At 40.3% G+C, this 72089-nt stretch overlaps 1 pseudogene; it reads right to left on the bottom strand.

Annotated features, from left to right (window-relative positions):
* Positions 1–21433: 21433 nt before the first annotated feature.
* Positions 21434–53154, bottom strand: LOC143398036 (microcephalin-like; annotated as a pseudogene).
* Between the last annotated feature and the right edge of the window lie 18935 nt (positions 53155–72089).

Here is a 72089-nt window from a genome sequence, read left to right on the forward strand (position 1 = left end):
TTGGCTATCACACAGATAGGGTGTTTTAGGGATTTTCAGAGGCCTATACACACACAGTGACCTACTAATAAATTAATCAGTATATCTGCTTTTCTTTTCTGTTTCATTAGAAAGAACGTAGATTGTGAAATGTCTTTGCTTTCCCACCTGCCTGAAAAAAGAAATCTTCTTTGAAGCATAAGCATCTTAGCTCCCCCTCCATCCATCCACACCACATACTGATCCTAACTGCCTTCCTCATGTTAAATGATGCTTGGGATCACTTTTCCAACTCCTACCCACATTTGAAGGTCTTCAAGATCCATGTAGGTGACACAGTCAATACCCAGCCATCCTCGGGTTTTCTCATCTACTATGATCTTCTTTGTCCTCATTAGAAATGTCCACAGATATTTTAGGGTAGAAGTTACAGTTGAAAGTGTCAGGGGACACTCAGGTTGATGCAATCTTTCAGTTTCATGAGGGGGTTTGGTGCAGCTTGAGCAACCCAGAGGAGAAGGCTGAGAACTTGGTGGGAGGACAAGGACCCTCATACCAACTGCTGTCCCATATGAGTGAGTCCAGCATGGCTGCCCTTCTCCTTTACTAGGAAAAGAAAAATCCAGATTCATATATGAATCTGTTGGTTAATCAAGTTTGGCTCAATAAAAAGCAAAATAAGTTATAGGTTAGGGCTAGAGCACCTGCCTAGCATATGCAAGACCCTGGGTTCAATCTCCAGCATTGGAAGAGAGAGAAACAAAGTAAAACAACAATAACAAAAACAGATTAAGAAGACAATAGGAACAGCATGGTGTGGCCAAACTGCTCATGGGCTCTGATTCCCAATTTTCACCCTGGCATACACTCTTCCCACTCAATTCAATTCCAGTGTATAGAAACTGAGGTCTGTTGTCCTTCTCACCCATCCTTCTTGCTCTTGATCTGTCTAGTCCAAGTCTCACCCAAACCCAAGACTTTCCCTGGGTCCATTCTGCCATCCTCTCTGTCACCCAGTCATCAGCTGGCCACCATGGCCTCATGATTGGGGATGTTCCTTTGGAGATGCCTTCTCCCACAATTACCCTGAACTATGCACCTGTCCAGCCTACAGCAGTCTTCCAAGGATTTTACACTGTCATACCCCTTGGAAGATGTTCTTTCAAAGAAAGATACATTTGTCTTTGTGTCTCCTGAGCCCAGGACCCTGTCTTGTAGAAGGAATATGCTATGGTCTTAATGTGTTTGTCCCCAGAAATGAAAATGCTGAAATCCTAACACCAAAAGAGATGTTATTAGGAGGTGGCAATTAGGAGGTAATCAAGACACGAGGGTAGAATACTCAGAAAAGGGATTAGTGCCTTTATAAAAGAGACCCCTGAGGCTTCCTTTTACTCTTTCTACCATGTGAGGACATTTGAGAAAGTACCATCAATGAAGAAGAAAGCAGCTTTCACCAGGCACCAAATCTTCCAGTACCTTGAGCTTTGCCTTTCAGCTTACAGATTGTAAAAAATAAATTTCTTTTGTTCATAAACTAAGCCTCCTGAAAGGACTAAGACAGCATGAAAATGAAGGTATCTTCCAATAATTTTTAAACCAGGAGCATTAAAATTAGAACAAGCTATTTTCACAGAATTTTCTCCAACTCAGTAACTCCCTTTTAATCCTACAGCAGTCAGTTTAGCCCTGTGGTCATAATCATTTGTACTTTAATATCTGGACATCTCCTAAACCTTTAACTGATGGCAAGTTGCCTAATCTCTAAACCTCAGTTTTCTCATCTATAAAATGGGAGCAAAATGATACAATTCCGGGTTACTGTGAAGAACTCATGCTCCACTGGAGACCATAAACACAATACTTAACACATAGCCAGCACTCAGTCATTTTTTACTATTATTATTATTGTTGTTGCTTTTACCTATCCTTGAGGAGTTAACAGAATCCTGCCTTCCTAGCCCATAGTCCCATATTAACAATCTTCAGCCTCTAACATATATATATTGGCTTTTGGAATGGGCCTTGAATGAGCAGCATCAATGATACCAGCAAGAAGTGTGTTCTTTGTGGTTCTGTTGCACAGTCAACCCCAGGGAAAATGCTGAGATGGTGCTCTGCCTCTTGTAGGATCACACCAGCCAGAGGATGCTGAGGGGTCTGCTGTACCATCCTCTCACTGGCTACAAAAAGAAACTGGAGAACCACTAGAAGGAGATTAGAATTTGTTCCCTCTGCTTACACCATGGAATGAAAAGTAATTCTTCATTTAGAGAATATCAAAACCAAAGATGAGAAGTTTCTCAGCTGCATGATTGTCTGCCCTTCCATTTTTGAGATAGAGTGGAATAAATTTGAGCTGGCTGATCCCAGACTTTATGAGAGTGGCCAGGAGCAGGGTTCCAAGATGGGAGCAGGCCGAATTGGGGTAAAGCATGTCATCTCCAGGGTCATATAATTTTATTTTTTCACAGTTTTACTAAGATGCAATGATAAATAAAAAATGGTATGTATCAAAGGTGCACAATATTATGTTTTGATTGAGGGAGATGCTATGACCCATCTAATTAGCATGTCCATTACCTCACAGAGCTTCTGTGGTAGGGTAGGATGGTGAAAACACTTAAGATGGACTCTCTTAGCAAATTTCAAGTGCACTATACATTATTATTAACTATAGTCAACTTGTTGTATGTTAGGTCCCAAGAACTCATACTTCTTATACCTGAAAGTTTGCACTATTTGGCCATTACTCCCCCATTTCCCCCTACCCTAGTTCCTGGCACCTCCCTCCTGTTTCCTTTTTTTTTTTTAAGATTTCACAAATAAGTGAGATCTTTCACTGCTTTTGTTTAAATTTTGGCTCTGAGTCTTCTTATGTGCATGACCATGGACAGGTATACACCTAGGCATTAATTGCCCCTTAGCAAAATGGGGATAATGAGGACAATGCCACTTAAAATATTGTTAAAATTAAGTCAAATAATATGAGCAGAAAGTTCAGCACTGTGACTGACCTATAACAAGTTCTAGATAAGTGATATATATATTTTTAGTAAAGATATACTCTAATCCACAGGGGGTACATTCTAGGACATTCTGCAGATAACTAAAACTTCAGTATTGAACCCTCTTTATGCTATATTTTTTAATATATACACCTCCCCATGATAAAGCAATTTATAATGTAGACACAGTAAGAGATTCCTTCCTGAAGGCTTTCATCAAGCATAGAACCATTCCAGCAAACCAGCTAGCCCAGACACACAGAAGCTCCCAGCAGCTATATCTTTACTGCTCAACCCAAATCTGCCTGCCTTAAGAGCAGCTTAGCACCCTACCCAGACCACTGACAGGCGTCTCTGACCTCTAACAGGATCCAAATGAGACAGATCATCCCTTGGCATAGGGTTTGAATCCAGGATCCACACAGGTTTGGCTGTGAGCCCAAGAGAAATCTCATCTCTCTACTGCCAATTTCTTCATTTGGCAAGGGAATATTTCTGTGCTACAGGGTTTCTGTAAAATACATATATAAAACATACCCTGTAAGTGTTGCATTTCTATTTTTTTTTTCCAATTTTATCCAACTACTATATTCAACTAAAGTGTGACTTCTGTGGAAATCTTATCTGGCTCCAGATGCTATAACAAAATTCTACAGATTGGGTGCTTAACATATAAACTTTCATTCATTTCAATTCTAGAGAAGCTGAAAGTATAATCAGGGTTGTGACCAACTCAGTTCCTGATGTGTTCTCTTCCTGATTTGCAGATGCCCTCCTTACTGTGTCCTCACATGGCGAACAAAATCTCTCCACATCTCTCATACAGCTAATCCCATCACAAGGGCTCCCAAAGACCCACCTCCAAATACGATCGCTCTGGGAGTAAAGATCCAACATATGTACTTTGCGGGAAAAGAACATTTAGGTTATACTAGTTAGGGGAAAGAAAACTCAGAAGAATTCCAACTCCTGCAAATTTATTCTTGACTTTATTTTAATTTTTTGCCAGTATTATTCAACCTCATGACTTTTACATTTTTTGCCAACTCAGATTTCTTTCAAAAGTCAAGAATCACAGGTAATGTGGCCTTGGATACTCTGCTGAGTGAGGCCAATGAGCACAGGATATCCATATAGCCAGCATGAGTGTGACCAGACCCCCTTACCCAGGTGGTGAATCAGGCCAGAGCAGGAACATGCAGGCAAGATTCTTCAGGGGACAAAAGAAAGCATCACTATGGATCAGTGTGACTGAAATAAGGCCTGGTTTATAAGAGAGTGCTAAGCCACTGTCTAGCCAGCAGGTGCAGCCCCAGGAGAAGAGACCTTGCCATGGCCTCTGGTGTGGTGCTGCTCAACTCCCAAAATTATGTGTTTATAAATAAAATTTGACCACAAGATCCAGCTTGTAGCAACCTCACCTGGAGATACAAATGCCAAACTAGAAAGGATTAAGAGGTTTTTAGTTTTTAAACTAAAAACTAGTTTTAGGTGTCTCTCAGAAGACACCTAGATCTTCTCTCTTGCTAAGAAGTGGACAAACAAAAGCTGAGACTAAATTCCATTCAAATACCCTGTGACTGTCTATCTCCAGTGCCACTGACCTTTGTGCATCTATCATGACATGTAAACTAGGCACTTGTGCTCTACTGTGCTTTGTGATAGCCCTTGGAGGCACAGAAGAGACTATTGAGGATGCCCTGATGCGGGTAAGCACATAGAAAAGAGTTCAGTGATGGCAGGGCCAGGTCAAAAAGGAAGCCAGCAACACACAGACTCTCCTTCATCTAGGAAGGTAACATTCCACTCAGAAGCAGGGATGCTGAGGACTTAACTGCAAGATGGCTATTCATGAATCCTACTGATGGCTGGGCAAAGCTGTAACATCAAAACCCAGACACTATTACACTCATGCATGAATCACCCAAGCCACATGAAGCTCTGTAACAGCTGTGCAAAGCCATTATTCATGTGGATTGTAAAACACCCCTCTGAACCTTAGCAGGAAAACAATCATTCTCACACTTGACCCAAACATAATGGCTAAGTGAAATCTGCAGTAGTGTTCAAACTCTTGCATGAATATGTGAAAAGAAAGGCAGGCAACAAGAAAATTGAATGTGCTCTGCATGAAAAGAAATCACAAGCACATTGAATGGTTTTATATTTTATAAATGATCCTCTAATTGTTGACACTTTAGAAAGTCCCTCCTGAGAGCAATGTTATTTGCAGGATGGGCAGGAGCTCAACTTTCCCTGCTGTTTATCTCATCTGTCAATGGATCACCTTTGTGAATCACAGATCCGTTTGTGCCTCAATTAATCAGTAGGCATTGTTTGGTCTCAGAAGACACCTAGATCTTCTCTCTTGCTCCAAGATAGAATCTACATATTATTGAAGTCATTGCTAAAGACTTGAATGAATCAGATTTTACCTTTGAAAGACTGGTCAATAGAAGCAAATTAAACAGGATTAAAACTCACTCCATGTAGGTAGCTAACACTTATTTTATGCCAGGTAATACTGTAGAGCTGACTCTTTATTATTTTGTCTTATTTTATAATATTTTATTTTATCCTGAAAATCATGAGAATTTTTCAAATTACCCATCAAATTGCTGCATCCATACTGTTACAGTGGAAAGACCAAGAATAATGCTAGCAAAACAAATGTGTCTTATAGATTTTTAGGGATGTAATTAATGTCTGAGAATGCCTCCTAAAAATGAAATCATTCACTTGTGGCTCTTTCTTGCACTTTCATTTTGATTGTGGCCTGGGTCAATGTCAAAAATTATGGATGAACCAGGTACCCAGGAGGTAGTTATTAAATACCTGTGAACAAATAAGTAATGCAAAAATCATGGGGTGTAATTGCAGGCCATGTGTTGTGGGTCCCTAACTAGCTCTGGAATGATCTAAGGAAGCTTAGAGAAATTCACTTCACTGAGTAAACGACACGTGTGTGTCAAGGTCTGTAGAAATAGTTACACCACCCTGAAGTTCAGAGTTCCTTCTATGTATCTAGCCCCTGCTACTCACTTTAAACATATTCCTAGGGTTATTCTAATACAGCTATAATTCCCAGTAGAAATAGATACAGAGATAATGCTACAAGCTGTGCTCAATGAAAAAAAAATGTGTTTAGAAGTAAAATTTGACTACAAGGTCCAACTTGTAGCAACCTCACCTGGAGATATAAATGCCAAACTAGAAAGAATTAAGTGGTTTTATTTTTTAGCTATGAAGTGTACAAACCAAAGCAATCATGAAATTGTTTTAACCCATGTTCACACACAGGCACACACACGTGCGTACACACACACACACACACACACACACACACAGAGTCTTCTGCAGGGGAAGTTTAATTGTCTCCATTCTATTCCCATTGCCTGTAGTCTATTAAAACTATAAAAAAAAACTTATTTTTTTTCTAAGCATCCCCTAGCATTTTCTGCAGTAGAGAGTTTTTTCCTTCTCCTTGCCATCTTCCAAAGAACAGATTGCTAATGTTCTTAACACAACAACAGACTGGTAGATGAAGTGATGAGTATGTTAATTCATTTGATAGAATCTTTCTACTACATAGACCAAAACTCCATATTTGTACCGCATAAATACACACAATTAGTAATTTTCAATTATAAGTAAATTTTAACAATTAAAAATTAAGTTTAAAATCCCCACCTGACCCTATATACTTGTATGATTACATGACTGGTGTGACTCTGCACCATGTACAGTCAGAGGAATGAGAAGTTGTGTGCTATGTACAATGTGTCAAAATGCATTTCACTGTGATGTATAACAATTAGAACAATTTAAAAAATCTCCCAATCTGTCACAGTGTTTGCCCCTATTGGCCCCTCCCTTGTACTCTCATAGTTTCTGGTGGTCTCTATGAGGAATACGGCATTGCTTTGTAGGAAGAGCTGAGCGGGCCTCAGTGGGAAGATGACCACTGTTCAGCTTTGTAGTCTTAGAACCCAGCATGGGCCATGGAAATAGCTTGTTGAATGAATGCAGTGAACGCAAGATGCTCTGTCCATACTTGCACTTCCCATGCCTGGTGATAGTGTGGGGTGAACAAGACATCATAGGGCTGCCTCTGAGGCCAGGGAAAATCTAATATTTTCATTGGAGCAAAGAAAGTATTGATTGCCTAACCTCCTACCTTCCCCTCTGTAAGGCTTTGTGGGAGAACAATGGTATAAAGAGATGCTTAAAAGCATGGCCTTGAACAAGACAGAAAAGGGAGCTTTCTTAAGTCAGAAGCCTGGGGCTGGGGATGTGGCTCAAGTGATAGCATGCCCACCTGGCATGCGTGTGGCCCGGGTTCGATCCTCAGCACCACATACAAATAAAGATGTTATGTCCGCTGAAAACTATAAAACAAATATTAAAATTCTCTCTCTCCCCCTCTCTCACTCTCTCTTAAAAATAAATAAATAAATAAATAAGACAGAAGCCTGTTAAAAACTGGTTGTTAGTCCTCAGGGGTGAGGTTTCAGTTTCACTTATTGTTCCATTCATGTAAGATTTACCTAGCACAATATGGGATAGGGGCTAAGTCAAAGACTGAAGGGGAAGGATGACAAAATACAGCTTATGATCAACATGCCCACAAAATAATTTTTAAAAGATAGAATAAAATATCCTGCTTTAGAGATGTGAGGATGACGGATGTGTGAGGGGAACAATCAGGGCAGGAAAATGGGCAAGTGGGGGACAAAGGCACCTCTTACACATTGCATTGTTGAACTGAACTAATACATTATTGTAATGTTATCAGGTTTACACTATACTATTATCTAGAATGAAGTGAATTAATCAAAAGCTAAAGAAAAAAGGAAGCTCAACCCTAGGACACCCATTGATGTGTCAAACCACACTCAGCATTTCCATTTTACAAGTGACTCCTGCCTCCACTTGAGGCTTCCAGACCCCTCCCTTAACAATCCTGGATCACTTGTGGCCATCCTGTGTGCTCGCTTAATGTACTGACAGCCTCAAGCAGGGAAGAATGCACCCAGAACAGAACTGAAATGATGCTGCCAAATTCACACCACGCTGGAGGAAGGCTTTTTCCTCACTGAAGCTCTTCTTCTGAAGTGCTTTTCTCAATTTTATGACTACTTTTTAAATTTAAAACCTTACTTAGTTACCTCAGATGATGATCCCAAATCCAATTGATGATTGGATCATCTCTCCAGGAAGTCTGAGTGGAGAGCTTCTGGGCCCACCTTCTCAGGTAATCAGGCCTCTGTGAGTATGCCCTCTTTCAGATTGCGTTTGAATAAATAAGATTTTTTTTTTTTTTAAAAAGCTGCTATGCACCAGAAATAAAATATTCCTTTGGTTTGATTTCATGTTGACCAGTCTTCAACCAGTTTAGGGATAGCCTTCAATAATCTTCTATGATCCTAGTCTTTCCCCTCTCAATTCACTTCAAAGAGCTGTTCTCTCCCCTAACCCCTCATACTTCCAGCATTTCTCTATCAGTGTCAGTACTGCTATGTATTTTTTCATGCATTGTATTGTGTACAAGACTTTCCCTTAAGTAGTGTAGTTTCCTGTATAATGGGATGTGTACATGGCCAGTAACAAAGTCGTGTCTTAGGGTATGCTTCAATAATGTACAAATCTAAGAGCAGTGCATAATATTATCTTCCTGGTCTTTGATAAAGGGATATATTCCAGATTTTGCCAATCAAATAAATACAAAATGGCATCATATTATGATTTTGATTTGCATTTCCTCTATCTCCATTGCTGTTGCTTTTTTCAGACATTTATTAGAAATAGTCATATTATCTTCTCTGGGCTTACTATTCACAGATTTTCCCACTTTTTAATTGGGTGGCTTGTACTTTCCATAGTGATGTTCAGAAATTTTAAAAATCTCTTCTGAATACTAATTGCTTTCATCAATTGTATTTATTGAGAATATCTTTTCCAGATTTTAACTTGTATTCTCATGGTTAAGTAATATATATTTTCATTTTTAATATAATCAAATTTATTTTGTTGTGTATCAGATAGCCTATGTCTGTTTTATTTCAAAAGAATTTTATTATACTAAGGACAATTTTCTTCTGAATTTAAGTTTTTTTTTTAACTTTTGTGGGGGGAGGGTGAGTAACTATAAATTTTCATGAAGTTGTTAGCAGTTCCACATACCCCATACTGAGTTCCATCCAGTTTAACATAGCTATAACACAAAATCAAAACCAGGATATTGGCATTGATAAAATGCATGTGCGCAGTTCTATGTCATTGTATGCCACATGTGGATTCAAGTTCCACCCATAGCAATTGAGATAGAGAACTGTCCTACCACTTCAAGATCTATCCTGTGTTGTTTTGTCTCTCTGCTCTAAGCAGAATATTTCTGTTTTCTTGTGTTACTTCTTAACTGCCACAGCCATTGCACTTCACCCATCTCTCCGCACTTAGGCATCCATAATACCTGGAAAAAAAGAATTTATTCTCCACATTAAGTGTTCCCTTGCACTGAGAATGTCACATAAATGAAGTCCTATGTGCATCTTAATATGGGCTTTCCCCACTCAGCCTCATGACTTGGAGAACCAATCATGCTGTTGTATGCTCCGTGCTTTGGATACCTGGGTCGTGTGCTGTGCTACTGGTGCAGCATGATTTCTAAATGCTCACCTATTGCAGGATGCATGGGTTGTCTTTCATTTTGAGCAATCTTAAGTAAAGCTGTTATTATCATTCATTTACATGTTTTTGTATGAACAGAAGTTTTTATTTCTTTAAGAGAAGTATGCCACAATATTAAGTTGAATGAAAAATATATGTTTGTGTTTTAAAGAAACCATCATATGATTTTCCAGAGTGGCCCTAGAGTTTTAAATGTGCACCAACATGATATAAGAGATCCAGTTCTGCACATCCTCACTGGTGTTTGGAAATAACATCAGCAGTTTGAGTAAAGTATGGAAAATTACCACTGTGCTCTTTCACCCTCCCTAAGTGCAATAGTCACCTTACATATTTTCTCCACACCCATGAGATCTGCATCAGTGTTAAAATTTTTGCTTTGACTATCAAAAATAATTATGAAAACTCAAGAGAAGAAAATCAACTATATTGACTCATTAACTCTTTCTCTTTCTTGTATTCTTTCTTCCTTTCTAATGTGCCAACATTTCTTTTTTTTTTTTATCATTTCCTAATTTTAGCACTTCCTTTAGCCATTATTTTGAGGTAGAGCTTTCAGCAACAAAGTCTCTTTGTTTTCTTTCATCAGAAAATGTCATGATTTCCTCTTTATTTCTAAAGCATATTCTCATTGGGTATTATATGGCAAGTCTTTCCTTCAGCAATGAAAAATACCGTGTCACTCTCTTCTGACTTCCTGTCTCTGATAAGAAATCTGTTGACCTTTACATTTTTTCACTTACAGGTAACCCCTCATTTGTATTTCCCTGGTTTTAAAAATTTTTTCTCTGTCCTTAGTTTTCATACTTTTCATATGATAGGCTATGGAGAGAATTTCTTTGAGGTTATTCTATTTACTGAAATTCTTAAATCTGCAGGCATATGTTCTTTGCCAAAACAAAACTAAACAAAACAAAACAAAACAAAAAAACACACACACAACCACCTCAGGTTTCTTCTGTCCATTCTTTTTGTCCTTTTTCCAGGGCTCTGATGACAAAGACAATAGATCCTTTGTTATGTCCTAAAAATCCCTGAGCTTCCAAGTTCAATTTTGTCAGTCTCATTTTCCCCTGGTTTGCAGACTGGGTAATTTCTAATTGTGTCTATCTGCTGAGTTTCTTCCTCAGTAACTATATATCAATTTTAAAGTGCCCAATTGGTTCATCGTTGTATCTCTATTTCTTGGCTAACACAATTTTTGTTTTTTGAGAATTTTTCTCTTTTACTTGTCTCGGAAGTATTCATAAGACTGTGAAGTATATTTATCATGCTTACTTTAAAATCTTAGTCCTATGATTCTTACCCCCTCTTCATCCATTCATGATCTTAGTATTATTCAGCTTGAGGTCTTCCAGGTTGTTGATTTGATGAATAATCTCTATTGAAAGCAAAACATACCTGGTTATATTTTCACATATGATTTTTTTTCTTTATGTGGAATGAGATTCTCAGTCTTACTCATATCATCTTTTTGGTGATCTTTCTCTAACATAGCTGTAGAAGGAGTAGAGGGGCATCACCTCACTCCTGCCAGTTGGAAGTACAAGTTCAGGTTCTAACTCAGACCAGAAGGACACTGTTTTTTGTTTTTTTTTTTAGGATTTTTTACTTTTCTTATGTATTCATAAGTATTAAATGGTCTATTTTATGGTATGTTTTAGGTGTCAACTTCCTGTGTTAAGGAAAATTTAGACAGAATGCTGGTTAAGTATTATTTCTGGATGTGTCTGTGATAGTGTATTTTCAGGAGACTGGCAAATGAGTGGGTGGTCTAAGTGTGGGAAATACACTACCATTGTGGCCAAGTGTTATCCAGTTGGCTGCTGAAAAAAGAGAAAAAACAATTGCAGTGGAAAAACTTGTTCTGTCCCTGAGATAAGACTTCTCTTGTCCTTGGACACCAGAATTCCAGGCTCTCTGGTCTTTGGACTCCAGTACTTACAGTGGCAATGCCCCAATTTCTTAGACTTTGGACCTTAGATTGGGCATTTACATTAACAGCTTCCCTGAGTATGAAGCTTTTGGTTCTGGAATGTGCCATACTTTCAAAATCTCTGGATTTCTAACTTTTGGATGACTCGACATGGGATAGGATTCAGCCTTCTATGTAAGTGAGTCAATTCTCCTAAAAAATCATTTCCCATTTATCTATGAATATATACATATTTCTTCTATTGTATATCTGACAACTGTTTAGCTTCATATTTTAAAGATATTTTCACTGAGTATAAAATTCTAGGCTGGCAAGTTGTGCTTATCTGTGTATTTATTTACTTATTCCTTTCCATTGTTGTTCTGTTTTGTTTGTTGCTTTTAAGATTTTTTTTCGACTTTAACATTAGTTTTGAGCACACTGTTACAATACACATTGGTTTACTTCTCTTCATGTTTCTTGTGCTTGAAGTCATTGAGTTTTGTGGATATGTAACTTTATGATTTCCATCAAATTTGGAGGATTTTTAGCAGCCCACTATTTTTAAGCTCCACCTCTCTGTCCTCTCCTTCAGGGATTCCAATTACACATATATTTGGCTACTTCATTTGTTCTATGGTTCCTTATACTCTCGTAGATCACATTTTCTTATCTATTTGCATACCTTATCATTTTTATTGATTTCATACATTTCAAATTTTATAAACCTGGAAATAGGTTAAAGATTTTGAGTTTAATATTTGTTTGCTGTGACCAGAACAGTACCAACACACCAGGGCTCATTATTCCCATCTACTGAGACAAGACATTTTTGTGCACTCTGCCTAATTCCTAGTAAATCATAAGTCTTTCCACATTTTCTGATAGAAGAAACATTCTTCTTAGCCAATTGTGACTACTAGCCATTGTTTATAATTTGAGGAAATTTAATAAAAGATTGTTTGAATTCATATCATTACTTCTCAAATTATTTCATTAATTAGAAAAGGAGAGAACCCTTCCAAACTCATTCTATGAGGCTAGTATCATCTTGATACCAAAACCAGGCAGAGACACATGAAGAAATGAAAATTTCACACCATTATCCCTGATGAACCTAGGTGCAAAAATTCTCAATAAAATTTTGGAAAATTGCGTAAAAACATATTTAAAAAATTGTGAACCATGAACAAGTGAGGTTCATTCCAGGGATGCAGGAATAGACATAATAGACATAATTCATCACATCAATAGACTTAAAGATAAGAATCATATGATTATATCAATTGATGCAGAGAAAGCATTTGACAAAATACAGATGCCTTTCATGTTCAAAACACTAGAAATACAAGGCACAGTAGAAACATACCTCAACATTGTAAAAGCTATCTATGCTAAACCCAAGGCCAACATCAATCTAAATGAAGAAAAATTGAAGCATTCCTCATAAAACCTGGAACAAGACAGGGATGCCCTCTTTCACCGCATCTATTCAACATAATCCTTGAAATTCTAGCCAGAGAAATTAGAGAGATTAAATAAATTAAAGGGATATGAATAGTAAAAGAAGAACTCAAACTATCATTATTTCCCACCAACATGATTCTATACTTAGAGGATCCAAAAAACTCCACCAGAAAACTTCAAGAATTAACAAATGAATTTGGCAAAGTAACAGGATATAAAAATCAACACCAATTAATCAAATTCATTTCTATACATCAATGATGAATTCTCTGAAAGACAAATTAGAAAAACTGTCCCTTCACAATAGCCTCAAAAAATAGTAAAATACTCAGGAATCAATTTTTTAAAAGGTGTGAAAGACTACTACAATGAAACTAAAGACAGAACACTAAAGACAGAAATAAAAGAACAATTTATAAGATGTACAGATCTCCCAACCATTTGGATAGGCAAAATTAATATTGTCAAAATGGCAATACAACCCAAAGCTCTATAAAGATTCAGTGTGATTCCAATTAAAATCTCAATGTCATTTTTATAGAAATATAAAAAGCAATAATGAAACCCATTTGGAAAAAATAAGAGACCCAGAATGGCCAAAGCAATCCTTAGCAAGAAGAGTGAAGCAGGAGGCAACCCAATACCACACATTAAACTATACTACAAAACTATAGTAACAAAACGGCATGGTATTGGCACCAAAATAGAAATGCAGACCAATGGTACAGAATAGAGGATACAGAGACAAACACACATAAATAAAGTTATCTTGTACTAGACAAAGGTGTCAAAAACATACATTGGAGAAAAGATAGCCTCTTCAACAAATGGTGCTGAGAAAATTGAAATGCCATATGCAGCAAAATGAAAATCCAAAGTGGATCAAAAACCTAGAAATTTGATCAGAGACCTTGTGCCTAACTGAGAAAAAAGTAGGCCCAAATCTACATCACTTTGGATTAGGCACTGACTTCCTCAACCAGATTCCTAATAAAATCAAGAATCAATAACTGGGATGTATTCAAACTAAAATGCATCTTCTCTGCAAAAGAAACAATGAGGTGAACAAAGGGCCTACATCTGGGGAGCAAATTTTTGCCACACACATGGCAGATAGAGCACTAATCTCCAGCATATATAAAGAACTTCAAAAACAAAGAAACAAACAAAAAACAATCAATAAATGGGCTAAGGAGCCGAAAAGACACTTTTCAGAAAAAGAGATACAAATATATGAAAAAGTGTTCAACATTTTTAGTAATTAGAGAAATGCAAATCAAATCTACTCTAAGATTTTATCTTACTCCAGTCCGAATAGCAGCTATCAAGAATACAAACAAAAATAAGTGTTGGTGAGGATGTAGGGGAAAAGGCATACTCACACATTGCTGGTGGGACTGCAAATTGGTGCAATCAATCTGGAAAGCAGTATGGAGATTTCTTGGAAACCTTGGAATAGAACCACCATTTGACCCAGCTATCCCACTCCTTGGTCTATATTCAAGGATGTAAAAACAGCATACTACAGTGACACAGCCACATTAATGTTTATAGCAATTCAATTCCCAATAGTTAAACTGTGGAACCAACATACATGTACTTCAGTAGATGAATGGATAAAGAAACTGTGATTATATATATATATATATATATATATATATATATATATATATATATATACACACACACACACACACACACACACACACACACACAATGGAATATTACTTAGCCTTAAAAGAGCATAGAATCATGGCATTGTTAGGTAAATGGATGGAGATGAAGAATATCATGCTAAGCAAAGTAAGCCAATGCCCAAAAGACAAAGATGAATGTTCTCTCTGATAAGTGAATGCTGATCCATAGTCATAGAGTGGGGGAGCATGGAAAAAATTGAGGAATTGTGATTGGGAAAAGTGGAGAGAGGAGAGAGGAGGGGGAATGGGAGCAGGAAATATGGTGGAATGAGATGGACATCATTACTCTAGGTACATGTGTGACTGCACATATGGTGCAACGCTACATCATGTACAACCAGAGAAAAGAAAAGTTGTGTTGCAATTGTGTACAATGAGTCAAAATGTATTCTTCCGTTATATATACCTAATTAGAATAAATAAATAAATAGATTTTTTTAAAAAGAAAAAAAACAACAATAACTGTTGGTAAGGATGTCAGAGGAAAGGCACACTCATACATTGCTGATGGGATGACAAACTGGTGCAACCAACAGGGAAAGCAATATGGAGATATCTTAGAAAACTTGGAGTGGAAACACCATTTGACCCAGCTATTCTACTCCTGTGTTCTCAAAGGACTTAAAAACAGCATACTACAGTGACACAGCAAAATCAGTGTTTATAATAGCACAATTCACAATAGCTAAATGGTGAATCAACCTAGATACTTTTCAATAGATGAATGTATAAAGAAATTACAGAATATGTACACAATGGAATATTACTCATTATTGAAACAGAATTAAATTATAGCATTTGCAGGTAAATAGATGGAGACTATCATGCTAAGTAAAATAAGCCAATCCCAAAATCCAAAGGCGAATGTTCACTCTGATAAGTGGATGTTGATTCATAATGGGGGTTTGTGTTGGAAGAATGGAGGAACTTTGATTGGGTTAAGGGGAGGTATGGGAGGAAAGAACACATGTGGATAGGAAAGATGGTGGAATGAGATGAACATCATTATCCTGGGTACAGGTATGACTGCACATGTGGTACAGCTCAACATAGTGTACAACTAGAGAAATGAAAGTTGTGCTCCATTTGTGAACAATGAATTGAAAAGCGTTCTGCTATCATGTATAACTGATTAAAATTAATAAAAATAAAATTTAAAAAAGAATAATAGTATGAGGAACAATACCTTATTTTGATAAAAGTAATGACTATCATAGACCTTTTGGTCCAAACACTATGTTATTGATATACATAAAATGTGCATATATGTGAAGAACTAGGTGAAATACTATGTTTTCAGAAATATTAGCATACCATCACCAATCATAACTACTGCTTTTATCAAATGGCAAAAACATGATAGAGAATATTTAAATTAATTTCCTCCAACTTCACCAATGTGGACTCACTCACACCAAAGACAACCACATACAATGCCTCCTATGTCTGGGTACCTTAGTTCCTGATCCTGGGTACCACTGTTGTTCCACAAGGTATGACCCTGCTCCACCAACCACAACTGCTCAGGATGCTGCCTGGTATCCATGAAACACAGAGTTTCCAACAGGCCCTTGACCAATGTAGATGCTATAGATAGGCTTTCTTTTTGCTGTGACAATGGAAAATTCTAGTCACAAAATATTAAGCAAATGAGAGAATTTTTTCCCCAAGAGAGAGGCTAAAACTGGGATTGATAAATCTGTTCAGTGATGTTAACAGCAATTCAGACACTTCCTATTTTTCCACCTACAACCATATCATCCTGGGTTTCTGTCCTCATTCTTGTCAAGCTGGCTGCAACACCTTCAAGAATCATGATCATTTTAGTCAGAAAGAATAAATAAGGTAGGCATCACCTCAGTATGTTTCTGTATCAATGGAGATGGACTAGGCAATGCTGCTTTAGCATACAGCTTTAAATCTTGGTGAGTTAGAACCACAGGGTTTATTTCTTCTTCTGTTGTATGTCCATCTGAGTTTTGCAGGACTTCTGTTTGGTCAATTGTCCCTCAAGATCCAGGATGAAGGATTATTTCCTCTCTGAAATCATATGGGTTTCCTCAGAAAACTGAAGGAAGACATGAGACTATTGTTTCCACCTTTATAAGCATTAAATTCCAAAATTACTTCCAATTAGCTTATATCACTTCCAATCACACTGGATGAAATAAATCATATGGCCACACATACATTCCAAAGGAGAAAGACTCAGAGTGAATCATGTGTCTAGAATGAGAAGAAACAAAAATAAATGTTGAGCATATCACTATTGACTGTCAGAAAAGCTCTAAAATCAAGAATCTATCAAAGATAAACAGTCTGAAGTTACTGGTCATAATCACTCCAAACCCATCATGATTTACTGTGGGCACGTTTCCATTTCTCACAAAATCAAAAAGTGGTGGTGTTAGGAAATCAGTGTCTCCACAGCATGGTGGAAGAGATAGAGGGCTTGTTCTGCCCTCTCTGAAACACCATCTGTGTTACAAGTGTCCCAAAATCATGCTTCTTGCCTCAAATTCACTATGGATTTTTAAAAGAGTCCCTATTTATGTTTTTATCAGATGTCATGAATTTTGTCCTCCACATTACTCAGAACTGAGTGTCTCTGGCTGATCCAGGGGACAACTGCATTTGATAGTCTTAAACCCATCATCATCCACTCCTCTGAACATCAACATCCCTGAAGCAGTGAGTTTATTTTAAAGGTGTCTTCCTTCCAGAATCTACTAACTTTCTTGCACAGTTACTCCTGATCCAGAAAGTAGAGTTCAAGCTTGATAAAATTTAAAGAGCACCAACCTTAGAATCTGAGCTCTGAATCTGCTAGCAGATTAACAGTACAAATAATGAATAAGATATTTATCTTTCTTACATAAAATTAAGATAATAATAACTATCATTTTTAAATGGCTGATGCATTACTAAAACAACATATAAATGGTATCTATCATTGTTCAAAAAGGAATAACACTGAGCAACTCAAGTGACCAGATTACAAGACAGGGTATTAAGAAGGAAAAGATGTTGAGATCTTTTTCCCTGGCTATTTGCGTGACATATGCATAAAAAAATATTTTCTGCATGGTACACGTGGCACCCATCATCAACATACAATCAAGCCTTTTACCCAATCAGAGCCATAATGAATTGTTGTCTCTCTTAAGAATGTGATTTTCAAGTATAGGTGTAGATTATCTATGGTTTCTGCTTTCACACATCTGGTATTTTTAAGGTATGGCAGGCAGTGGAGACAGGCCAAATCAGAGAAGTTTATGTTTGTTTGTTTTAGTCAATCAGCCTATATAAGGTTTCTCCTCTTCCTCTGCGATTTTTTTTGTCTCATCCATTCAGAGAGAGAACTTAAATGGGCAATAACTTCAAACATATAGGTAGAGACAAATTAATAAGTATGGGTGTTGATGGAGTGGCATACAAGTTTATCTTATTCCCCCCATCATCTGCTAACTAAAATCTCTGATGATAAGGCGTAGATAACAGGCACCTTACAATGTGATACACTTTCACTAATATACTCTCCCACAGACACACAAGACACATGTACATACCCACTTAACCCTTCTCTGAGAACATCATGAGACTTTTCACCCAAGCCTCTCCCATTGACATATGCAGTTCAAGGGCAGAAACAACAAGTCATGAGGCTGATGACTTTCCTAAAGTCATACACAGAATAGTTAATTGTTGCACAAGATTGACAAGGAACAATCAAACAAATTACCCCAGCAACATATAACAATAAGCCACTTGATTTCACTTACATCCATGGTTCAGCCAGTCAGCTTGACAGGTTTGAGCTAGACTCAGGGATTCATTCCATGTATCAACCATGGGTTGACTGGAGATCAGCTATGTAGCTTTGCTGCTTTGAGAAAACAGCTCACATAGGTCTGTGGACTTGGTTTGGAAAGTGTATAAAAGTAGAGAAGCAAGAGAGAGCATAAAGAGTATTCAACAGCCAGAAGAGTATATAGCATCACTTCCTCACATTCCATTATCCAGATTTAGGAAATGGAAAAATTGACTTTATCTCTTGATGAAAGGGATTCCACAGTCCCACTGCAAACAACTTGGATACTGGAAAGAATAGGAAACAGAAGACACTTTTACAGTTAATCCACTACTCTATGAAACATCCAGCCTGTGAAAGAAAAGGCATGTATTAGTCAGCTTCACATTTCTTCTTCAAAACACCTGAGGCAACTAATTAATAAAGAGATGAGGTTTATTTATCTCACAGTTTTGAAGGTCCAAAGTCATGAAGCCTGAATTGACCCAGTTGTTTATGGGTTGTTTATGGTGGCACATCCTGCCAGGAGCATATGTAGAAGGAAAATGGTCATACACAGAGCCAGAATTCAGAGAGAGTGAGACAGAGACATCAGGATCGTAAAATCCTCTCTGATGGTATACCCCAAAGATCTAGGGACTTCCCACTAAGCCCCATCCACTAAAGGTTTCACTACTTCCTAATAGCACCACCCTGAGGAACTTGCCTTTAATACTTGAGCCTCTAGGAACATCCAGCATCCAATTAGTAGCTAACCAGTTGTCTGTAATGCAGCCAAGTTAGATACGCTAACACCCAGGCAGAATTCAGTCATGCATAAAATCTGCAAGGACAGAGAACCTTCCAGCTGAGCTCAGTCTAGGTCAGCAGAACTAACAGGTGTGTGAGAAACTTGTAGATTTTTAATACACAAAACAAGTAATTTTATTATTAGTTGTTCAAAACATTACATAGTTCTTCACATATCATATTTCATACATTTGATTCAAGTGGGTTATGAACTGCCATTTTTAGCCCATATACAGATTGCAGAATCACATCGGTTACACATCCACGTTTTTACATATTGCCATACTAGTGTCTGTTGTATTCTGTTGCCTTTCCTATCCTCTACTATCCCCCCGCCCCTCCCCTCCCCTCCCATCTTCTCTCTCTACCCCATCTACTGTAATTCATTTGTCTCCCTTGTTTTTTCCCTTTCCCCTCACTTCCTCTTATTTGTAATTTTGTATAACAATGAGGGTCTCCTTCCATTTCCATGGAATTTCCCTTCTCTCTCTCTTTCCCTCCCACCTCTCGTCCCTGTTTAATGTTAATCTTCTTTTCGTGCTCTTCCTCCCTGCTCTGTTCTTAGTTGCTCTCCTTATATCAAAGAAGACATTTGGCATTTGTTTTTTTAGGTATTTGCTAGCTTCATTAGCATAATCTGCTCTAATGCCATCCATTTCCCTGCAAATGCCATGATTTTCTCATTTTTTAGTGCAGAGTAATACTCCACTGTGTATAAATACCACAAGTTTTTTATCCATTCATCTATTGAAGGGCATATAGGTGGGTTCCACAGTCTAGCTATTGTGAATTGTGCTGCTATGAACATTGATGTAGCAGTATCCCTATAGTATGCTCTTTTAAGGTCTTTAGGGAATAGTCTGAGAAGGGGAATAGCTGGGTCAAATGGTGGTTCCATTCCCAGCTTTCCAAGGAATCTTCATACTTCTTTCCAAATTAGCCACACCAATTTGCAGTCCCACCAGCAATGTACAAGTGTACCCTTTTCCCCACATCCTCACCAGCACTCACAAATAGTGATTTGATTCAGTCTAGAAATCTAAATCTTTTGATCCCAATCAAATGTTCCTACTCTGAAGTCTGATACCATTTTTAATATTTGTTGAATGAGTTAAGCAATGAAAGAAAACATGAATCAACATGAATAATTTAAGGTCTAATTCTAAGGCAGTGTGTTGTTATTTTAGTTTGACATAATTTCTACCAGCATGAAGGATTTATAGATCATGGATTTCTTATTTTCTGCCCTCAAACACTAGAAAAATGACAGTCACCCAGTACATATTTGTAGCTTTGTTATAGGTTTTCAGTTGTTACAAATAAAATTCCTTCAAAATGCACTTTCCTTAATTCACTCAGGTTAAATTTCTCTTATACATAGACTGGAGTGAAGAAGCAAGGCACCCCATGTAAAGAACATACTCCAAGGCCTTCCTGACTCCCCAGCCCCACCAGCAACATAGTCTTATAAATGGTTACACTCAAAGTGCACATAACATCAAGTCAAGACAGACAGGAGCCAGGCCAGTTGTGTGACCTCATTAAAAAAGAGAAAAAAGAAAAGAAAAAAACACCCTTTAAAAGCTCAATCACATATGCCAATGGTGATTGTGAAAAAAATACAGCAGTCATTACTCCTGTACAATAGACAATGAATTTTTACTTACTAAGTTTTCTTGGGATGTATTTATTCAAAAGGGGGAGAATCCAGAAAGATGGTTGGAGTATTTAGTATTTCTATTCTTAGTATTTATTTATTTATTTATTTATTTAATTTTTTAAAAAATAATTTCCACTCTTTATTTGAAAGTACAGTATTTTAATGACAAGATTCTGCTATCTTTTATCGTGATTATTATTAAGATAAAAAGAACAGCTTTATATAGAAAGGACCCAGACAAGATGGGCTATGCCTGTCTGAAATATGAGCTCCCTCATGTGAGACTTGGGACAGCATTTCACCCCGTGGTAGACCTGTGCTGTCGGGCTCCTTCTCTTCACTGGCCGCTTCTCACTTGAGCATCCCAGGGCAGCTTTGCAAGCTGTCTTCAGATGCCATGGGCTGGTGTCTTCGTCACTACAGCAACAGGTAGTTTTCAAAGGCGCAGACCTTGTGCTGAGTGATTGAATCTAAGACCCATTTTTCCAATAGGTACTTGGTTGTTGCTTTCTTCTTCCTAGCATAGGGCCCGACAATGATGTTGGCCTGGCGAGAAGCCTGGCTGACTTGGTCTCCACACAGGAGGACCAGCTCACACAGCTTGGCCCTTGGTGGGCTGCTGCCCAGCTTGATGAACATCATGGGCTGATCTGCAAAGAGGGTTCCCCGGTACTGCTCAGGAGACAAATGGCGCTCAAGTCGACAGACAGGAGCTGCAGGAAAGTGGTTAAAAAGTTCAAACGGCTCCTCGGAAATCCAGGGACCCATCTCCAAAGACAACAGGACCCACTCGTAGGAGAGCACCCAGCGCCACGTGAAATGCCCAGCATTACGTTCAGGGTGCGCAGAATCTTCCTGGCCAGCACGGACCTCTGGCGCAAAGGAAAAGCCTTTCAATTTATCCACCACCTGAATGATGATATTTTGCTTCTCAGATGACTTGCTCATCATGACTAATGTTCTCCTTGGCTTTTGGCCTTTCCCGCCTTCCTTGGATTCCTCAGGAGGCTGGGCGTAGTCCTGAAAGCCTTCACTAGAGCCACCTGGAGCAGCCTGCCTTGTGGCACTTCCGCTATATGCTGTGCCCATTTTTTTCTTCTGTAGATTTCTCCACATTATAATCAGGTTGAAAATTCAGTTTGGAGGTGAAGCACCTGGCAACGGCAGGGTCCAGCACTGAGGAAGGGGAGCCTTTTTCCTGCGCTTTGTACACAAAGGGACCCTCTCGCGTCCTCCCCGCTTCGCTCGAGAGGACACAAGTCACCCTGGAGTTCTTCTGGTGGAGCAGGGCTTCCATGTGGGCAAGCGTCTTCAGCCTGCCTCGCGCATCCCTGGTGGTCCTTGGCGGTAGGCGTCTCCCCTGCAGCTGTGAGACTGGAATCTGTGTTCTCTTCACATTTTTCAGGCTTCTGAAGTCGGGAGCAAGTTTTTGCTGTTAACTGAGTCACAGGACCGAACTGGGGCTTTCACCAATGCAGGAAAAATTAGCCATTTCTATTAAATTCGTTCTCCTCCTCTTAGAAAGACTTCTGCAGCCGAGCTGAGCAGTGCTTGGCAGTGGAGATCCAGTAGAAGACTGCTCCGAATTTCTTTCCCTAAGGTTGTCAGGTGAGAAATAGTCCTAGTAGGACTCCCCACCATCAGGAGTGGTGGGGGCAGGCCTGGCTGGTAGCAGCAGGCCACACTCTAACCTGAGCTGCGACCTGGGTGTGACAGGCTTTCAGCTGAGTCTCCTTTTCTTCACCTGCTCTTCTGGAGGTGAGCCTAAGCCCACGGATGCTCTTTCTCTCCTTGGGAGGAGCTCTAGGGCCGGAGTGCACCAACACTGTGGAAGTAGATGATGAAGTTCCAGCATTCTGGAAATTTCAGGACTGAACCCACTGACTGTCCACCATAGGAAGCAAAAGGACCTTGAGGTCATCACTCAGTCCCTGTCTCTAATTGACCAGCTCCTCACAGGCTTCACCCTACTAAAACTCTAGACCCTCCCATTTTCAGGAAAGGCCACAGGCTGAGGCTGGGATGAGCCCAGGGTTCTGAATGTTTCCTGAGAGAGCTGAGAGCTGCCACACCCTATAGCAGCCTAAAACACAGTAGTCACTCCCTCTGCCCTGACTCTGGGAAAGACTTCCTGGTGGAGTCACAGGGGCCCAGTGCAGTTGTAGAAAGTAGGAAGATAGCTTTCCCCCAACTCCACACACCCTGCTGAGCTCAGGGAACCTGGGAGGCCAGGACTAGTGCCCTCCTCTTCCTCCAGGCTTGAGGATTACCTGGGGCATGCCAGGACATAGGTGAGAAGTGTGATGGCCTCCCAGAGGCTGGACTCTGAGGCTCCTTGTAGGGTGTTGACACAGTCCTGGGTCAGCTATGGTCTCAGAAAACAGGTTCAGCACTCACTCCAGGGCAAGTAGAGATCCTGTCTCCAAATAGTCACATTCTGAGCTACTGAGTTAGGATTTCAACATATGCACTGTGAGCCTGGAGTTAGCCCATCACACAGATTGGGCTCATTCCTCTCCAAACACTGGGCCACTGTGAGAAGTTACATGATCCAAGCCATGTGAAAATTGCTTAATCTATATCAACATGGTAAGGCCATTTTGAATTATGCCAATACTGTGAGGAGATTTTAATCAATACCAATCCAATAAGGCAAATTTAATCTATACCAAACCAGTAAGGCCACTTAATACAAATCTGGTAAGGCAACTTTAATCTATAATTGAATCTGTAATCCTGTGAGGACTTTTTAATCAACACCAGTCCAGGGAGGATAATCCCATTGACACGAGTCCTTTCATCAAGACAAAGTGGGGAGGACATGTCCCCTGTACGTGGTTGAACTGTTCTGCTCTAACTTCTCAGGATAATACCAACATATATGTCCAATTACTATGTGACAATTAGGAATGAAATGACATAATTTAATAAGTTAAATTTAAAAAACTCACTTAGGATGTTAAGAAAAAGACAAACTTGGGATGGGGCAGTGGCTCAGTGGTAGAGTGCTTGCCTAGCATGCATGAGGCACTGGGTTCGATCATCAACATCACATTTAAAAAAATGTTAAATAAACACAATAAATGTATTGTGTCCATCTGCAACTAAAGATCTGGGGAAGAAAAACAGACTTAAGGGGAAACAATCCTCCCCAAAATAGGAAAGAGAATCTCAGATAACAGCAGTGGACTTGACTGCTGCCACCCTCTATAAAATGAGTCAGAGTTACCTGCCTTCTACACTGACAGCAGCTACACCGAGGGTCCCTAAGCAAAGGAGACAGGACTGGCCACACCCTGGCTAGCTCATAGCTGGCGAGGTTGCTGTGCTTAGCCAGGCCTACCTATGAAACCTCCTCCCCAAGCATTTTTTTTCCCCTGGTCCAAAGGACAGGCTGGGTGGGGTTCCTTTCACAGGGAGTACTCAGGGACCCCATATTCTTATGCAATGGTTGTGCTTTGCAAAGAGTGGGTCTCTCTGATTTGCTGTAGTCCACAATGTGGAATAATTCTCCTCCTCCTCCTCCTCCTCCTCCTCCTCCTCCTCCTCCTCCTCCTCCTCCTCTCCTCACAGGGAGTAATCAGGGACCCCATATTCTTATGCAATGGTTGTGCTTTGCAAAGAGTGGGTCTCTCTGATTTGCTGTAGTCCACAATGTGGAATAATTCTCCTCCTCCTCCTCCTCCTCCTCCTCCTCCTCCTCCTCCTCCTCCTCCTCCTCCCACAGGGAGTACTCAGGGACCCCATATTCTTATGCAATGGTTGTGCTTTGCAAAGAGTGGGTCTCTCTGATTTGCTGTAGTCCACAATGTGGAATAATTCTCCTCCTCCTCCTCCTCCTCCTCCTCCTCCTCCTCCTCCTCCTCCACTCCTCCTCCTCTTCCTCCACTCCTCCTCCTCCTCCTCTTCCTCCACTCCTCCTCCACTCCTCCTCCACTCCTCCTCCTCCTCCTCCTCCACTCCTCCTCCTCCTCCTCCACTCCTCCTCCTCCTCCTCCACTCCTCCTCCTCCTCCTCCACTCCTCCACTCCTCCTCCTCCTTTTTTTATCTTCTCTCACTTTCTCTTACTGTTCCTCCTCCTTCTCTTCTGTTCCTTCTATCCTATGGCTTTTTACCTTTCTTTCCTCCTCTTCCTTGTCTTCCTCCCCTGCCTCCTCCTTTCCCTCCACCTCATTCATTTTCTCTTACAGGTGAAATAAGAGTAAGAATCCATTGTGCTTTATTTCTATGCCTGTGGACACCAGACATTACCCTGGGATTGCTTCTGCCAGTTCACCTCTTTTTTGACCTCTGGTTGCTTCCCTAAGGAGCTGTGCCAGGCACACTAATGAAACTGGCATTGTCAGTGCTCGGCGCTGCAGGATAATCAGAGGAATGACATTCTTCTTGGGGATAAGGCCTTCCAGTGGCTTCTTCAGGTCTTACTCCCAAGCTCTGAGCCTGGTGGGTTTCCCGATGGCCATACTTTCAAGGAACCAAGGTGCCCATCACTGCTCTTGAGAGGCCTCTGGCCTCACACCACTTACTGGCAATGTCCTTAGTCATAGAAGGGCCTATTTTTAGTGGTTGAGGATCTGACATGTCCTTGAGACCACAGATCCTGGGCACTTTAGTCCATTTTCCTCAAAATGGACATGATGAAGTCAGATGATGAAGTTCCAGGGTTCTAGAAATTTCAGGACTGAACCCACTGCCTGTCCAGCATAGGAAGCAAAAGGACCTTGAGGTCATCACTCACATTCCCCTGCATCTATTGTACCCCCACCTCAGACAGACTGGTCTTGTTTCCACAGAGCAACCTCTACAGTGAAGATGGCTTTGGGTTGGCAACACACAGCACAATGTACTGTCCTGTCCTTCTGTCTTCCATGTTTCTCTCAGCTCCTAAGTCATGTGTCTCCATTCCACATCCCTGCCCCATGAGGGCCTGGGTGGCCCTCAGGGACTTCTCTTAGGAAAGCAGGCATCCATGATGTCCAAATCTCTTCAACTCCCCAGAGTCCTATGAAATACCCACCAGCCACATGAAATTGTTTTCATTCTAAATAATTAAAACCAAAAGTCTATTTCTAAGTCTCCCCAGCCACAATTCACAAGCTTAATGGCCACATGGGACAGACACTATCCAGGAAACCAAAGCATGCTGAGCTAACTCTGCCCAAGACCCTGAAAAGACAAACTCTAAAAATTGTCATTTCTTCTGACAAAATATTTGACCCTTACCCCGAGATGAGGTTTGTGGCTCTCCATCACTGCCACTGAGCTCCTGAGGGTGCACAGATTTTGCACATTCATAAATAAGTGGTTGACAAAACAAAATGTCACAATGACTCATTCTCAGAAATTCAGCTTAATGAAAAAATTTTCATAGACTGATGTCTGAGAATTTAAGCATATTCATAGATTTACTACTACTTTAAAGGTGATCCTTTAGACATTTTTTTAAAAATTATGAAAGGTATTTAAATGTGCTTGTGTCACTCTAGAATTTTGAAATTCAAAAAGGACTTGAGATATGCTTAAAGATCTAAGGTCAAACAGATCATATTGTTGGAACTGAATTCTCACTCAGTCGAAATGGAAAGTCAGGACATTCAGTATTGGGGGGTGGAGTGTCATCCTCTTGCACTTGAGCTGACCAAAGTCAGAGGTACTCAGCATGTGCACAAATATTAGCCTCAGGGAGCAGAGCCTAGGGTCTCAGGCTGTAATTCAAAAGGCTGCTGACAGCCCATATAATCATATATGATGCAAAATTCTAGGCAGAATTGGGGAGAAGTCACTTTGAGTAATCTTAGAGTGTGGAAGATGAGATGGAGTTCCATTACACTAACCAGAATGGGACAGGACAAGAGCTACTCAGAGCTCCCAGATGACACTTTGGGGTATCCATCATCAGGGAAGTTTCCAAGAGGGGCTGTCCTCAGGATTGATCTGGAAAGCCAGGAAGAGATGCTGAGGGCAGGAGAAGAGGTGAGGAAAATTCAGGTACAAAACTGGGGGAGGGATTATGGAGAGTCAGAGACAGGTGGTCAGAATGGTCAAGCTGCCACTGCACTTTGCTCCACATTATATGGGAAGATCTCCCAGTACACAGGCAGGATAGCCACCTACATGTTGGGTAGGTAGCCCCAACACAGGGCTTGCCAGACAGAGTCTGACAACCAGTGTGGTCAGGGCTGGTACCCTCTGAGGCTTCTCTCTGAGCTTGCAGATGGTCTCCCTCCCTATGTCCGTATACTGGTACCTCTGGGAATCTGTGCCCAGTTTTCTCACCTAAGGACACTGATTGCATCTGAATGGAGCCACCAGAAAGCCTCATTAAATTTAATAATCACTTAAAAAAAAAAAACCCTGTCTCCAAATACGGGCATATTATGAGCTACTCAGTTAGGACTTCAAAGTAAGTATTATGAGGGGCTAGGAATCAACCCTTCACACGCACAGGGCTCATTCCACTTCAAACAAAAGGCTACTGCAAGAAGTTATGTGATCCTATCCCTGTGAAGACAGCTTAATCAATACCAATGTAGAAAGATCATTTTTATATATACAATCCTGTGAGGACAGTTTAATCAATATGAATCCTGTGAGGCCACATTAATCTAAACCAATCCTATAACGACACCTTAATCTTTACAAATCCAATAAGGACATGTTAATCTATGCCAGTCTAGTAAGGCCACTTTAATTTGTCCCAATCCTTTGAGGACTTTTTAATCAACACCAGTCCTGTGAGGACAGTTCCATCTACATGAGTCCCTTCACCAAGGCAAAGAGTGGAGGTCTTTGACCCTGTACATGTTGATTGAACTCTACTGCTCTAACTTCTTAGGATAACACCAACATATGTCCAATTACTATGGGATAATTAGTAATAATAATGCTTTTACAAACTAAATTTTAAAACATTAAGAAAAAGACAGACATGAGGGGAAAAAATCCTCCTCAGGATAGGAAAGAAAGTAGCAGTGGCCTTGATTGATGCTACCCTCTGAAAACTTTGAGTTGAGGGCATGGGCCTGCTAAACTGCCCAGTAGCTCCTCAGATGGTCCCTAAATGAAGGATCCAGGTCTAGCACTACACCCTGGCTGGCTCATGGCTGGTGGAGGGTGCTGTGCCTAGCTAGGCCTGGTCATTCTGCTTTGCTTTTCTGGTCCAAAAGGCTGGATGGGGCTGCTTCCACAGGGAGTACTCAGGAACCTCATGTTCTTATTCAATGGTGGTGCCTCCCAACTATCAGGTCTCCCTGACTTGCTTTCACCCACAATGTTCTCTTCTGTTAAAACATTAATTCTCAAAATAATTCTCTTTACTTAAAAGGAAAAATACAATTTGGGGGAAAAAATAAATTTTGAGGGAACTGTGTCCTGGCAAAGCAGCTGGAGTTTCACCATGGTGCTGGATTTCTGTGTGGACTTTCATTCTTACCTCCTTCTCTACCTCTTTAGAGTATTCTGTTTGAGAAGAATGAGGAAGCTGCTTTCACCAGTTTCACACTTGCTTCCTGTTGGTGGAAATGTAAATTGGCACAATCATAATGGGAAGCAGTATGGAGGTTCCTCAAGAAATTTAAAAAAAGGCCTATTATACGACCCAGCATTCCCACTTATGCTCAAGTCAAAACATCATGTTACCTGCCTTAAATATACACAACTTTTACGTGTGATTTACACATGAATTAAGCTGGAGAACAGGAAGTTGGTAGAGAAGCAATAAAACAATGCATGATTGGAATACTTCCATGCAGAAATCTCTGAACAGCAATGAAGGAGGAGAAGGTCCTGCTGCTTTTAGACCTTCTAGGTGTCTTGTCCCTCATCCTGAGACCTGGTGGAGAACTCCTCTGTTTCTGGAAAAAAAAACTCAGGTCCCAGGCATTGATGGATGCCTGCAGCTTTGGTTCAGCTGGAAGCCAACTTTGAGTCTTTGGGAGTCTTAATGAAGATACCAAAGTCAGGAAAAAAAAAAAAAAACTTCCCAGATGGTCTTCTGTCTAAGTATTTTTGGAAATGTAAGGAGATAAAAATCTGAGCTCTGTATAACACTGGACTGGATTCTGGGAAATATCACCCAAAGGAGATGCAGTAACCCAACCTAGAAACAGCAAGGCCAATGTGTTCCATTCTCAAGTCTGACATCTCTTCTGAGATAATGTCCCTTCTTCCTTAAGAAACAAATAATATCGTTTTCTTTACTGTCTTTTCAATACTTTGGTCATTAAGTCACACTTACATGGTGGCAGATAGCATTGCAACGGAATAGAAAAAATGTTTTAGTCAGCTTTTTTGCTACTGTGATTAAAAGACCTGAACAACACAATTACAGAAGAGGAAAACCTTATTCAGAAGCTCATGGCTTTGGAGGTCTTCACTCATAGAAGGCTGGCTCCATTTCCCAGGAGGCAAAGTGAAGCTGAACATCATGATGGGAGAGTGTGGCAGAGCGAAGCAGCTCACATCATGGTGATCAGATAGCCAAGAGACAGACTCCACTTTCCAGATATAAATATAGACACTAAATCCATTCCCTAATTCCCACCCCTACCAGTTCAGTTATCACTCAGTTAATCCCTAGCAGGGGATAAAATCATTAAGACTCTTACCACCCAATCACTTCTGAACCTTCTTGCATTGTTCCACATGTGAGCTGGGGGACACCTCACACCCAAACCACAACAAAAGATGAATGACAAGCACCTGGTGATGAGGTGATAAATTATTCCTGGGAATTAAACTATTTCACTTATACGTGATGCTTGAGGCAGCAAACCTCCAAGGAATTTACCTAAATAAAAGAATCCATGAATAGAAATGACCATACAGTCAACCTGAGTTAAGTCAGGCACTACAGAGAAGTTTAATCTCATTTAATCTTCATATCAACCTCAAGGTGAAGGGAGTATCAATAAATTCATTTTCAACATGGGAGAAGAGGGCCAAGAGGAAATTAAGAAATGAAAACGTGATCCCACAGAGGTCACTATTAGCAAAGCACATACTAAGGCTAGTAGAGTCATTTTGATATCTTCTGTCTCCCTTCTTCATTCAGGAAAAGCAAATCTGGAGGTAGCACATGAGGGCCTCTGAGGCATGGGATAGTTGCTCTCTGCTCTGAATGATGGGAAAATTGTCAGGCTCAGCATAACCTGAACAAGATATCCATCACCTCCCATCTCACTTTCTTTTATAAACCCATGAAACAAAAAGTATCTGCCGTCTGTGTGGAGGAGACAGAATCAACCAGGAGACTACTGCCAAAGTCCAGATGAGAGATGGCAGAGGTGGTTTCTTATGAGGAGAGATGAGATGTGATTCTGTGGGTTTGGACTTCAAGGACTGCTGGCTTATGTTGGACTTTATTCTTAAGTTTGAAACTTGCTAGATTTGGATGCCTATTTGAAAGCCAGAGAAGTACTGAGTAAGAAGGCAGGTATGGAACACTGAGGTAGAGGTGAGATATTCTGATGTAAACTTGAGAGGGATTAGCACATTTCTGGTATTTAAAGGCCCAGAGTGGAAGAGAGTGGAAGAGATGATTTGGAAAGAGTGTTGATTTTTAAAAGTGTGTTGATTTTTAAAGTGTATAGGAAAAAAGTAGGAGAGTATTGTGGAAAAGCTAATTGAAGAACAAAGTTGTTTTTACAGGAGTGAATGAATTATAGGAGTGTACTGTATTGCTCAGTGCAGGTAGTAGAATTGCCCAAAGATTTTGATAGGTCATATGATTTGCAATGACCTTAGGCAAATTATGTTAATTGACAGAAATAATCAGGATTGTTTTTCAGCTTTTCTAATGCTTTTCTTGACTTTCAAATATTTTGAGTTGGCCATAGTAGCTTTTCCTGTTTCGAATTTATGGCCCCATTTAATTTTCAGAACATTTTCTAAATCTCAAAATATGCTAACCATTGGAAGGTGTTAACATTGAACAATAAGGAAATAAAGGAAGGATTATATATTCTTCCTCTCATAAATCTTTTACTATAGTGAGACAATTGTATCGCTAGACTAATTATGTAGTATATAACCCGAGTTTAAAAGAATGTTGGCTAAGAGTATACTAGGGTTACAACGATTAAAATTCAGTTTCCTAATATGTCCCACTGCAACTCTATTTTTATTGTACGTATTATTTTTTTCCTGCCTCATTTGAGAAATGGGCTTGGACTCCTTGTGTTTCCATTTGCTAAACCACAAGTATGACATTGAGTCCATTCTCTTTGACATTACCTGGTCCTGTAGACTGATTTCTTCCCACAAAAATTCATATATTGAAGCCCTAATCCCCAAATTAAACTTTTATTTTTGTGATAAGTTCTATAAGGAAGTAATTAAGGTTAAATGAGGTTATATAAATGGGGGCTTCGATATGGTAGGATTGATGTCCTCATCAAGGCCTCCCTGTACTTGTGGAAGAGAGCCTTTCCAAAAACCCAAAAGAAAATTGATCTTGGACTTTTCACACTTTAGAACTATGAAGAAATAAATTTTCTATTCCTTGAGCCACCTAGTCTATGATATTTTATATTATGGTAACTGAAAAAGGCTAGAATACCTGGGAATAAGATGAAGTAGTTCCGGTCTCACCTGCAACTCACTCCAACATGTGTTAGGTATTTTAGCTTGAGTCTTACTGTGTTAATGTGGTAATGCAATCATTCAAATATCTATTAGCTTATATTTGTTGTGCATGTGTTACGTGACAGACACATTTCTAGATATTAGATATACAGAGGTGAAATAAAATCCACATGCAGCCTATATTGCAGTGCACATAGAAAACAAATAAGGAAATGCAAACAATAATTTCATTTAGGTCACGTGTAGAGGTACCTACAGAAATAAAATTTCAACCCTCGATTTTGATTTTGTTCTTTTAATTGCTCCCAATAATTCTTCCATGCCTGAGGAACATTTTCCACAAATTGTTGCTCAAATGCTCAGATGTTAACTCCAATAAACATAATGGCCAAAGTCTCCATCCACAGAATCATACTTCCTCAAATTCTTTTCACTTTCCTATGTAATTAGTCAAGATTCAAGATTTTATATATATATATATATATATAGTGTCTGTATGTAGTGTTTTTAGAAATTTCGTTCAGGAAATGAAAGCATATCTTTGTCTCCCTTAAGAAGTAGGCATGCTTCCCTATTTTATATAATTATAAACATATATTTAGTCAGCTCTTTGGTAGTCAGAAAGCGAAACAGGCGGAAGTTTTAGAATCACTTCTGGAAAATCCACTCAACCCATGGAGGGTTCATGTTGTCATTATTTTTATTTGGACTTCATTTTGCTGATTGTGCTTTAACTCCTCTCATTCACGTTATACATTTATATGTGATAAGAAGAGCTTCATTTAGAATCTTGGAACCGGTAGTGTAACCCCTTCCTGAAACAATAGTATTAAAAATAAATGCTTTTTCAAAATAAAGGAACATAATAGCCATCATGTATACACAGTTGACCTGTTTATATATGAAATTTTCACATTGTCTATTGATGTTGTACACAAGGTAGAAAAGAAACAAGCAACACCATTGTGCTCAAGCTAATGGATGAAGACAGCATCTCTCATGCTTCTAGACAGACAAAGGACAGGAAAATGTTAATTGCTTCCAAGCAAAGAGTAGGAGATGATCTTCCAGAATAATCAACTAGGCGTCCTAAATTTGCGGGGGAAAAGACGACTGATTATCACATGTCTCACAGGAATTTCTCTCTCAAACAAGCCATATTGTGTGGATATGTAGGTACTAGAAAGCAGGGGAGGGGAAGAAACTATAGGAGAGATTGAAAATCTTGCAATAAGAGAAGGGATTTGCTTTCCTGTTCAGAACTCTGCTTCAGAGCTGAAGTGAAGACATCCATGCCCAAATTCCACAGAATCCAGCCAAACATCACAGCAACTGTAAGGCTTCCAAAACTTCAGCAAGCCATTGCAATCTTGAGTTTATTAAAATTGACTCAGGGTGGATATAGTGCCCTGGCAACCCCTAAGAGGGTTCTGGTGTGATCACGTGATTGTCTTCCTTCTATGTTGAGTGACTGAGTTAACCCCAGGCAGGCCTGCCTAGTTAGATTGAACAGCTTCTTTCCTTGAAAGGGACCCTGGAAGAAGAATGAGCCCTCTATCTCCTGGAATTGGCCATTTCCCTTTTTATAGTCCTTTTCCCAGATATCTCTGCTCCCAACTAGAACAGATACCCAATGAGTGAAGAGAGTCCACCAGTTAACAACAGCATTTAGAGAAGAAGGGTAATATGTATCCCCTTGAATTAAAGACAAAGATGGGAAGAAAACCAGGTTGGTGTTTGGCAGATAATAGCTGCATGACAAATGGCTATGGATTACTAATCCAATAACCTCTTTCTTTTACAAACCAAATGTACTTGCAGCTTGAAGACTAATTTCTGCACTCAAGTGTCCATCTCAACTGGAACCAAGAAGGTTCAAGAATGGTGATAGTTGAGTAAAGGACATATTCCCCTACTTTACATCCATTTCTTCTTTGGGCCAATAATTAACTCTTGATTTATATACTTTACTACACACATCGACATGGGCCCAAGAGTATCCAATCTCCAAAACTAAAGCACCCCATAATATAAAAAATATTTAATCACATCCAATTTTTATGAAGAAAAATCGAGATTTTATTCTTTTAGTTATTGAAGAGAGGAGTAATTCTTTACTCTTGAAACTTCTATATAATTCTCCCAGGATTTGGGGATATAGCCGTGCCAGTTACTTGCAGAGGATGTCCATATTTCACAACATATGCCTTAAGGGGAATAGAAATTAGCCTAAATATTAAGAGCCTTTATGTGGTTTGAGGCCTGACATTTTGTACTTTGCTTTTGCATCCAGTTTAGGTATCATAAACCATTATAAACATTGGGGAGAATGACCAATATAATTAAGTTTGAGAAAGAGTTTCCACTATAAGCTTTGATTTGAGGACACTTGAGAATTTTAAATAATTCCACTTTGGTTAAAATTTTCCATTTTCAGTTTTTGGCCAAAGGTAATTTCTTTGTTTTTGTTTGCTTTGGAAAAAATTGAGGGAATTTAACAGTTTGAGGGTTTCAATACATTTATTTATGATTAATTTTGATGAATACTTTTATAAAGTATATTCTAAATGATGTGAATTTCCTGAATTTAAAATTACAAACTTGGAAAGTGAAATGATCATTAGAAAATTTTAAACTATACTAAATAATTGTAATAAACATCTGACTTAAGAATGATCATACACACCCACACATGCATAATTTTATATTAAATATAAAGAATTTGGGTCAAATAAATTTCAGCTCACACTCTGTCTTGTACCTACAAAAATCTGAAGAATGTACCCTCCTGAATTTAATTAGAATTCCATAAGAGAAAATTCAACCTTATTCTGTCAATTTCCCTATCTCATTATATTAGAGTAAGGAAAAAAATCTGTTCCCCTTAAATATTAGTTTTTGATTTTTGTTTAAAAAAAACAAAAACCTGTCCTCCCTGCATGTTTCCACCAATGTAAATTTCAGTAGTGGAGATAAGGGTTTTAATGAATCTAAAGATGTCAGTTCCTATATACAAAGATCCTGTATTTTGTCATCCCTATATTACCATAAGGAAAAGCAGATTACTACTAACAAATAAACTCCAATAATTTTTCTTATACACATCAGAAAAACAAATTTCCAGGGCAAACTGCCTCCCCAAAATCTGAAAAAGCCGGGGATTCAGAGAGTCCCAACAGAGACTTTGTTGCCCAAGATCTGAAGCAGAGGTCACTATAGCCATAAACTGGTGGAAAGATTTCAGTAGCAACTTTGAGAAACTGCTGGAGGCTTAGTGTGAACTATCAGGAGATGATTAACTCCTGGGAGCTGCAGCCTGAAGGTTTGGGGTTGTACCTCTATGTTTTCTATGAGGTTCTCATGGTAAATATCCAAGAAGATCCCTTCATGGCTCTGACAGGAAAATATTTTGAAAAATCCTTGTGAAATTACCCTAGAGTGTTCTCCGTAACAGTCTACTCTTCAGGGACTGGAAGGGCAGGGGGTTGGTTAGAACAGAACAGAAAAGAAAAATGGAAAAACTGTCTTTGCCACAAAATCTCAGGTAGAAGAGGAGCACACTCTCTATTCAGCCCCTTTAGCATTCCTATTTCACTTTAGAGAAGAAAAAATAGTGTGAAGGTCAGATTTCATGGATATGGACACACTCATGACTGGCACTTAGTTTTGAGATTAAGGATTCATTACCATCACAGCAACAGAGCTCTAGTATAGTGGGCTACAACTTAAGTGATTGAAAGATCCAGACTCCCTGAACAAGAATATTCAAGAGGTCAAAATCAAGACAGGATATGAAGGTAAGAACCAAGGAGTAACTTAAACTCCTTGCATGGACAGCGAACAAAGCTTCAATAAATTCCAAGCCTGAGACAGACTAGCAACAATTTTCACACTAATCTGCCTTATGTACTTTGATGAACAATACATCATTCAATAAAAAAGTGTATAATAAGGATTAAGACAAGAAATAAATAACAGTGTGAAGAGAAGAAGCAAGTAGCAGAATCAGATTCAAATATATCAAAGGCTCTAGTATAAAAGGCAGACAACAGAAATGCAAAAACAGACAGAGCATGGAGATGTGAACTCAGCAATTGTTATGGTTTGGATGTGAGGTGTCCTCCAAAAGCTAATGTGTGAGACAATGCAAAAAGGAAATGATTGGGATATGAGAGCCTTAACCCAATCCATGGATTAATTCCATTGATGGGATTAACTGGGTGGTAACTGAAGGCAGGTAGGGAATGGATGGAGGAGGCAGGTCCCTGGGGACATGTCTGTGGGATATTATTTTGTATCTGGCTACCGACATTCCTCTCTGCTTTCATCATGTGAGCTACTACTACACTCTGCCACACTCTTTTGCTATGATGTCCTGCCTCACCTCAAGACCTGAGGAACGAAGCCAGCTGTCCCTGGACTGAGAGCTCTGAGACAGTGAGCCCCCAAATCCACTAATTGTTCTTTTAAGATCTTTTGGTCATAGTTGCAAAACTGCTGACTAAATCAGATCTCAAAAATTCTCCCTCTCCGTCTCTCTCTTTCTTATATATAAGCAGAGATTAACTCCAGCAGCTAGATACAATATCAAAAAATTTTCACCTACATATATCCACCTCAAACTACAGAAAACAAGACAAAGAGAAAATCTTGAAAGAAGTCTAATGGAAGAAATACTGCACCTATGGAGAACAAAGTTAAGAATTATAGGGACTGGAGTAGAGTTAAGAATTATAGCTCACTGGGGAGAACACATGCCTAGCATATCTGAGGCCTTGGGTTTGACCCTCAGCATAACTTTAAAAAAAAAAAAAAAACAGACCAATTATTTGAACTTATTTCTTCTTTCCTCTAAAATTATATGCAAGCAAATGAAGAGTACAATGAAACATCTAAAGTGTTGCAAGAAAAAAATCCAAATTATAATTTCATATCTATAGTTAAACAAAAACTTCCCACTGTGTACAGTGACTTTCTTCAAAATATTAAATAATGGATTAGGATTTTTAAAAAACAATACCTTTACATCAAAAAAGCTATATGTACCACTCATAGGATGTATGAAAATGACACTTTATATCTGAGATTTTATATCTGAGATTTTCCTGGTAAACACCCACAAACCTGACTTAATCAAAGGAATATAGCAAGAAAATACCAGTTAATTGGCATTTTGAAATAATGTTTGTATTATGAACTCTTAATACATAAGAATGTATAGATCTGTACTATTGAATATAGTTACTTCTGGCCACACATGATCATTGAATGCTTGAAATGTGACTAGTATGAGTTAAGAAGGACTATACATGCAAAATAAACAACAGGTACCAAAGAATTAAAATAAAAGGAGGGATACAATTAGTCATTAAACTCCGATTATGTACTGAAATAATAATTTTTATATTTGAGTCAAATTACATTATTAAAATTAAATTTGTTGATTTTTATTTTTTACTTTAAAATGTTTAATCAGCACATAAAACTATATATATATTCAGGTATGCAAAACGATTGTATGTATACACACGTATATGTGCACATATCATGCATGTATCATGTATTGATCACCATGGTCAAATTAATATAGCCATTACCACTCATAGTTACTATGATTTCAAGCATTTTATATGTAGTAATTGGAACATTTCAAATTACATATGGTCCATGTTCCATCATAGACCATATCTATTTGATTATTTTTTTTACCATGTTCATCGGATCTTTATAGAAATCTCATAATAAAACATCAATCAGTATAAATGTAAAAAAATATCAATACCTTAAGCATACCATATTCAAACTGTGGATAACCAAATATAAAGAAAAATAAATTGATAAAACATCAATCAGTATAAATGTAAAAAAATATCAATACCTTAAGCATACCATATTCAAACTGTGGATAACCAAATATAAAGAAAAATAAATTGAAAGAAGTTCTATTTAAAAAAAAAAAAAAACCTTAGCTCTTTGGGAGCAAGCATGGAATTTATCAGACATTGCTAAGAAACCTTACAAATAAAAAAATGCAGCAAAATATTTAAAGCATTGAAATATAAAAACCACCCACTTAAAATTCTGTATTCAGTAAAATTATCCTTCAAATGTGAAGCAGAGATGGAGATTTTGTCAACAATAATTGAGGTATTCTTTGACAGTATATCTGCCCTGCAAGAAGTATTAAAAGGAATGCCTCAGAGGAAAAGAAAATAACACAGCTCAGAAAACAGATCTACATAGACATGAGTATTAGACAAAGAATAAGTGAAAGCAAAATGCAAAACCAGATTTCTTATTTTTAATTAGTCTAACACCATTGTGCTAATACTAATTAGCTGTATTTAATTTACATCTATACAATTATACATTTTGCTCTCCAGCCCACATGAAACACCAGCCAAATCAAACCACCTTCTGGACCATAAAATATACCTTAACAAACAAATAGAAATTACAATGCCTAATCTCAGATCACAATGAATAAACTAGAAACTGACAATAGGAAGATAGTAAAAAGCCCTGAATACTGAAAGGGTAAAAAAAACAACAACAACAAAAAAAACAAAACAAAACTTCTGAAGTGACATATGAGACAAATAAGAAATTTAAATGCATTTCAAAATAATCTATAAAAATTTGTGGGGAACATTTAAAAAAGCAGAAAATTGATAATGTTGAATGCATATATTTAAGAAGAAAGATCTGAAATGACCTAAGCTTTTCACTTAGGAAACCAGAAAAAGGAAAGCAGACTGAATCTTAAACGGAAAAAAAGAAATAATTAAAATTAGAGCAGAACTCGATGAAATTGAGAACAGGATACCAAAAGAGAAAATGAATAAAAAAAAAAGATGGTATTTTGAAAAGATAAAATTGGTAAGAATCTAATCAAGGTAGCTAAAAGTGGCGGGGGGGCGGGGGAGAGGAGAGGAATCATAAATTACTAATATTGGAAATGAAAAAGAGGCCATTCCTAAATATTCTCTGAATGTTAGAAGGATAATAAAGTAATATTATGAATAGTTATATAATGAGAAATTTGAAAACCTAGATGAAAAATTTCTTGAAAGACAAAATCTACCAAAATGCCTACTACAAAAATAAGTAGATGATCTGAGTGGTACTGTATATATTAAAGAAATTGAATGAATACCAAAGGATTATTGTATTTTAAAGTTAAAAACAATATATTTCTCCATTTTTCCCATGTCTAACCCCTCTCTGCTATGGATCAGCATCCACTTATCAGAATATTCTGCCTTTGGTTTTTAGGGATTGACTTATTTCACTTAGCATGATATTGTCCAACTCCATCCATTTACATGCAAATGCCATGATTTTATTCTCTTTTAATGTTGAGTAACTTGAGGGCTGGGGATATTGCTCAGTCTTTGAATGAAAGAGGTAGAAATGATACCTCATCACTTTCTATGGGGACACACAATAGAGGCCAAGATCCTGCAAACTAAGAAACTGCATAGACATCTATCTTTCTCACAGGTGCCACAGGATAATTTTATCTTTGAAATTATCTAATCTTGGTCAGAATGGCATATCCTATTCATGAGACCCTTATGTGATAATTGAATCAAATTTATGAAAAAAAAATTCCTTCATGTTCTCAGAATAATAAACTAAATAAGAGGTAAAGGAAAATGCAAAAGATATGGAAAGAAAATGATGAAATGGATAGATGAAACAAGGAGGAAAATATTAAAATTATTTCTAGCAAAATTAGTTATTACATTAATTATTCAATGACTATTTTAAGTTCAAAGCCAAATAAGATATACTTCAACTTGTGAGGAAAAATCCTGATAAACAACTAGACTTGAAATATTTGGATTAAATTTTAATCATATGATGAAAAACCTGTTTTTGTGTATAAGCACATGTAAATCAAGACCTGACAGGTTACATTTTTCAGGGGTTCTTTTTGTCTTCCCTTCATATTTTTTCCTGGTTCCTCCTGAACTTAGTACTAGCTACCCCACGTTTTCTTACATCAGGATCCGGAAGCGTAACTTTCAGATACCTCAACCATAGATATATTGGCTTCTGAGAAAAACAATTTTCACAAGAAAGACAAAAACATCTTTTAGATTTGTCAATAACAAGAACTACAAAAACCAAAAACTCACTCTAAGAACGTTCAAGACTTGGGGTGGGGGTGGGGGGCTTGGGTTGTGGCTCAGCTGTAGAGCTCTCACCTGGCACGTGCTAGGCCCTGGGTTCCATCTTAGGCAACGCATAAAAATAAATAAAATAAAGGTATTTTGTGCAGAGCAGCACATCCCAGCAACTCACCCTCAATGTCTTTTTCTTTTAAAGGTCTTCTCCCACAAACGCGAAGAATGGAATCCTCAGGCCAGATGGAGCAAGTATTTGTTGAAGATCAATGTAGAAGACTCTCAGTTCAACACACTGCGTGAGAATGGGTCTTCTTTCCTGCCGCCATCGTCTTCTTTGCCGCCGCCGCCTTCTTCGTCTTCTTTTTCTTCCCTGCCGCCGCCGTCGCCGTCCTCCTCGTCTTCTTCTTCTCCGCCGCCGTCGACATCGTCGTCTTCTTCACCGCCAGCGGCGGCGTCGGCGTCGGCGGCGCCGCCTTCTTCTTCTTCTTCGCCGCTGCCGCCGCCCTAGTCTTGGGTTCTCTTCTGCGAAGTGTGTCTGGCAAGAGGTCTTATATAGCCCTTGGGTTACTGTGATTGGCTCAAAGTTATGCTAATTAGGGTTTGAGAAATGTACCAATGCTATTGGTCCAGACTTTGGCCAATCAGGTTTGGAAATGATCTAATGCTATTGGTCAATTCTACATTCCCACCATTCATTCATGTCTGCCCCACTTCCATTTTCTCAATGGAGGTTGAGTAGTGGGAAATTGAGGTTGTGGGCCCAGCTGCAGTTATGCATGGCATGAGCTTCTGCAGCAGGCCTCCCTGCTGTGCCAAGGCCTGGCTGCTGCAGATGACAGGTCTGACAGGTCAGGGAGCCTTGACTCCCTAGGCACTGGCTCCAGGCAGCAGCAGGGCCGCTGAAACTCTGACCCACCCAGGCCAACACCCCACCTCTCTTGCTTCTTGGCAGGGATTAGTAGACAGGCTGTGTGACTTTGTAGCCAGGGCCATCAGTGCTTAAATACACAAATAAGATAGACTTTAATTGCAGGGGGAAATCCTGATAAAACTGGATTTAAAATATTTGGAGGGCTGGGGATTGGCTCAAGCGGTAGCGCGCTTGCCTGGCATGCGTGCGGCCCGGGTTCGATCCTCAGCACCACGTACAAACACAGATGTTGTGTCCGCCAAGTACTAAAAAAAAAATAAATGTTAAAAAATTCTCTCTCTCTCTCCCTCTCTCTCTCACTCTTTCTTTAAAAAAAAAATATTTGGATTAAATTTTAATGATATGGTTAGGTGTATAAGCACATGTAAATCAAGACCTGACATGTCTTGCAGAAAATGATCAACAACACTGGGGACAAAGCCAGGCACAGTATTGGCACTCAATAAATTTGAGCTATTGGGTATGCATGTGTATCTGGAATGTTTTCCCACTAGAGGAGAATGTTACAGTCAGCTCTTGCTGTGTAACAAGACAACTTAAATTTTCAAGGCTGAAAACAACAAACTTTATCATTTCTTACATTATTGCTTCTCATAATTCAGTGGGTCCAGAATTCAGGTAAGGCACAGCTAGACAGTTCTGCCCCATGTGACATTGGTGGGATTCAGGTAAGGCATAGCTAGACAGTTTTGTCCCATGTGGCATTGGTGGAGTTCACTCACTGCCCTCAGCTGGTGGGACCTTCCAGGTCCCACTGGGCTAGAAAGTCCAGGAGGCTCCCTCACTTGCCTGACCCCATGGTGTGTTTCCATGTGGTTGCCCCTTCTTCATGGATGTCTCATCGTTCAGTCATGGTGTGAGTTTCTTCACAGCATGACCTTGGCTTCCAGAAAGATGGTGGGAAGGGCCAACCCTGTTCAGAATGAGGCCCCAAACTGGCAATTTGTCAATTCTGCTGCATTCTGTTGCCCAGGAAGCCACTTGATACAAAGTGCCAGAAGATGTAGCCCACCACTCCTTGGGTGGAGCAGTGAGTGTGTGAAAGAGGAAGTCATCAACTGTGAGTTTCTTTGAAAGCCACATCCCACAGAGAGGATCCAGAACTTTCCTGACTATCCAAATGCTCCAACCTATCATGCCTCTAGCTCTTGGAACAAGCCTTTCTCTCCCCCTGCCTCGCTTGGCCTGACTAACTTTGTCCTCACTCTCCCTGGTCCTGATTCAACCACCCCTGCCTCTGACAAGGCTTCTCTGTTCCCCTAGATTGACTTGGTGCTCAATAGCTACTTCTCAAACATCCTGTCCTCTCTTCCTGAAGTAAGGTTAGCACTCCTGTCAGTAATTATAAGTCTGGTACCTGGAACCTTTCAAATATTGAAGACATGGAGTACAGGGTCATCTGTGAAGGACTTCATTCCCAGATCCTGATTCAGGGCCCAACACCATAGAAATAGACCACAGATGTCTTCATCAAGAGTGTTGGCTCTTGTGTTCTAGCCTCACCTTGGTCCCTTCCTCCTGGTATGGGCTGGAGGTTGCAGATTCCCCTGGAAGCAACTTCTGGGATGGACAATGTTCAGGACATTTAGTGGGATGGGAGGGAGGAAAAGGATCGGGGCTGGAGGCTGAGGATGTCACTCAATGGCCGAGTGCTTTCCATGTGCATGAGGCCCTGGCTTCTGTACCTAACAGCAGGACCCCCCAAAAAAGCAAGTATCATAGTGAGAGAGACTGGGCTCTGATGAACCTGAACAAAGCCATTAGCCAACCCTGTGAGGAGTCTGAAGATGGGCCATCACTCGGATTGTGGCCATGGTCTGTGTTATTATTACCAGGCTTTACCAGTCTTTGGAGGCCTGCTGTTTTGAAAGAAGATGTAGCCTTGAGCAGAGGGGACACTTCAGTGGAAGCCAGTGCCTGGAGCGGGCTGGAGCTGAAAATATCTCTCTGACACCATGAGTGCAGGGGAATATGTCCTTTGTCCTGAATTGGATCTGCACAGCCTGCAAGAGTGAGACTGGTCTAATATCTCTGGACTTCCTGTTGTATTTTGGTGATGAAGAGAAAACCGGTACACCTTCTTCCCCAACTCCCAAGAAGGTCTTAACAAATGAACCTGGAAATGCCACCAAGTTTCTTGGGCTGCTTTGCCAACATTTACACAGACAGGCACCATCTGGCTTGGGAGGAGGCACTGCTGATCCAGGAAGGGACACCACACCCTACAAACATGAGGGGAAAACACAGTATTATCTTAATGGGAAGCCCCTCTGCATGGGTTCAGTACCCATTCTGGGTTCTCCAGGCTGACAGATCACAGTGGAGGAACTGAGCCTCCTGCTTTCAGATCTATGGATGCTTGCTAAGTCTTCTGCTTCTAAGCCAATGATATAGCCAAGGTGCTTTGGTGGATATTAGTGTGACAGTGACAATATTTCCTGATCACCAAGATGCCAGTGGCTATTGACCATTCCCTGACATGTCTATTCAGGCAGCAAAGAGAATGAGAAGTTTAGATCATGGGAAGACTCTGGGCAGGAGAGGCTTGTAAGAGGCCATCCATGGGTGATCTGTAATAATGGCAGCTTTCCCAGGCTGAGACCAGTCTGTTAGTTTTTAATGATCACATGCTATTACCAGGCTCTGGGCAAAGTCCTTCAAGCACTTTGCCTTGTTGAATCCTCAATACCTTCCTCCCATTTTGCTGACAATAGAGCTGAAGCTCACATGACCTCACCAGTGGCAGTGACTTCAGTGGGATTCAACTTTTGGAGATCTGGATCTCCAAAGCCTAGGTTAGCTCTCAGTCACTAAATGCATCATGTAGCCTGGCTAACATCTGTACATTGAGGGAGTTCTAAAGTGAACTTGGCCCATCTTGTCTTTAACTGGCTGGCCATGTTAAATGACAATAGCATTGTGACACAGATAACAATGCTATAGATGTTTCCCTTTCTTCCTGCACACTCTTTCCTCTGTCTCTTACTCTCTCCCTCTCTTTCTTCTCTGCTCATTGATTGAAGGTCTATGTTATGTGAGACACTGCAGATATACAGAAACTGAAGCCACTTGTCCTCTCCTCTCTCTGTCTTCTGGGAGCTGCAGCCCTAGGAAAACCAGACACACAGGCAAATGTTTACAAAGCAGTGAGAACTGTGAGAATGCAGAGATTCAAAGAGAGGTCCTCAGGAACATGCAAAGGCAACCTAATTGCCTGGAAAAGCTTAAGCAAGGGGCCTCGTGAACTCTGACTTGACCTGGGTAGACAGAGAGCCCACTGGAAAAAAAACAAAGGAGTGGGGGAGACCTAAGCCAAAGGAAGGCCCAGTACCACAGCACGTGTGCATCCATGTAGAAGCAAAGGAACTGGCAGGCTGGGGAAACCTGGGCTTGGGTGGAAGTCTCAGATGTGAGGGGAAGATGGCAGGGCTCCAGAGAAAGCTCTTGTGGTCATGACAGATCTGGAATGCCATGCTCAGGTGACAAGACTTAGGACTGGGGACCCATGACAGATATTTAAGTGAGAAGGGATCAGATGGATTTCATGGCTTGAAAAGATCAGTAAAGAGGTGTGTGTAAGCTGAACAGAGGACAGAAACAAGCTGGGGAGAAACTGGAGGCAGGGAAATGAAGCCAGAGATGGCTCAGGCGGAGGGGGGTCTTCTGTTCCCCATGGCCCTGGCCTCTGAAAATCTGTGTGTGCCAATGGGTTCAGCAGGGCCTGCTTTGCCCTCTGCAAGCACTTGCCTGTGTGAATAAGATGGGGCTAGGCAGCCCTGGAAGAAGCCATCCTAGGGTGGGCTTTCAGGCTGCCCAGTCCATAGAGATACGTTTCAAAGTTCTTTGAACACTCTCAGAGACCACCACGTCTTCCAAGCTGACCTTTCCCGGGTTCTCTGTGTATTTAGCTTTATTTCCATCAAAGACCTTCACTAGAGTCAACAAACAGGTTGGGCCAAGGTGGAGGCCACCCCGTTATCTTATTGAGCAGCCCCATAGCTGGTTTGTCCCCAGCAGAGTAGAAAGTGTCTGGCAATAGTTTCTCTCTTCCACCCTGAAATAAAAGACAATGTGGCTGTTGTTTTTCTGCTCTCAATTTTTCCAGCCACTCTCACAAGCCAAGCCTCAGTCTATATTAATACTTTTACTCGGGATGACATTTTCTCCTACTGTCGTTCTGTCTTTTTTGTCTTCCTCCTTCATTCCCTAATTTGCCTAATGTGCACAATTCAAGCCTGTGTATCAAGTCATCCACAAAACTATCACATTACTAAGTTCCTTCCTCTCTATCAACCCCATCTCTCTCTCTCACAGAAATTAGAGGGAGGTGACTGCAAACCTGCAAGGGCAGGAAATAGAATTATGAAATGTGTTAATTGGGACATCAAGTCAGCTTTTATTCCAGGCACTTCCATCCCTAAGCCACTTTGAAGCTTACCCTTGTGACCCTGATTCTCATTAGATGGTGCTGTTAATGGTGAGTGGTGTTTACACATGGTATACATATGTCATGCCTAGGCCTTAAGACTGGTGGTCCAGATGATTGGTGGATCCAAGAGGAGGACAAAGACAGCCAAGAGGGTCCAGGTAGTAAAGGGCAGAGATGGCAATGAGAATGGGCATTAGGGAGAAAGCATGCTGGGGAGGTGAGGTGCGGGCTACAGAGATTCCACCAAAATACATTGTTTTAAACTTTCCCCTTTGTATGAAGTTCAGGGTCTGCAAGTTCATTGGCAAAATACATTACTTTATTCTCCTCCTTCTTTTGTGTTCTCCTCATGCTCTTCCCAGCCAGACATGGACCTGCTGCCTGCTAGGCTTCTCAGGAATCCAAGCCAACACCTTGCAAAGTGATTGAAATGAAAGTTTGTGCACATTTAAGTGGGTGGGGGTTTCCCATGGAGCAATGGGATTTACAGTCAGGTATAGGATAAAAGCCTTTCTCTCTGCCTCCTGGTAGGGCTTAACATTTTTCCATAAACCTATAGTCATGGCAAAATGACAACAAGACTCAGCCAATATGGTGCCAACTTGATGCTCTGTGGAGAAAACTGAACTCTTCCCTCCATTTGCTGCTTAGCACTGGGATGTGGCTCTCTCTTCAGAATGACTTTGACAGTCACAAAAGGCACCTTACAGTCTCTGAATTCTGGAAGACTGAAAGTAGGAGACAGCTAAGCATCAGCAAGGTGAGCAGGACAGGAGAAGAGCTGACAGTGTATCTGTCGAAAACCTTCCTCAGGATTGTGATTTGTTACTTATGTTCAACTTCACTTAATAGAAGGTCCAAGTGGGCAGGAACTATTTTTGCTTCATTCACTGTTGTGTCTCCAGAGCTCCTGGCCCCAGTGCTGGCTCTTGGTAGATGATCGAAAACTACTTGTTAAATGAATGCATCAATATACATGTGCTCGATTGATGCTCCCAGCAAGATCAGGTTATTATTGCTCCAATTTTCCTAGTCACAATATTAAATATTTTAAATAATGCTGATTCTCTCTCTCTCTTCTCTTTTGCTGACAATGGTAGATGAGGGTGGTTACATTTATCATTTCATAAGCAACAAGGAATTGAAACAGGATCACAAAAGAATAGAAGACTAAACAAGACCCAGGAAGTATATGCATTTGTGGCTAATTACATTCATTGACTAGATATGGATTATTTCCCTTCAGGAAGAAGGTGGCTGTCTCTGTTGGAACAGAAAAATGTGGTTATTTGGGAAGAACACATTGAAAAGTATAAATATGTATACTTATATATATATATATATATATATATATATATATATATATATATATATATGCTGGCAAAAGGGTGGGCTGCATTGGTTAAACATTGTGCTTGATTGCCTGTCATTTACTATGAAAGTAAAGTGTGTGTCCTCCCAAAATTTATATGTTGGAATCATAACACCTGATGCAATGATATTAGGAGGCAATGGCTTTGGAATGTAATTAGGTCATGACAGTTATAAGACCCCAGATAGCTTTCTTGCCCTCTTTCTCTGAGATGAGAACATAGTGGTCATGGAGGTCATCTACATGCCAGGAGAGAACTCTCATCAGAACCTAACCATGCTGACAATTTGATTTGGGATTTCCCAGCTTCCGGAACCATGAGAAATAAATTTTATTGTTTAATCAACCCTATCCATGGTATTTTCTTACAGAATTTGTTGTTTCTTCCTAGCTACATTCTATCTTAGGTTTCCTATAAACAGAACCAGAGATGGGAAGTTATGTACTGAGGATATGTTCTCAAGCAGTGAGTGAAGAAAGCAAGATAGGAGATGTTATGTTTTCTGTATGAAGTGTCCCCCAAAATCTCTTGTTCATGCAGAAATGTTCAGAGATAAAATATTTGGATTATGAGAGCTATAACCTAATTAGTACATCCAATTTGAATGAAGTGACTGGGTAGTAGCTATATGCAGGTGGGCATAGCTGAAGGAGGTGGGTCCTTGGGGCATGTTCTGGAAGGGTTTTCTTCCAGTGGGCCCCTTCCTCTCTCCATCTCTCTCTTCTCCTCTCTCTCACCATCTCTCCTCCACTCTCTGTTTACCTCCCCATGAGCTGAGCACCTTTCCTCTGGTGGGCCATTCGGCCATGATGTACTGCCTCACCTTGAGCCCAGATCAATGGAGTCAGGCATCTATGGACTGAGTCCTCAGATACCACCAGCCTAAATAAACTTTTCCTCCTCTACAATTGTACTTGTTGAGTATTTTTAACACAGTGACACCAAAGCTGACTAAAGCAGAAAGAGAGAAACAGAAAAGGTGTGTTTTCAAGAGCAGTGTCACCTCACCTGTTCTTTGGGGAGCTCTGGAGTATGATCTGCACCACAGGGCCATTTCCTCTTTGAGATAAAGGAGAGAGATCTTTGGACTAAATACCTAAGATGTGGCTGCATGTCATGCCAGGGAGTGGGAGATAAAGAAGGACATGTCTCCCAAATACCTCCAGGGGAGACAGTATACAGCACTATGAACAGTTCTCTGGGGAAGATGACAGGTGGGGACATGAACAATAGCTCCCCCAACAGACAGTTCAAAGGCTCTCCAGGGGTCTGGGTGGGACAATATATTTGTTACATTTTGCTGGGTAATAGCTCATTCCCAACTCAGCTCCTTAAAGCAATAGTACATATTTATTTTGTCTCACAATGTTTGTGGGTAGATTTTCTGGGAGTGGCTCAGCAGAGGTTCTGACTCAGAGCCTTTCATGAGGCTGCATCTTTGGTGCCACTGAGGCTGAATTCTCATGTGGAAGCTTGGCTGGAGCTGGGGCATGTATTTCCACAGTGATGACTCTCACACGGCTGGTAGGTCCCTGCTGGAGGAGACCCCAGTTTATTCTGTCATGGGCTTCTCCACATCTGGCTGGAACATCTTGTAAGAGTACAGCTACTTCTTCAAGAGTGGGTAACAAAAGAGATCAAAGAAGAACAGTGCCTTCAGAGGGCACATACCCTTTACTGTGCGATCATCCATTGGTTGTGCAAATGAGCTCTGGCTCAGTGTTAGAGTGACCTATGCTAATAGCCTAAATACCTGGAGGTAAAAATCATGACTCATGGGTATCCTCAAGGAGTGTGGTTGCCACACCCAAATTTGATTTTAAGTCCTTACCTTATGCATGGGTGACCAGGTAATTTCAGTTTTCTTCCATTCTCTACAGGAATTAAGTAATATAAATAAGCAGGAAATAATCATATATCCTCAGTCCAGCCAGTCAGATACCCTCTCACAAGATTCCACATCCTGATAAGTTAACGAAGAAAAAAAAAAAAAAAAGAAAAGAAAAGAAAAGAAAAAAAAAAAAAGAGTTCCAAGCTATGGGCCACAGAAGACAGAAGCTGAGCAGAAACTCCTCCCACTGTAGCTAAGGCTCCAGCTCCACCACCTCCTATGGCTTCTAGGATTCATTTTCACTTTCTAAACCTAGTTTGCAAAACCAATTCTGGGACATATAGGCTATGCATTAAATAAATTAAATTTTGCTTAAACCAGTTGGATGCGGCTTATCTTTCTTAACAGTCAAACCCCCTAACAGAGAAGCTGCTTTTTTCATGTTTTCTGGAATGAATATGTGTTTCTTTTATACTTGGGTGGCGGCAGGATGTGGAGAAAAGACCTTTGAAAATACTAAAAGACTCAGACCAAATTAAAACTCTTCCTAAACACATCTTTCTTCTTGCCTGAATAATACATTTCTCACCTCATTCAGATGTAGATACACACAAGTCCACCACCTTAGGAAGAAGACAGAGGGTGTGAGTCCTGTGCAGTTTGGGCAGTGTGTCAAATTCCATCCAGTCAGTTAATGGTCACTGATACTGTGCTTCTTTGAACACTAATAGACATTGCCATACTAACGGCTAGAGATGGGACAAGATCCCTGAAACAGGAAAGCAGTCTCTTGCCCAGTTGTCTACCTTTTAGGATTCATATTGTTCATAAGTCCAAAGCCAGAAGATCGACTGAAGGAAGCTGTAAAGTCTGTGGCCCACTGAGATCTGGGTGTTAAGTACAGTGGTTTCATATATAAGAAAATATAAGAAAATCCATCTCTATGCTCTGGGACAGAGAAGAAAGGAGAAAGAGCTGGAACAACCCAGCCTGCCTTTCCACAGGCAGCAATACAGGCTCCAGAGTCAGTGTGAGATGGGAAGATGAATTTGGTCCTCACTCAGTCAGAACTAATTCCAGAAAGGCCTGATGTGTGACCATCCACCACATCAAACTTTATTCTGGTGTCTAATATATTTGTTTTGCATGCAATGTGCGTGTGAAACACATCCAGCCAATACAGAAAATGGGCAAATAAAACTGTATCCACTGGGATTACTGAGAGAAGAGTTGTTGCTCTTTAAGAAGTCTCCTGAGGGAGACTCAGGGATGCCTGTCCTCTACGCAGATTATGCTGTCTCTCTACAGGCTCACCCATGTGCAAGCAGAAAATTCACCTGTATTTTTCTTATTTGTTGATTTTCCATAAACTTCTATTGTGACTTCAGTTTCTCAGAGACCTACACATCAAACGAAGTGAGATTGAGTATTGGAGGTTCCCTGTTAATTGGAAGTAGTGATCTCTCTCTCTCTCTCTCTCTCTCTCTCTCTCTCTCTCTCCTCCCAATGCCCCCAAGGAGATGATTTTTAATAAAGAAAGACATTTCTGCCTGCTGGCATGGTACCCTGTGGAAGTTGAGCAGCTATAAGTAGGGGAGAGAGAGAGAGAGAGAGAGAGAGAGAGAGAGAGAGAGAGAGAGAATTCAATAGTGAGAGGAAGAAATAGAAAACTGAACACCATCAATTGAACACCATCATTTAAACATACGAAAATCTTCCAGATAGTTCAGTGATAAGCAGGAAATTGCTAATAAAAAAGAAAGAACACCAACCATCATAGAGGAGAATATTGTAGTTAGAATCTCTAAACATGAAAGTTATAATTATCTTTTACATTACTCATGTGATAAGCAAAAGAGAAACATAACACGTATCATTTCTTAGTTTCTTTGATGTCAAGAAATTTAATATTATTTCAAAATGTATAACAACTTTATGTGATGCTAAGAAATCAAGTGACTTGTTCAAGGTCAAACACGTAGTCAAAGAAAATCTGGAATCCAAGTGGAAATCTACTAAGTAAGTCTAAGCATACATTTTCTACAATATTACACAATTTTTAAATATATGCAGATGTAAGATATTTGAAAGAAAATGAAGGAGCTTAATTCTAGTCTAATTCCTGCCAAGGACCCTTTCTGACCTAGATCAACTCTAGAAAATCCTTTTCTCCATCTGGAATGAGATGTGTCAAACATTGAATACAGGAAATAAAATCCATCTGAATTATTTAACAAAGAAGTTCCTTAGACTCTTTCTACAGATGGCTAGATGTTTGTAGAATTTTGGAAGGGCTACAGATGGGAGGATAAGAGAGCTGTTGTTGTGTCAAAGTAATGCTACCATGGTTGCCATTTAGAGACAAGGAAATAGTGGGACACTGGTACAACCTGATGGCTGCCACTACTCAAAAGCTGTGACAGACGTGTTGTCCCTAAGAACCACTCTCACAGGAAACACTCTCTGCTTCACATGGGTGCACCTCATTGGCAGAACCTCAGTTGCATCTCTGCATCCACTAGCCATGTAGTTGGAAAAATTTGCATTCTGACTTTCCAGCCCATGGGACATAAAGGACATGCCAAAGTTCATTTATGGATTCTGGGAGCTATTCGCAATATCAGCCCATGAGGTTTTCTTGGTGACTTTAATGTTCTGCTTCTCACATTCCTTAAGAGCAATTGTTCTGGCTTTGCCCTGTGCATTCTAACACTGCAGCCCATCCTTCGTTCTGGCTTTCTTACTACCTATGGAATTAGCATAGGGGAAAGTTAAGTAATAATGTGAAAAAAGTGTAATCCTGATTGATCTGCTTCAACTCTGTCCAGGTGAACCACAGTGCAGGCTGCATGTATGCTTACTTGTGGTATATCTTAACTCTAAGCAAACAAAAAAATTAATAAAACTATTCATTGTCCAATATATCAAGAGAACAGTAACGAGGATAACTTTATAAAAGAAAACCACACTGTGGCATATAAACAGAAGGAAATCAAATATTCTTAGTCAGGCACCATTGCGCACACCTGTAATTCCAGCAGCTCAGGAGGCAAAGGCAGGAGAATCACGAGTTCAAATCCAGACTCAGCAAAATCTAGGTGCTAAGCAACTCAGTGAGGCTCCGTCTCTAAATAAAATACAAAATAGGGCTGGGGATGTGGCTCAGTGGCCAAGTGCCCCTGGATTAATTTCCCGCTACCCACCCCCCCAAAAAAGAAATATTCTTGAAAGTAGCCAAAGGGGAGGAAAAAATTTACCCATTGAGAGGAAATATAAAAATGAATGCAGCTTCTCTTCAGAAACTACGCAAGCAAGATGAAAGTGGAGTGAAATATTTAAAGTGTTCAGAGAAAAAAAATCAACCCATAATTCTTTAGCCTATAGAATTATTTTTTTCAAAACTTAAAAAGAACTATTTTCTCAGATAAATAAACATTGAGGGTATTTGTTGCTGGTATACCTATCTTGCAAGAAATGTTCAAAGAAGTTCTTCCAGAAAGAAGGAATGTGATACAGGCCAAAAATTCAGGTCTAAATAAAGAAAAAAGGAGACTTAGAGAATGAATAAGTGAAAGTAAAATAAAAACATTTATTTTTCTTAGTTAATCTAACATCAACATATAGTTTTAAAACAATGTATTTGATTATGAATGCTTATGTATGTGAACATATATATTCAACTATGTGTAAGTGAAATGAATGATGGCAGTGATTCAAAGGACAAGAAAGAATCAGAATATTTTGTCCTATAAGGTCTTTGCACTCAGAAAATTAATATAGAGTTATGTGAATATGAAGTTGGATGAGTCTTAGATGGACAATCACTAAAAGTAGTAAGAAAAGAACTACAAGAAAAAAAATAGAATCATATAAAATGCTCCAACATAAAACACAAAAAGACAATAGTAACAAAGGCCGATATTACCATAACACCAAACTAAACATATTACAAGAAATCTGTACCCTAATATGTCATCATCATTTATGCAAAAAATGAAATCCACGTCAGGGCTTTCTAAGTGGCTGAGGCGCTAAGGTGAGGAGCTGCAAGGGATGGCTTGGAGGAGGACTCATAGCCGTCACAATGAGCAGAACAGACAGCGTCAGGGAGAAGGAGGCAGGGGTGGGCCTGACACCCCGAGGCCTGACCCACGGACGCCGTGGCGACGCTCCCGTTGTTGTTTTTGGTGGTGGTGGTGGTTTTGTTTGTTTGTTTATATGTACGTTATTTTCAGATAACTTATGTGCTGTATATATTTTTTGATGAAACAATGCCTCCTCTCCAAACAAACCATGGTGGAAACAATCCAGCTGCAGATGACAGTGTCTGGAGTGGCAGGGATCACCAGCAGCAGTCGTGCCGGCAGGTGAGAGAGCCAAGGGACCTGCTGAGATTGTTAACGTCTTCCCACTTGTGAGCCATCCTTAAAGAGGCTCACATGTGGGGTCATGCCGTCCTCGCTGCGTCCAGGGCAGCAACCAAGAATGGGTTTTCACCAGGAATGACCCGGTAGCTGTTGAAACCAGCAGGGATGTGTTGGCTTTGTTCTGCAACGGTCTTAAAAGGCACTCTCTTCGGGCTCGGCTCTTCGAGTCTGCCCTGGACTGATCCCATGTCATCTCAATGGACCTCCTGTAGGCTCTCCTGTGATGCTGGTTTCCTGCAGGTGATGGTTCATGACAGGTACAAAAGAACTTGCGGTGCTTTGACACCGTGGCTTTTGAACTCCAGAGGAGGCGTTTCTCCCAGGGGGCGAGTTGGCAGTGTCCCCCTGTGCTGCAGGCCGCCTTGCCCTCCACCTGCAGGTGCAGCCAGACCTCCGTCTCCCAGGTCTCGAGAATGTAGGAGAACATCTCCTCGTGGCTGCTGAGGTCCAGAAGGTGATCTTGAGGGTGAGTGGAGGGAAGCAGCGGCACTAGATCAGCAGGAGCTTGGAGCACAGTGCAGCTGGGGACAGGTGGAAAGGCTATGGCGGTGCTCTTACCCTAGAGTGGAACCTGCAGGGGAGGAAGGGCTGAGAGCAGGAAGAAAACACTGATGACATCTGACATCTTATATTTGAAATAGAGATGTCTGAGTGAAGATACTCAACCAATCATTAACAAAGGTAGACTTCAAGAGAGAGGTGAGGCATGGAAATTTGGTATTTTAATTAATTTTAATCAAGATATAATTAAATGGAGTACAATGCAGAGCTCTTAAGTGCAGAGTTTAGGAGTTTTGCTAAGTACATCCACATGTTCAGAACATCGCCATCATGGGCTGGGGGTGTAGTTCTGCGGTGGAGCACTTGCCTAGCATGTGCGGGGCCCAGGGTTTTAAGTTTGGCTTCTTTCACCAAACATGAATTTTTTTTTTTTTTTTTTTTTTTACAATTAAGCATGTGAGTTAGAAATTCTTCTTTATTGTATTGCTGGTTATTATTCCATTGCATGAACATGCAATAATATTTTTGTCAGTTTTTCTCTGGCTGGATATTTAGGTTGTTTTCAATTTTTTGTTATATAAATAAAGGAACAGTGAATATTCTCTTACAAATTTCAGGAGGAGACAAATATTTTTATTTATTTTAAGTAGATACCTAGAAGTGGAATTGCTACATCAATGCAGGTTTAAATTTATAAGGAGCTACCAACATGTTTTTCATAGTGTTGGTGCCATATCACACTCAGGAAAAAAAAAAAAAAACAGTTGAGAGAGAAAATTGCTTTATACGTCTCCAACATATAGTACTCACTATGAATCTTTTCAACTTTAGCCATTTTAATAGGTGTGTAGAAGTATTTCATTGTAATTTTAATTCTCATATTTAATAACCTATTGTGTTGATCAATTTTTCAGGTAATTTTTGACCATCCATATATCTATGTGTCTTATTTTTTGAAATCTTGTCTAAATTCTTTTAGTCACTTGATTTATAGAAATCTTTTGTTGAATGTACATATGGAGAATATTTTCTCAGAGCCTAAAGGTCTTATTTTCTTCATGTATCTTTTGGTGTGTGTATCTGTGTTTGGTGCTGGGGATGGAACCCAGGGCCTAGAGCATGCTGGGGAAAACGCTCTATCACTTAACACCACCTTCTCCCTAACCCAGGGCCTCCTGTGTGCTAAGGATGCCCTGTACCACAGAGCTAAACCTGAGCCTCTAAATATATTGTGACAAGCAGATTAGTAAACATTTTTATGAAGTCAAGTTGACTTTTTCTTTAACATTTAGTGATTTTTAAATTTTGCTTAAAAAAAATTCATTCCCCATGGTCACAAAGACATGCTCCTATACATTCTTTCAGAAACTTAACAGTTTTAACTTTTCTATTTAAAATCTATCTCAAGTTAATATTTTGTATATTACTATGTAGATGTCAATGCTAGTGTTTATTTCATGTGATGATCCAGCTGTTCTAACATCTTTTCTTAAGACTACCTGCTGAGCTGCATTGGGGACTTTGTTCAAAATCATTTAACCTCATACAGGTGAACCTATGTATTTGCTCCCTATTCTGTTCCATTGATCTACTTGTCTAACCTGATGTCAATATTGCACTATCTTAATTAATCTGGCTTTGAAAATAGGGATTTGTTCTTTGATGTGCAGTCAAGCTAACACATTTATATTCTTCATATGTCAGAGAAAATCACGCAGGAAAAGGATAAAAACTAAAGGAGAATGTTCACTGAAATGGAGGGAGCAGGCAGAAGAAATGTTCCCAAGGCAGAAGACACAGTGTTTAGAAAGAAAGGAGAAAAACACACAGAGCATGGACAAGGAAATCAAGAAAATGAGGATTTTAAGTAGGAAAAAATCCCAGAAGCTTCTCATGCTACCACATTGCCGGGTGGGGGGGCATTTCCCTCGTAGGAGAAGTTTCCGGAGGTGTCGGGGCATGATGGCATATGTTGACTCAGTGAATATTTGATTGGCTGGCATTTTGCAAAGTCCTGCCAATGAGAAAAGCCCAGTGTCCACCTGCCTGAAGTTCATGCTCCTGCAAACTCATAGCAGTTACATGTCCAGGAGGAAACCAGAGCTGGGAGAGGAGGAGAAACAGGCAAGGCACAGAATTTTTTTAAAATATTTTTTTGTAGTTGTACACAATAAATTTATTTTATTTATTCATTCATTTTTATGTGGTGCTGAGGATTGAATCCAGGACCTTGCATGCGCAAGGTGAGCGCTCTACCACTGAGCCCCAGCCCCAGTCCCAAGGCAAAGAATTTTACAGAGCAGAGTAAGAGAAAGAAATGACATTTGCTGGTTTTATGTGAAAATATGTTGAGAAAGAAATTTTTTAGTTTCGAGGCACAGAATGCTTCTGTCGTGTTTACACGGGTTAGTTCCTGAAAACACAAAGGAAGGGTTATGTTTTGTTTTACCTTTTCTTTCTTCCTTCCTTTCTTCCTTCCTTCCTTTCTTTCTTTCTACCAGGGATTGAACTCAGGGGCACTCGACCACTGATCCACACCCCCAGCCCTATTTTGTATTTTATTTAGAGACAGTTGCTAAGTGCTTCACTTATTGCTGAGGCTGGCTTTGAACCCACGATCCTCCTGCCTCAGCCTCCTGAGCTGCTGGGATTACAGGCGTGCACCACTGCACCTGGCCAAGGTTATGTTTTGGAAAGGAAGAGGGTCATTTGTTTCTCCTGAGGCAGACAGATGCCAGAAGGGCTGAGCAGGGGCAGAAGTACAGGGTTGGAAGTGGTCACACCACCTGCAGGCTCCCTGCTCTTGGGGAAGAAATTCTTCTGGAAGGATAACCCTACAGCCAGAGATGTGAGAGAGTGAAGGAGGGGTCAAAAGAGGCGAGTGAGGAGGGGCGGAGGAACTAAGGCATGATGGAAATCTTGAAGTGTCAACAGAATTTAGGATTGCACATGGAGAGGCAATCTCAGCGTCTTCTCCAAAGTCCTTTAGTGCCCAGGGAAAGGAGGGGGACAATTGAAAGGGGAAAGAAAAAACGGTTGACTCTGGACTAGCTTTGAAGGCACCTGTGCTACAAGGAAATGGCTGGAGGATCTGATCCTTTTAGGAATTTTGTTAGAAGTGGCTGCAAATAAACTTGAATACAGAAATTTTTAAAAACTCAGAGAGGACAGCCACAGTGAAGGGACTTGAAGCTAGAAAGTCGGGGATGGAAAGGTGAGAAGAAAGCAGCTGGAGGGAGCTGGGCCTGGACGTCCCTCCTGGCCCTGGATTCGTGACATCCTGGTGTGGACCTGAAGTGAGCCTGGAAGCTCTGACATGGTGACACTCAGCGGCCACTGCAGCCAGGCCCTCCTACCCATGGAGGCAGCGCTTGAATGTCAAAAGCTGCTGGCAGAGGGAGGTTCCCAGGTCTCCTCTGTGCAGATGTAATGACTAAGGTGAGCGGGTGCGGGCCCAGGATGCAGAGAAGTGGCCACAAGCCACTGCAGAGCTGTGATTGTAAGCATCTCATTAATGACATCATCAAATCTCTACCATGACATCGGAAGGAGGATGTGGTGGTGAATTTACCACAAAAAGTCTCAGCTACCAATGGAAGACCATGAAGTCACTGAAAACTGAAGACCAGGGAGGGAAGACGGTGGACTGAATGGTGCAGAGTTCATAGCAAGGAGACCTGGGCGATTGTTGGTGAGACAGTAACTGGACAGCCACAGTGATGAGCGGGAACTTCAGTGAGCTAGGAAAAAAAACTCAATGTCATGCTGAGTTCTTTTGCCCTTAGTTTCAGCAGCTGAGAAAAGGATTATGACTTGGAACCCAGCGATATTGACCCACACAGGATTACTTTCTCTCTTTAAACACTTTTTCTAAAACACATATATTTTTAGTTGTAAGTGAACTCACAGTATCTTTATTTTTATGTGGTGCTAAAGATCAAACCCAGTGCCTCACACATGAGAAGCAAGCACTTTACTACTGAGCTGCAGCCCCAGTCCTTTCTTTAAACATTTTTACCACAAATAGTAAAGCTTTCCAACACTGGAAATAAGTTCTGAAGGTATACGCCCCAAAAAATGTTCAATCCCCATGTTTTCTTCTCCTTTTAGTCATTACATGATGTATAGTAATTGATACACTGTGCTTAGATTAAAAATATGTTAGTAATATTTCTATCAGCCTGGTGATAGGCTGACCAGCTACATGGTAGTTATCATATGATAAATCAATGAAAAATTAAAAATTCAAGCTATGGAACCACGGGTTTCATTCTTGCTTGTCATTCTGCCTCATGTTGAAATAATAGCGTTGAATAAATAATGGGAGGGAGTGGTTCAGAAACTGGCTTTGCTTGTGGAAAGAGAAACAGACATACTCATCCCTCCCCCCAAACATTACAATCTTAATAAATACAGCAGGACAAATAATAAATAATGAACATGTGTGTGTCTTACACATAAAATAGCCAAGTTCACACAGAGTCCCGCATGAGTGTCACTTCCTGGAGGATAGTCGAAACACCTGGCAAATTGGCTTGAAACGGACATTAACATGGGAAATGCAGTTGGAATTTGATCTCCAGAAACCATGAGAAAGTGCACTTGGGAAACTGCATTTTTAACTATCTTGTGAAACTCGTTATAAATAAGACTCATTCATACAAAATATCTGATATAATTATCCATGTCCTCTTGGACTTCTTGCTATCTTTGTGAAGACCTCCATTCCTTGAAACAAATGTTCTTAATAATCTTTTCAAAATACCAAGTACAAACACATGTGTATAGTTGGAATAGAATTATACTTGTTCAAGGACACATTTCAAAATCACTGAAACAAAATCTACAAAATACACCCTGAAAATCTAACTCATTTAATAAAAGATGATTTTTTATAATCTCTCCCTCACATATGGCTCTTTTCTTGCCTCACTTCAGGGAATATGGGTTCTCAACCATGGATCAGGGAAATGCCTCCCACCTTCTTCCTTCCCGAGCCAAGCTTGTGCTCAAGACCAAAGGCAGTGAATTGTTTCATCCAGAAAATATTCAGTGGCTCCCAGCTCTGGACTCTTATTTGGAGATACGGAGTGGCCCAGAAATTTCCCAGCAAGATTTAATGACTGCTTAAACAGCCTTTAAAACCTGTCAACAGCGGTGTCATTTGGGGCAGGGAGTTGGGTAGCACACACTCTCACACAAACAGGAACACGTAGGCCCGAGTTTTGCCAGTCTCTACACTGAAGTACTAGACTCTTCTACACTCAGGACTGTTCACTGAACAGCTGAGAGGGCTTCTCAGCAGGATAGAGGGAGAAGTTCCCCAATCTCAGCTTGAAAGACAGCTGCCCATGGGGAAGATGTATGTGGTAAGTTTCCAGGGGACTAGGGACCAGAAAAGTGTCTAAAAATATTATGGGATCTGGAGTCAACAAGGTAAATATCGGTTGTATGCTAGTGTAACCATAGAGAATGTGCTTAAGCTTTGCCTCACCCAAATGGTATGAGTTTGGACGGTTCAAGAAGCAATGCTGTTGACTACCAACTGCGAATCTTTACATGTGATCTCTAAGTCTGTGTGCTGGGTGCATATATGTGAGCATACATGTGTGTTTGCTTATGTTAGATGTTCTTTTTCTACATTTTGTTTTATAAAATAATCTTCTCACTTATATAACCTAGACTCACTGTTCATAATTCCTGCAAAATAACCCTTACATTTTTTCACATTAACCTGATAATTCCTTAATGACAGTAATAAACAAACAAAAGTAATGATTTTAATCAATAGGGTATTAGATATCTTTTTTCACAGAGCTTTTAAAGTTAGGATTAAAAAAATCAATATCATCAAGCATAATCAATAGTGTTTATAACATAGATCCATAATCTAAAAACTGGTGCAAGAATTTGGTTCTGTTGCAAAATAGAGAAATAGTCAGGTATTTTAACCTGGTGACTTCAAGCATGTATATTATTAAATTAAGCTTTTTTTATCCTAATGTTTTTGGACATTCATAATTTTAAAGTAGTTTATATGTTAATGGGAACATCATCCTAATTTCTCCTCTTACTTTTAAATGATTTACTTCTTTATTTAAAAGAGATTTAGTGAACTATGATGTGTTGAACTTTATTTTCTGCTCTGGTGATTCAGTGATTGAAGAGGACAGAAACATTCTTGCCCTGGTGGGCTCAACTTCCCTGACTTTGGAGATTTGTCCTTGAGGTCTCCAAGTCTAGCAGGCTGACTGCTTATTCAGAATTCTTTCAGCATTTGGTGTGTGTCTCTGTAAGTTATTTTCGTAACATTCAGTCCATGAACCCCGTGGCCTAACATCCTACTTCTCCATGACAGATGCACAGTAATGTTTATGAAGTAAAGAACAACTAAAAGCTATTAAGAACCAGAATGGCCAAGTCACTGCTTAGAGCTTTGTGAATCACTAAGTACGTATTTAACAAATCTCTACGTATTTAACATTATTTGGTATTAAGTAGTTGGAGCAGCCAGCAAGGTAAGCTGTTTCTGCCTTCACAGAACAGGAAGCTCAGGGTGGCAGACAGACAAGTGGTAAGACAATGGTTCTATGGTACAACAAGGTATGAAGAATTAGAAGTGTGCTAAACCCAGAGTTTGCTAATCAGGAAAAACTTTCTGTAGGAATCACTGTCTAACCTAAATCTGAAGAATCTAAAGGAGTTGGCCAAGCAAAGAATTGAGCAGGAGAGGAAAAAATGTATGCAGAAGCATAGGGTAAACCTGCCAAGACCAGAAAATTTAAAGGCCATATAATAAATCAACCATTAACATTTGCTGAATGAGGAAAAGCCAAAAGCTTTGTTTCTAAGATCTAGGTGAGATAAGGATACCTACTTTCACCCCTGTGCTCGAAGTACTAGCCAGATCAATCAGGCAAGCCAAAGACAGAAAGGATGTACACATTGGAAAAGACAAAGTCAAATGGTCACTGATAGCACAGACATGATCTTATATATAGAACCCCCCAAAACTCTATGGAAAGCCTATTAGAACTAATAAATAAATTCAGAATAATGCAGGATACAAAATCATCACATAAGAATCAGCAGTGTTGCTATACAAGGAGCAAATTAACTAAAATAGAAATAAAGAAAGCCATTCCACTTACAATAACTACAAAAAATAACCAGGAATAAATTTAACTAAAGAGATAAGAGAACTATATAATGAAAATTTAAAAAGCTGATTAAAGAAATTGAAGAGGATGCAGAAAGATAGACATCTTGTGTTCATGGGTCGGAACAATCAATATTGCCAAAATGTCCAAATTCCCCAAAGTAGTTCCACAGATTTAGTGCAGTCCCTATCAAAATACTGATGATATCCTTCATGGAACTAGAAAAAAATCCTTACATTTGTATTGAACCACAAAAAACTCCCAAAAACAATTTTGAGTAAAAGGAACAAAATAAGAAGCATCATACTCCTGACTTCAAAATATACTGCTGGGGTTCTGGTCACTGATGTGGTCAGTTAGTTGCTTGGCTACCTTGTCGAGGGTGGGGGACGAGAGTAGAGACACAGAATCAACACACAGACTCCTGAAGCTGGTGAGAGAACTTGCTGGAGACCCACCCCAGGTCGTCATGCAGTAGCTCAGTTTACGTTTGGAATGCTTACAATTGTTATAGGGTTTGAGTGGGGCATGCCCATCAATCATTCACAAGCAAGATAATATCCACAAGCCAATCATCTTATGCCTAATGTAACCTCACTATGAGGATGCTCTAAATATTGCTATCATCAGGAAGGGTCTTTGTCCCTAGGGGAGGGCTTTCTAAGTTAGGAATTCCATGCCTGAAGCTCCTGGCTATTGGTTTCCTGGCCTGGCAGATTGCAATGCTAACCACAAGTGCTCAGGATGTGGTTTCACTGACGGCTCGCTAGAGCAGAGCATCCCATCCTGCAGGCCTTCCTAACAGGCCTGAATGAGTGTAGATTCTTCAAGCACTCTGAGCTGCTCACAGCTGCTAGTTGCTAGCTGTAAACTGAAAGTTATTCCAGAAATATACTACAAAGCTATAGAAATCAAAACAGCCTGGTGTTGGCAGGGAAACAGATGCACAGACCAGTGAAACAGAACACAGAGCCTAGAAGTAAGGCCACACACTTACAGCCAGGTGATTTTTGACAAAAATGCTAAGAACAAACATCAGAAAAAGGACAATCTTTCCAATGAATGTTGTCAGGACAATTGTATACCCACGTGCAGAATGAAACTATACCCTCTCTCTCACACATTACAAGTATCCACTCTCAGTGATGCAGGACCCAAAACTATGAGAAGACAGAGGAAATGCTTTGGAGTGTTGTGATGGGCAAGGATTTTTTGTATGAGACCCCAAAAGTACAGGAAACAAAAGCAAAAATGGACAGATTATATCAAACTAAAAAGCGTTATAGCAAAAGAAAGAAGAGAGTGAAGCAACACTACAGAAGGGGAGAGAATATTTGCAAGATGTACATTAACAAGGGTTATATTCAGAATATTAAGGAATTCAAAAACCTTGGTAGCAAAAGCCCAAATAACTTAATTTAAAAATGGAAAATAGACCTAAAGAGACCTTTCTCAAAAGACACAGAAATGGTCAACATGTGTATGGAAAAAATGCTCAACATCACTAATATCAGGGAAATGCAAATCCAAACCACAGCAAGATGATTCCAGGAAAGAATGACATTATCAAAAGACAAAAGATAACAAGTGCTGGTTTAGAGGTGGAGAAAAGGGAATTCCTATCGGTGGGAATGTGAATTGTAGCCATTATGGACAGCGGTTGAGATGTTTGGCAAAATTAAAAATTGTGCAACTTCTGGCTACATGTCCAAAGAAAGCACATCAGTATGTGGAGGGGACATCTGCTTCCTGTGTTGCTGTGCTGTTCTTAGAGGCTTAGGAATGGAAACAGCCCACTGTCCATCAGCTGAGGAATGAAGGAAGAAGACACGGACAATGGAATACAAGTTAGCCTTTGGAAAGGATGGCAACCTGTCCCTCGTCACAGCATGGGTGATTTGAGATTGTGATGTTAAGGGAAACAGCAAGGGATAAATCTCACCATACTTTTGTCATGCCTTCTCTTAGTCCAGCATGAATACTAATATAGCAGATGGCTTCTTAATTTCTTCACAGGAAAGTATCATCAGGGGTCATTTGATGTGCTACATCCCTCATGAGTTTATTTCATGTGTTCACTTAACAGTAAAATGAGTACCTACTAAGTGCCAAGCATAGTGCGGAGCACCAAGAAAGCAAAATGAGAAGTACCCGGTTCCTGCTAACAAAAAACATTCAAAAAACTGAAAATAGCATGTAGCTTGGTGAGTGTTAGTGCTGCTTTTGTAGGAAATTATTCTAAAACTTCTCAAGTAATATAAAGTGATAAAACATGCTTAATTTCATGCATTTATACCTTCTTGCTCTGGAGCACACAGAATCAAATTTTTGCTGTGCTCCTCAAAAGCCAGTATGAATCCTTCCATTTTCTCAGTTTAAGTTAAATTCGCCTTACAGTTAGTATTAGGGACATGCCAAGAGGGAGAAGGGAGGGAGGGGACACTGGTCTTTACTACTCTGAGGTGTGATGGTCCCTGAAACAAGGAGATGGGGAGAGAGTGGTGGGCAATGGTTCGGAGCCACAGCTGTTCAGCAGTTTTGTTTTCATTGTTTTTGAACAACCTCATTGTTTCCCAATCCCCACCAAATAACAAAACAAAATCATTCGGTAATATCACAGTCTCATGCTGCTATTGCACAGTTTTTTTAAAAATGTTGATTATTTTAGTTGTAGAAGGACACAATACCTTTATTTTATCTATTTATTTTTATGTGGTGCTGAGGATCGAAACCAGGGCCTCCCACTTGCTAGGTGAGCGCTCTACCACTAAGCCACAACCCCAGCCCCATTTTTTTTTCTTCTTTCAGTTAAAATATAGACCCTGACAGCAACTGAGGCTGGGGCAGGAGGAATACAAGTTCAAGGCCAGCCTAAGCAACTTAGCAAATCCTCTTTTACAATAAAACATAAAAATGGCCAGGGGTGTAGCTCAGTGGTAGAGCACCCCTGGGTATCTACCCAAGCAGCAGTAGATAGAAAGATAGATAGATGATAGACTATAGGCATAGTGTTGACATTTCTATAACGGTAGTTTTATATATATCTGAACTCTCATTTATATGTATTAAAGGCCTTTTTAAAAATGTTAATGTATTGTGTTTTATAATTACCTATCAAACTCTAATCCAAGTCTAGAGTATTATATTCTAATTATTCAGTCTAATATTATGGAGAAAGATCAAGAAGCTTTACAAGCTACAAATGTCCCAGAGGTTCGGAGGCTAGAGCAAGGCCACCTGAAGTCACCTCGGGCTGTAGGAGAGGCTTGTTTCTCAGAGTCGCTGCATGGAATAAATCTGAAAGGACTCCAAGCAGCAGCGTCCTGGTGCCTGAGTGATGGCAGAGGTGGGAATCTGAGGAACCATCAAACACGTCCCAGAAGTTCTTTGAGAATCTAAGCAGCTGCTCTAGCAGTTGGGAATCTAGGCGCATCCAGAAGATGTGACTCTCTTAAGGAGAGCAGAGAGCAGGTTTTCCCAGGAATCCACGGGTGAGGAAGCCAGGGAGATTCCTGAACAAACTTCTCTTTGTGTGTTTTATTATCCTCAGTACAAACTTATATGGCACTATCTCATATCTCTTTAGAGGTCTTTAAACATAATATTTGCTAACAATAACTGAGTACTTAATTAAATGACCAGAACTTTTCAAAATACTTTATAAGTATTACTTTTAAAGTTCCTTCATCCTTGAAGGGGCAAGTGGAAGAGAGGTGTATGGAAGTATAATCCCACTTTACCGATACTAAAATAGATCATTAAGTAGTTTATATAAGATCGCACAGCTGCTAAGTAATGGAATATTTTCAAAATATTTAACTGACAATTTCTTCCAATGTACTTTCATTAGTTGAAAAACATGAAGTTAGTTTCTCCAAGATTATAACAAAAATACAGCTTAAACTGTGGAGAGCTTAACTTATTTGAAAAAAGACCATGACATACTACAAATATGACAGGTATTCTTATAACTAGAAAAGTAATTTTATACTGGAGATGTTTTATGAGAAATTTTTCTGCTGGAAACAGAGCAGTTGCATTTTTTTTTCAGTATAAATTAAGAACACATGGCTTGAATTTAGGGCAGAACATGGAGACAGAATCTGCCCTAATTCTTTTGAGATGTGCCTTCATCATAACCCAAAGCAACAAAATCATGAGTGTCTACAAACTTCCTACAGTCCCAGGGTGCCTTGCCACTTTATTTTTTGTGGAATAAAAATCTTACCGCCCCCCACCAATTTTTCCCCATAAATGACTCAACCATGCTTAAGTCATTTAACTCAAGTAGTGTAAAGGTAATGAGGGAGGATTTGTTTCTGTCCCTCTGTAGTACACAGGAGACAGATTCCGCATTATGATACAGGGTAGAGCACAGTTGGGCCCTTGTGGTTCAACTTGGGATCTTCTGACTTTCCGACTTGCATTTCTGAGTCCTGATTTGATCGATCATCTTCTGAGCTGGCAGTGTGCTGCACACTTTTGTGATGTGGGGCCACAGCAAGGAGCCACAGCCACACCCAGAAGGCTCAGACTCAGGGCTGGATTGCTCATGTTTTCTGGGACCAGTGTACAGTAAGTTTCAAGAGCTAGTCAACACTTGATTCTTGTTAAAGTAGGTGAATGTTAGTGCCTAAGCATGTTCAAGACAGGCTGGCTAAACTGGGGGCTGGGCCCCTGAGAGGTGTTAGTGGCATTCTCAGCTTTGGGTATTTTCAACCTACCATGGATTGATGAGGATCTGCATTGAAGTCAACGGGCATCTGTACTCTCAAGCAGAAAGAAAGGCAAAGATTTTAGTTTTCTAGTGTAAATTTAGCGATGATATTCATTGCTTTTATTAACCCCCATAAGGCAGAGATATGTGCTTTATTATATGTAGAAGAAGAATAAATGACACAGCCATCTTTGGAAGCATCTTTAGAAGCAGTTTTCTAAAAGAGGTAGACAGACACAATCACTGTCCACAGAATCGGTCTTGACACTCTTAATTACCCAAGAGAAAAGGATCCCAATGAACACTAGAATAACAAAACTTGGCTTATTGTAAAAAAGCCAAATGTCCACCAACACATGCACAGACAAGCAGATTGTGTGAAATGCAAGCCTTGGGCTACTGCTTTATAGAAAAGAAAGGAGATGTGGGGATCACCTGCATAGTGGACCCCAGGGAAGAATGCCAGAGCCCCCCTTCCAGGATTTCAAAATGAAGGAATTGCACAGAAAATGCAAAGTGACTTTTAGGACAGAAAAAGGATTCTTGGTTACTTGTGGAAGCGGGATCACAGGGAATGTCCTTGTTATGGTGCTGTGTATCTATGAAAACTTAGCAAAATAGTACAATTTAAATATCCATGTCAATTGCACCTAAATAAAGCTTTACATTTTCAAAGTACATTAAACAAAGAAGAATGTGAAGGCAGTAATTTAAAATCTTTTTTCAATAGTCTCAACTGTATTGTGTGTGGAGCTGTTTCTTGCTCTCTTAGAATCATTTCTAGAATTGACTTAAGCATCTGCATTTTCCCAGAATGTAGGGAGCAGACTGGGATTGCCTGGTGAATGCAGTCTAAATAATTTTTTAAATGGATTTCTTTAACTGGCCATATATTTGAGTGACAAATGTGTTAGCTTGTGCTCCTCTTAGAATTCTCCTGTAAACTCTTTCTAGAGGGGACACTTAGTACCCACTAATGAGAGAAAGCTGCATTCCAATGAACCTCCCTAGCTGGCTTTCTTTGCCATAGAATATTAAATTATTGATTGTTCTTTTCCAGAAAGTCAAATTACTGCCAATTTCCAGAAATGGAGTGATTATATTTGCATCCTTTTATGTACTTGTAGAGAAAGAAAACGACTATCTTCGACCTCAAATTCCCTTATGTCCTAATAGTAGTAGCCTAAGCATCACCCCATGCTATTATTGGCCTACTAATTCCTCCTAAGAGTTAAAGCCCAGCTTCAGTAACAAGAAAACTCTGGAAGCAGAAGTGCTAAACTACCAGAAGTCTTAGGAGCCAGGGGCACCACCCAGTAGCACTTTCCCAGCTGACATTAGGGTTTTAAACAGTGGATTGAAGGCATTGCTTTTATTTAAATTGTTTTAATATAATTATAAAATAATGTCTGTGTTTCTTTCTTTTACCCACACACCTACAATTTCAAGGTTTCAACTCAAAAGGAAAACAGCACAATGTTACCTACCAGGGCCACAAGTCTTCTGCTTCTTTCTCTATTTCCTTTTTAATATTATACAGTAATATTAAATTATATTAATATTCAATATTATACAACAAATTTGTAGTTTTTATTATTCTATTTATACACCTTACTACTATAGCTCTTAATACCATGCTTTTGTTTGATTTATGCTAAATGGAAAGAAAATGGGGGTCATTTTTAATGGCCAGGAAGTGGAGAGATGTATAATAGCACTTTCTAAAATGAGAGTGCATTAACAAGTCCATATAATCTCTAACATTGTGTCTAAAGGAACTTTCAAAGGAGAAGAGCCTAATGATTCTGTAGTATGAATCATATAAAGCAGCAATTTCATGATCATGGTTTTAAGTTCTCTCCAGTGTTTTATTCTCTTTGTTGCTTTTCAAAACACCTAATTTCTTCACCAGAATATTATCTTTTTATTTAAGAAGTTGTGATTACATCTGGCTAATATTTAAATAAGCACATGTTAAATGCCAATGGGATTTCTGAAATGACCCTGTTTTGCTCACCACACAGTAGGGAGACTCTTGGGGAACAGGACTGAGCCACCTATGGAGAGAGCACAGTCCATTCCCACAGGGTGAGGAGCCCAGAAATGCTGGTCACCTGTCATGCCTGGGAGGCTCCTACATACTGCAGCACTTCTGAGCATCTCTGGAGCGTAGGGCCAGAAACCCATCCTCAGCCTTTCCTCTGTGCCTTCGATTGCTTCTGATGTCCCCTCACCTCATTGGGCCCCAGAGTGCTCTCAGATACATGATTCACAGTAAATGTTGTTCTCCAGGCTTGTATGGTCTCAACTGGAGTGCAACAGCCCCTTTCTATGCAATGAGAGGGACTGATGGAAGGAGTACTCCGGACAACCCGAGGAGGAGACTGGTGGGAAGTCGCTCCTGGGGGGCTTTCCTGAGCCCTCTCACAACTAGTGGAGTGCTCAGCCCACAGGCTTCCTGGTGACCGAGCAGCCCAGGCTGCAGCCACTGCTTCTCCCTGAGCCCAGGCAATGCTGCTGCTGCCCTCAGGGTGGCCATAGAGCTCAGCTCACTGGGCAGCCAAGAGCAGTGATCAGCTGCAGCTGCATCAGAGGAAGTCGTGGAGTGGGCACTGGTTGGTTCTGTCTGCGGTGTGGGTGGAGTCCCTGCCAACCACAGGTGATTGGTAAAGACTGTGGTTAGAAAGGATCAAGGGAAAGAAGAAGAAGACTTGTGGCCCTGGTAGGCAACATTCTGCCATTTTCCTTTGGAGTTAAAACCTTGAAATTGTGGGTGTGTGTGTGAAAACAAATGTACATAGCATTGCTCACTAACAACTTGGGATGTGCACACCTTTCTCAGAATTGACTCAGCAGGGTGTTGGCCATTTTGGTGGATGTGAGGGCCATGCCTGCAATTTTTGGAAAACCTCTAAGCTGCACTCATGTCAGCCACAAAACTTAAATGTATTTATGATGTAGGAAGTCAGGGACAGTACCTACTTTCTTCCCTTCCTCCCATTTTAATTTTTTTTTTTAGGATCCCAACAAGAAAATCGAATGTAAACAGTTCTCAGATGAAGTAAACCAGTGCTCATGATATCAGACACTATGTGATGGAGATGTTAGGAGTCATATGTAAAATGTAACCATGTTCGCATGTTTTGTGGGACACACAGGAGCCATAAGGTTCTTATGGTTAGTGAGGATTTCAGATGACAGTTTAGAAGCACAGGGCCTTGAATATGGTTGCCTTGGAGATAAATAGGCTGTGTATAGAATCCCAAACCTGGAGGATTACTTTTAATAACTCCCATGAAGGAGCTGCACAGCATCACAATTGATAGCACGTGCTCTGGTGCTGGCTGCCAGGTGCAAACCCTTCTCTCCAACAGATTGCAAGTATATCCTGGGGTGAGGTAATTAATTTTCCTCTATCTTCATGATACCTATAAATCCATAAAACAAATGTAGAGCTAATATACATATGGGTGGGTCACTATGTGAATGAAGTCCATTGAGATACATGTCTGTATAAACACACGAGATCAGTTATGGCCATATGGTGAGTTATGAGCCCATTCACTAATTACTATTTTAATTCTTGTTATTTTTTCTGAAGAACACAGAGAGCGTTTTTGTTCCTCTGACCCCTTTGTGTACAATATCATTATTTTCTCAGCATATAAGGACTGTCTTTGGCTTGTTCTCCATCTTCTTGACTCAAACAGTTACACACTTCAATTCTTCTGCATCGACCAAATTGTAGAGGGCGAGATGGCTACAGCTGCTTTGATCGTGAGCCACCTCATGTCCTAGAAGCTTGGGGAGGAAGGTGGAAATGAGAATGTGAGAGTCGGAGGGACACAACAGGAATGGTAGCTCCCTGTCCTGGAATGACTCGTCTCTTCTTTTGCATTCTGCACTGATGTCAATGTCCTCTCTCTCTGCTCACAGCTGGCTGCTCTCTTCCAGCCTTCTCCTTCAATTCAGGAAGCAGAGAACAGCTTTGTTAACTGTCATTACCTCTGTGGAACCAGTTGGCCAATACCACTGTGGTAGACCTCCAGGCTGGGCCTCATCCAAGGCCAGCTCGGACTTCACTGTGCGTCCCAGTCCCCAGGAGGGCCTTCAGCCTCAGAGTGCTGGCCGCCCGAGGTTCCAGCTTCGGCCTGGGGCTTGAGCGTTGGTACCTGTGAAGGCCCCAGCTGATGGTCATGGTGCACTGTGCTTGCCCTTCAGAACCTGTGGTCAACTCTCTCTCCAGAAATAATTAAGGCCACTTTCCTCTGCAGGGGGTGATGTAAAAGAAGCAATGTCCTTGGAAGTAGAAGTGGGTTTGGCAAAGCACCCAGTAAATTACACCTCAGTAAAGCTGATTAAAAAATGAAACGCAGCAGAGCCAAGATTCTCCTTCCTGTTGGAACCGTCCAGAGAGCTGTGCAGTTAGTCAGGGTCTACTTCAAAGAACTCCTGGATAATGATGTCTATCATTATCCAAAGTACATCTATGAAGACTTGAATTGGGTGTCAACTTACTTTATATATAAATAGATATGAAAAATTGTGTTTTATATGTGTCAAGAATTGTAATGCAAAAAAACCCAAAGTACATGTATAAAGGCATGAATTGGCATGAACATACTCTATATACAAAGATATGAAAAATTGTACTCTGTATGTGTAATAAGAACTGTAATGCATTCCGCTGTCATGTATTTTAAAAAATAAAATTAATAAAACTAAAAAAATAAAATAAACTCACAGTAATCTAGAAAAAAACAAACAAGCACTCCCTAGCTGAAATTGGCTCCTCCACCAACTGACACCCCTCACCCTTTCTAGAAGGTGATTATGTTCCACCCACATTCCATAGTATTTATCAGTGCCTCAGGCACATCTAGAAAGTTCTTTAGGATTCCAGAATCCTTTGTATTCATCTTTAAAATGAAGGCAAGAAAACAGCATCCTGTGAGTCATTTGCCAGTGGACACTGGGGAAAGACAAAAGTATACTTTCAGACATCCTGGAGGCTCAGATTTATGACAGGCCACTGGAGAGTAGCCTCCTGTCCTATCCCCAGCAGACCAGGCCAGGTCAGGGGACGCTGACCCTCCGTGCCATGCACACAAACTGGAGTTGGAAATAGGCCAGTTTTCATAAGAACAGGAGATTTCAGTCCCCTGGGCCAGTGTAGTAAGGCAGGCCCTGTTTTAGCCTGATAGGGAAGAGCCTTCGAGATGGTCGAAGCATCCTGTGTGGTCTCCCTTCAGCCCCTTTCTGCCTGTTGGACCAAGCTTCTCTGCTGGGCTGCTCCGAGCACTCACTGGGCGTTAACGTGGTGTCCCCGAACTCTGGAGTGACAGAAGCCAGTAGGGTCTTTGTACTAAATGTGCTTGGTTTATTTTTGACAAGGAGAGGTGGGAAGTTCACCGTGTTGACCCTGATGTTGGTTCTGCTCCCTGGTGCTACAGTTCCTCGGTTCCCTGGCTTCATTAGAGTTGATTTTATGGTACAATAGTCACCAATTTCTGAGTAGAAGTCATTTTCCTAATTAATAATTTTAGGTGAACCCAGTATGTGAGACAACTAAAAAGGAATTGTTCCATTGAGACCAACACAGGGACCAGAGGGCCCCCGACCCACTCTTCCCATGTCCCTAGGCTTTGAGGACCCCTTGGGGACACCTGCAGGAGCAAAACAGCAGCGAGTGCTGAAGTAAACAGACTGTGGCACGCGGAAGCCTCGGGCCCACACTTGGTTTTTCACAGCTGCACAAATACAAGAAAAGGCAGTGGAAACATGGCGGCCACAGCTGGCACTCAGAGTCAGGCTTCTCCTCAGCAGGACTGGTTTTCCTTTTTAACCTCTGAAGTGTTGAAGTTGAAAGGAAGTTTCTTCTGTGCTCTGTCATAGAACAGATAATCAGAACAAATACCTTGCAGGCCACCAAGTTTCTAAATGACACTGTTGAATATTTTTGGAGACCTATTGTAGACTGCAAGTGAATTCTTAAAATCTCAACCAAAATTTTAGAAGGAAAACTTAATATTGATCAGTCTTTATTTTTTGGTGGTAACCAGGGATTGATCCCAGGGGCTCTCGACCACTGAGCTACATCCCCAGCCCTATTTTGAATTTTATTTAGAGACAGGGTCTCCCTGAGTTGCTCAGCACCTTGCTTTTTGCTGAGGCTGGCTTTGAACTCGCGATCCCCGTCTCAGCCTCCCAAGTCGCTGGTTTACAGGCATGCACCACCGCGCCCAGCTTGATCAGTCTTTCTTGATCTGAGTGATGAAGTCACAGCTTTTGAGGACATTCTTGTTTTTAAGCTGCCACTCACCCTCCCCAGACTGACTTCTTTCTGATGTGGAGAACACAGACCTCCCACAGGGTCAGAGCACAGGCTCAAGACAGGAGGACATCTGGCAAAGGGTAGGTGTCTCAGTGAATTCAGAGAGGGGTCGGTGTGGGTATTTGTGCAGGGAAAGGCTCTCTTCAAATGCATGCTATGGCCCTGTGAAGGTGACTCTCTAATGTGAGGACAGGAAGCCATGTGGTGTGTATGTGACAACATAGGGGGACATGGGGCCTCACTGTTGGTGCAGAAGGGACACTTTCTATGGTGTGGAGTTTCATTCTGAGCCCGGCCTGGGGCAGCCCACTGTAAAGTAAGTGAGCACTCTGTTTATGGCATGTACCAGCCACATCTGCGTTCCTCCCCTTTAGCATTTGGAAGCCACTATTACACAGAGAAGGCATGTGCCTGGCTCCAGTGCCCTGCTGTCCAGATGGCACGTGGGCTGAACAACAGGCCTGTGGCCTGGGGGACAGGCCAGCCTCACCCCAGACCTCCAGTCAGAGGCCTCCAGCCTCCAGGTGCATCTCCCCTTCAGAAACCCCACAGGACCCCACAGCACCTTGCACTGGAGATGTCCTACTCCCTGTCCCCACCCATGCCTGTAAGTGCTCCTGTGAGGCTGTGCACCCTGCAGCTGGTGTCCC

The sequence above is a fragment of the Callospermophilus lateralis genome, chromosome 1, assembly GCF_048772815.1.
Source record: "Callospermophilus lateralis isolate mCalLat2 chromosome 1, mCalLat2.hap1, whole genome shotgun sequence".
Taxonomy (NCBI): Eukaryota; Metazoa; Chordata; class Mammalia; order Rodentia; family Sciuridae; genus Callospermophilus; species Callospermophilus lateralis.